We start from the raw sequence: 72,089 nt of genomic DNA on the forward strand, positions 1-72,089 counted from the left end.
TTGCAACATTATCAAAAGTATATGGATTTGGCAAAAATCGCTTAGCAACATCACATTGAGCAACATTGGTGGGTGGGGAGGAACTAGGAGCTAGTAGATTTTCCAGGCCCTGGGGCTGATGGGTGTAGACTGTTCTAGCTTTGGTAGGCTGTTCCCTTTAAACGGCTAAAAGGCTGAGGAAACTAGGAATGGCTATTTAAAAGGTTAACTGTAGTCCGATGTCATCATAGCCAGCACACAGGATGTGCTGTGTTCTGGAGGATAGTTTCTCTTTATCTGAACACTTTTACTTAAGGGGAAAAAAAGGAGGCAACTTCATCACTAAAGTCTCAAGGCAGACAAAGGGCTGACCTTACATGCAGAATAGGATGCTCTCCCGGGGTAAAATGGAAAAAAAGTCTCAATATATTTGGGTATTCAAAAAACCAGGATTCTAGTTCTCTCACCATCATTACTAATATTAGGATCGTGGATAAAATAACTTTGTTTTTCTTTAGTTTTATTCTCCTTATTTCTAGAATAGGAACGATAGTATCTGCCATAGTTTCAGCTAGACATATTTTTACATGGGTAAAAAGGAGTTAGGGCTAGGGCACTGGCAGTCAGCGTGGTTCTGACCTGAGAAAACGGAGGTCTAATGTGTTTGCCTGGTAGAGTAGACATCTGTAGGCAGATGGTACCCTGATCCCATTCCTTTGTCTGGTACTACTCAATCACCATCACTATTGTTAGCTAGCATTATAGAGCTCACTTAGATTTGTAAAGTGCTAGACAAATATTACCTCAGTAGCACTGGGAGGAAGGTGCTATTATTATTCCCATTTTATTGATGAAGAAACTGAGGCAGACAGCTCAGAAAGTCCATTGTCTGATGATGGATTTAAATTTAGTTGCACTCCTCTGAAGCTAGTTAACACCCTGGATAAATTGCAGGGGCTGCAGTCAGGGAGATCTACCTGAGTTCAAATCTGGCCTTGGATACTAACATGTTGTGTGGCTATGGGCAAATAACCTGCTTGTCTCAGTTTCCTCGTCACTAAAATGAACTAGACAAGGAAATGGCAAACCAGTATCTCTATCAAGAAAACCCCAGAGTCTCAGACAGAACTGGGATGACAATCTACCTCATAGGATCCTGGTGAGGCTCAAATGAAATTGTAAAGTGTGATTTATTGCTAATTCCCTATCAGTAATTTTCTGAGCATCTCCCAATTTGGAAGGCACTATGTATAAGAAAAAGAAAATTCCTGCCCTGCTGGAGCTTATAGTTTACTTGAGAAGACAAGACACATGCATTCAATTTACTAGTGATTTATTAACTCCTCCTAGTGTGCAAGGCTTTGTGCTCAGCACTGAGGGAGACACTAAAACGAAAAACAGCACCATCCCTATTGTCAAGGAGTTGACAATTAATACAAGTGATGAAATGAACCTAAATGAATATACTACAAAGCTCCAGAGGCCTATGAGTAATTTGAGGAAGAGAGGTCACTTTGACCATCAAGCAGAGGAGGCAAACACAAAGTCAATATTCAAGTTCTGCCCAAATCAGATTAAAGTGTAATTGGGATATATTTAACAAAATCAATAAAAATATAATAAAATGGAGATAACATAATATTTTAAAAGCAAGTCAATATTTGGTCTGCAGGGGTCCTGATGTATGGATTAGTAGGCCTGTTTCTCTTTTGAGTTTGCCATCACTGCTTGGGAGTGGGGAGAAATTAGAGGAGGCTTCGGGAGGTGACACCTGAGCTGGTGAATGAAGAGAAATTATTCAAACAGGGTTGAGGAGGAACTGCATTCCAGTTGGAGTTTATGGGAATGCAGCAAAATTGGAGAGATCAGGACAAAATTAGGAAACAGCTCACATTGTCTGCTTTGGTTGGAACATAGAAAGGGTCAAAGGATGGAGATTGGTTGGAGTCATATTGTACAGGGTCTTCCCTACCAAAAATAGACGGTCAAGGAAAGAAGGGTGGTGGTAGAGTTGGAGGGACTATGTATGCTATGTGTGTGACTTTGGCCAAGTCACAGCCTCAGTTCTGGGATCTCTCCCTTCCCTACATCTGGAAGCTGGTGGTTTTTATCCTGTAGGATAAAGCTTCTTAAACTGTGGGTCAAGATATGAAATTAAGATTTATTATCAGTAAATGATTTGTATATCTATTTTATATACCTATACATCTAGGGTTGTATAAAAATTTCCTGGGCCAAAAGGAGTCATAAGTGGAAAAAATTTCAGAAGCCCTGCAACAGAAACCCACAGAAAGTTTTTGGGTATGGGAGTGATGACTTGGTCTAAGAGAATTAGGGAAGGTTGTTTTAACATTGTGGAATGAATGGATGGATTTAATGGCTTCTTTAAGTCATTCTAACTGTTAGAGAGGTAATTATTTGATAGAGATAATGAGGCTCCAGGGCCAGAGAGGTGCAGATTAGAGTTAAAAAAAAAAAAATGATGGATGGGTAAGAGTCTGTAAAGTTGGGGAGGAGGAAGAGGGGAGAGTTCAAGAGGAATTAAAGATTTGGATTCTGGTGATTGGAGGATGCTCATATCTTTTAACAAAAAATAGGGAATTCCACGACTTTATGTGTATAAAAGGTAGCTTCTCATGCCTTCTCAATGTTTTTTTGGGGGGTAGAGTAGAGAGAATTAAAATCAAACAATTTTTTAAAAACAAATCGGAAGTTGGAAGGCAAGTCAAGTGTTTCTGTCGTTTGTTTTTAGGGGTGAGATGATTTCTACCTAGGACTCTTGAGATTTGAGGTAGAGAAACAGACCAGTTCGTGGATATATCTACAGTCAGTTAAATGAGGGGCTGTAGCTCAGGGAGAAAGGGAGGTCAAGGCCGGGGACACACTTTGGAGACATCTGCGGAGAGGTGATAATAGTAACAGTAGGAGTGGAAAGGAAAAGATTAATAACCGACAACAAAGGGGAGAAGATAAGGGAAATAAGGCAATGATCACTAGGTCCTGCTTTCATTCTGTTGAGCCGCTCCCCTCTCTGAGCCTTAAAGATGGGACCGTCCTCAGAAGGCCAAAGTTGTTTCCCAGGGGTTGACATCTCTCCACCTGGAGACTAAATTTGGAACTGTCCCCTTTGGAAAGTGACAAAAGGACCGTACTGGTGTGGGGCCCGGGGCTGTCCCCGGGAGGAGATGGCAGTCGGAGTTCCAGCTCTACCCCGTTCGTCTAGCTCCACTCCCAGGGTGTCTGCTCCGAGGCCCGGTTGCCCACCGGCCCGCGGCGCCTCGTTGACCCCAACTGGACGGGATCGGGCTTTGCCCTAGGTCAGGGTCAGCTCCCTGGTCGCCGAGGTGACCCCATTCATCCCGCTTTGGAGGCCCAGAAGGCACGTTCTCGGTGGAATTCCCGGCCACCCGCCCACCCGCAGCAAGTTCTGCCTGGATGTGGACTTTGGACACGCGTGTTTACTCAGCTGCGAAACGGAGCTTTTCCTGCCCGCCCGCCCGCAGCAAGGGGCCCCGCGTTGACTGCTCCAGCTCCCAGGGGGCCTGCCGGGCGCCCCCGCCCCCAAGCTTCCGAAGAGTCAGGCCCACCCTCAGGAAGGCTGGGCAGGGTCCTGCAAAGCCTGAGCGGTCCCCCCTTCCCTCGCCCCACTGCAGCAGCTCAGGGAAAGCACCCGAGGGGAAATCCCTTCTTCAAAGCCCCTAAGACGGTGTTCTGCGCCTCGCCCCTTCTCTGCTCCTCCTCCTCTTCCTCCCTCCCACTTTCCTCCCCTTCTCTTTCCAGTCCCAGATTCTCTCCCCCTCTTCACTCTTCCTACCTGGACGACCCTCCTCCTCCTCCCCTTCCAATATTTTCCCTTCCTCCTCCCACTTTCCTCCTCCTCCTCCTCCAGCCCTCCATTTTCTCTCCTCCCATTTTTCTTTTTTCCCTCCCATTCTCTCCCCCTCCAGCTTTGACCCTCTTCCTCCTCCTCCTCACCAACCAATTCTTTTCCCCTCCTCCTTCTCCCACGTTAATCCTCCTCCCGCTGCCCCCATTCTCTCCCCTCCCACTTTCCTCCTCCTCCGGCCCTCCGTTCTCTCCCCTCCCACTTTCCTCCTCTTCTCTCTCCTTTTTTCTTTCCAGCCCCCATTTGCTCCCCCTCTCATTTTCCCCTTCTCCTTTCCATTCTTTCTCTCCCCATTTCTCTTCCTCGAGTTCTTTCCCCTCCCGCCTTTCTAATCTTTCTCTTTCTCCTTTTCAACAAGCCCCGCCCCTTCAGGTCTCTCCTTCCCTATCGGCCAGCATCTCCGACCACGCCCTCTCTCCTCCCGCTCCTCTCCTCCTGCGCCGAAGTGTGTATGTGTTTGTGTGTCTCGAGCTACGTGAGTGAAGAGGAGGGTTGGAGGAGGGGGAAGGGCGGAGCCGCAGGTTTCGCGCCAAAATAGCGTAGCACGTATCCTCCCCCCGCGGGCAACGTAGCGCCCTCCTTTTTTTTCAAACCCCAAACTGGGCGGGGATTGGTGGGTTGGGCGTTCACGTGATTAACGGTCGCGGGAAGCCGCGTAGCCCGAACCTCGCAGGCAGATCCGCTCGGACCTCCGCAGCTCGGAATAGCCGCTGCCGCCGCTTCGGAGCCGCGACCCCGCTTCTCGCCCCGCTCCCGGCCGGCGCCGGCGCCCGCGGTGACGTCCCGCCTAGGCGCGGGAGCCGGAGCTGCCCCGGCCGCCGCCGCCGCCCCTGCCGAGCTCCCCGGGCCGCACGTGGCGGTCCCGCCCCCTCGGCCCCAGCTCCCGGTCCCGGCCCCCATGAGCTTCCAGAGCCGGCACCAGGCGCCGCCGCCCCGCGGCCGGCCCGGAGTCTCCTGCGCGCTACGGCAGAAGCTCATCTTCTCCCCGGGCAGCGACTGCGAGGAGGAGGAGGAGGAAGAGGAGGAGGAGGACGAGGGCAGCGGCCACAGCACCGGGGAGGACTCGGCCTTCCAGGAGCCCGACTCGCCGCTGCCGCCCGCCCGCAGCCCCGCAGCCCCGGGACCCGCCTCCGAGCCCGAGCCCGGCGGCAGTCGGCGCCCCCGGCCCCCGGCCCCGGGCCCGCGGGAGGAGGAGATGCCGCCGGCCGACGGGGGAAGTTCGGGGGACGGGGACACGGGCGGCGCCGAGGGTGACTCGTGGGAAGAGGAGGGATTCGGCTCGTCGTCCCCGGTCAAGTCCCCCGGCGCCTCCGCCGCCTACTACCTGAGCAGCCCCTTGTCTCCGCTCCGCGGGGACCGCTCCCCGCGCGGCCGCCAGCGCCGGGACGGCTCGTGCTCGCCGGTGCCCGACTACCCGGGCACGCCGCCTCACAAGACCTTCCGCAAGCTGCGGCTCTTCGACACGCCGCACACTCCGAAGGTGAGGCCGGGGCGCGATCCGCGGCGGGGGGCCCGGACTTTAAAGGGGACCCCCTCGGGGCTGCGGGCGCGGGGCCGGGATCCCGGGATGGGCGGGAGGGAGGGAGGGAGGGGGGCCCTGCCGCCGAACTGTTACATAAGCCCCGGAGCCGGCGCCGCGGGCTTGGCACCGAGCACTTCCAGCGTCCGTTACTGTTATGTAACTGAACAATGAGCCTCCGCAACGTCCCGGGCCCTTCCTCCGCCTCCCACACTCCCCCCGAGCCTCTCCGCCGGTCCGGGGCCTCGGCCCGCTTCTGTCCGCCCGGGGCGGCGGGGCCGGGCCAGCAGCCCAGCCCCCCGCTTATACCGCGGCCGCCGTGCTGACTGGGGTTACCCCAAATCTGCTCCGCACTAAGTGTGGGGGGCTCGGTGTCCGCAAAGCCCCAAGGCCTAACTCCGGGGTCCCGGAGCAGGCACAGTTTTGTCGGTTGGAATCTTCCGAGTTGGAGTTTTCAATTAAAAAGCCTTCCCTTGCCGCGTTTTTAGTTAATTTCCTAGGTTGTGTTCGATTCCACGGCTGTTAAGTGTGCGGTAGCGGGGGACACAGTGCAACGAGACCCACGTTTTTGGGGCATTTTCTAAAAACGCGTTTTGTTGGAGATGCCTTTTGTCCCCGTCTCCCTGGAACCCTAACGTGGGAGAAAAGAACGCTAGAATTTAGTAAAAACTTTCACACGTTGAGCTGTCAGAACCTTTAATGGCCTTTTCTGGGACAAAGTTTGTTTTCTATTTAGTTTTTAAGACAGATGACATCATTTATGTATCAGCCTAAAATAGGGATGTCAGTGTGAAGGAGTATAGTATTTGAAGATACGCATACACTCATGCTTATGTGTACGCGCCCAACGTCCCAGCCTCCCAACTTCAGTCCACACAGCCGGGTCTGCGACTTCCCGACCTTCATTTGAGCACCCCAGTCTTCTCTCACTCGGTGCAGGCCGCACTTAGTACACGCTTGTCCAACGAATGAATGCCGCCTCTGGTCAAGCCAGTGGGGAAGTTAGTCTCTTAAATTCCTAAGTGATTCCAGAAAGAAGTTAGCAGAAACATAGAATTTTATCAAAACAACACTACTGAACTGGAGTGTTTGAGCTTGTTTCCGTGTTTATGCAGCCTTCAAGATGGTGGTGGTTTGAGGGAGGCTCCAAGTTGTCCTTGTTATTGGTCAGCTTGGCCCATCCCACGTCCCGGGAGCCCCTTCGGGAGGGCTGGGGGAGGGATACTGCAGGTTTCTGGCTGCTTGCCCCTCCTGTCGATTGGTCTAGGCATTGAAAGGATTTGTTTCGGAACTGGCCACCTTCTACACCAGCCAAACAGATTGCTTCTTTTGATCTCAATTTTTACTGAATATTTACTGAAAAGTGAAGGGTTCATTTCAGCTTCATTTTGTATTGCTTCCGAGGAATTGTGTTTTAACTAAGTTACTCTTTGAAAAAGTAGACCAAACTTGAGAAATCTTCTGAACCAGATAAACAGCCTTGTTCCCCCAGGAACCAGACGGAGGCTTATGAGCCTTTTTTGCCTTGTTTCTTTTAGCTTGCTGTTTTGTTTTTGTTTTTGCTGCCAGATAGCCGATTGAGCGTTATAAAGTACTTCTTCCTTTAATGGTGGGGAGGCTAAATCGGCCAAGTGGGAGTGAGGGAGGATGTTGTTGATCATCTTAGGTACTGACAAACTTTCCTTGTTACAATCTAGAGTTTGCTCTCCAAAGCTCGAGGAATAGATTCCAGCTCTGTTAAACTCCGTGGTGGTTCTCTGTTCATGAGCTCAGGAAGATCAGAAAAACAAGGTTTTGACATGAGACAGACCCCTCAAGTGAATATTAATCCCTTCACTCCAGATTCATTGTTGCTTCATTCTTCGGGGCAGTGCCGGCGCAGGAAGAGAACGCACTGGAATGAGTATGTTATTTGATGTTGTCATCCAATGTTATTTTCAAGGCTTTTATACACTTGAATGAAATAAAAATTTGTGGTCACTGGCCCTATTTGCCATTAGTAAGACCCTGGGTGTTTGGAATTATTCAAGCAGAGTTGAGCTACTTTCTAGGAAAACTGTTTTATCAAATGAAAGGGTTATAGCTGTTAGACAAGGGGACTTTTTCCAGCTCAGAAGTTCTATTACTAAATTCTAGGTTGGGAAAATTAACTTGGAAAGGTTTGAGGAGAGAATTGTAGTAGGGTTAGGGAATTACTCTTATTTAATAGCCAAAAAACAAATGTGGGATGACAATTTTTACCCTAAAGCTGATTAGTAATCTTATCTTAAAAACCTTTGTGGGAGAGATATTTGGTTAATTTCTTATAAGCTATATCTTCACAGCATCCTTGTGTTAAGAGTCCCCTAGTAATCTGTGTACACTTGCAGGATGATGTTTAGGTCAGGTGCTGGACTATATCTTCTAAGTGTTGATATAGAGAACACCAATTCTCATTTTAGCTCCTGTGATGAAGACATGGAAGCAAGTGATGGAGAGCTTGAAGATGAGACTACCAGGCCTGCCAAGGTAGGTTGTTAGCTGCCTCCTCCTTTTTTCTGCTACCTTCTGTTGATCTGACTTTTTGTAAAACTTTTGAAACAGCCTCTCTTGTTTTTTTCTTACAGAGAATTACAATTACAGAAAGTAACATGAAATCAAGATATGAAAGTGAATTTCATGAACTGGAGAAGATTGGGTCAGGAGAATTTGGCTCTGTATTTAAGTGTGTAAAGAGGTTGGATGGATGCATCTATGCCATAAAGCGATCAAAAAAGCCGTTGGCTGGTTCTGTTGATGAGTAAGTGTTTTTTTTTTTTTACTTTATGTGCTCCTTTGTTAGAAATAATTTGTTAAACTCTTGAGTTATAGCTGCATTCAAGTTCTAAATTTAAAACTGTCTTCAAATTTAGAAAAATGTTGTTCTGGTCAGTTTTTTCTTCCCAAATAAGTTGTGATTTTGGACCTGGGAATATTTGAAGTTTAGTATGAAATTGGGACATAATTGTACTGTCTTTAAAAAAAAGTAGATTTCTATAGATATCTTTTGTTTTTGCCCAGCCCGCATTTCTTTCGTTCCTTTTCTTTCCCCTCTCAGAGAATTATCTCTAGGACAAAAAAATTTATTTTTTTTTTTTAAATGATGAGGAAAGTACTTATCAAAATAAATTGTCACATACATGTCTAAATTCAAAGCAATATTTCAAACTGTGGACCTTCTTCAGAGGATGTCTTCTCATACCCCTCTTTGAGACCATGCTTGTTTGTAATTTTGCAACATTCACTTTTGTTTTATGATAGTGTTTTTTTTTTTTTGCATTGTTGTAATCATTGTGTACATTGTATTCCTGGCTCTCTTTACTCCATTCTGCATCAGTTCATATTTATCTGTCCATGTGTCGTATTCATAATGTACACATTTTTGAGGGGGAGGGGTTTGATGCTTTCCTAAACCAGTCTGGGTTGTGACTTAACTAGGATTACATAGCTAGCATATGTCAAGGGTCCGAGGCTGGATTCCAGTGCAGGGCCTTGTGCTCTCTCTTTTGACACCCAGCTGCCCCTGTCTACATTGGTTCTTTGCTTTTTTTTTTTTTTTTTTTCTTTTTCTTCCTTCCTTCTTTCCTCCTTCCCTCCCTCCTACAGGTAGGGAGTGTTAAGTGTCAGTACATCAATTTTTAAAGTACAGAAATATTCCATTATATGAATTCCATTAGATTTACCACTTATGGATATCCACAACTTTGTTTCTAATTCTTTGCTACCATAAAAAATGCTGCCATTAATATTTTTTTGGTATGTCATTAATCTTCTGGGGGGAGGGGGCATTCTGGATCAAATGGTATAACCATTTTAACAGTTTTATTTACAAAATTCCAGATTACTTTCTAGAATTACATGACTCCATTAATTAGGGCATTTGTATTCCTGTCTTTGCAGGAGCCCTTTAGCATAGACTATTTTTGGTTTTTATCAATTTTACCAGTTTGCTGGGTTGAGATGGAACCTTCAGGGTTGTTTTGATGTGCATTTCTCTTATTATTTATAAGTGACTTTAGAAATACTTTGGTATGGTTATTAACAGTTTGCAATACTCTTGAGAACTGGCTTATGTCTTATATGTTTTTCTTAGTTTTTTAAATTTTCTTAGTTTCTTAGTTTTTTTTTTTTTTTAAATGTTTTGGATATCAGACCATTCTCAGAACTCCCTCCCTCAATTTAGCTTTTCTGCTTCAAAGAATTAGAAGTGGCTAAACAGGGGCAGCTAGGTGGCGCAGTGGAGAGCGCTCCAGCCCCTGAAGTCAGGAGGACCTGAGTTCAAATTAGGTTTTAGACGCTTAACACTTCCTAGCTGTATGACCCTGGGCAAGTTACTTAACCCCAACTGCCTCAGCTAAAAAAAAAGTGGCTGAACAAGTGCTTTGTCTTGACCCAAAACTCCTTTAGGGGGTGACCTATGATAGGGTGAAATTGCCTGGTTTATGTTGATACTGATTTCAAACTTCTTATACAGACAGAATGCTTTAAGAGAAGTCTATGCTCACGCAGTACTTGGACAGCATTCTCATGTGGTTCGATACTTCTCTGCATGGGCAGAAGATGATCACATGCTGATACAGAATGAATATTGTAATGGTAAGCCAGACATCTTCTTGGGGGGGTGGGGAGGATTGTTTAAAACATTTTGTTTTCCCATTTCTTCCCAGAGGAGGAAACCTGAGTGAAGCCGGAAAAGGCTTTAAAGTTCAAAAACTGGGATTCTTGTCCTAACTGCTATTTACACTCAGTTTCTATAAAGTGGAAAGAATCCTCTTCAAGCTGCTTAGTTTTTAGAGTAAAGAGATTGTGATTATGAATGTATTTGGTGTAAACTGTGAACATTGTCAGCTGTCATAATGTTATAAACAAAGCGAATACTGAAAACTGTTATTCCTAAGGTCACTTAAAATCTTTAATTCTATTGTCTTTTCTATATCAATTTAGTTTAAACAAGCATTTGTCATCAAGTTGCCTTTCTAAAGAGAAACTAAGTAGTCTAGGAAGAATCCATTTTCCTTCCAATAAAACACTATTCCAAGTTTTGTTTGTTTGTTTGTTTTTTAAATGAGTATATTTCCACATAGTTGCCTTTGCCTGAGCTGTGTGTTACAGGTGCAGAATGGGATCTTATGCTTTTTTCTCTCTCTGGCTGCTCATTAAGTAGAAAGCACCACAGCAATTTTCTAATTTGGCTGAAAAGTCACTAAAAATAGGGAAGGTTAACAGGCATCATAGTGAACTTTTCAATACAAACAAACTCTTTAGCCTGCTTTTTGAGCTGTGCAGCATAGGTAGCAAGTAATAGTTTTGGGGGGAGGATGGGTGAAGGGTAGGGAAAAAATTTTGAGTGTCATATTACTAGAGAAAACTGTCTACATATATTTGCTGTTTCCTCATTGTTCACTTACATCTCAAACTTATGAAAACTAGCTTCTAATACCACTGGCCTGAAATGATTTTCTAAGATTATCAAAGGTCTCATAATTATTAAAGCTGATGGCCAGATCTTGGTCCTCTTCCTTCTTGACTTTTACAGTTTATGATACTGTTGACCATTCTCTCCTTGTTAGTCTCTCTTTCTTCTATTTTTCTTATGTTACTTTCTGTGTTTCTTGACTATTCTATAGGATAAAGGCCTTTGCTATCTGGCTCCATCAGACATTTCCAGATTTATTTCATATTACCTCTTTCCACATTGTGTTTTTATCAAACCAGCTTACTTGTTCCCAGAGCTTCTCATTTCCAGCCTTCATTCCATTGCATAAACTACACTTTTAGGTCTTGGATATTGCCTCTCTTGCTTCTGCATGGGAGAATTCTTTGTTTCCTTCAAAGTTAGGTACTTGCCTAGTTAATAGGAAGCCTTTCCTGATCTCTTTTAAGTGGGAGTGTTCTCTCTCCTCAAATTAATTTGTGTAAGTATAGCATCCCCCCAAGTACACTATAAATTCCTAGAGGAAAGGGATTGGAGGGACTGTTTTTCAGTTCATCCTTATATCCCCAATACTTGACAATAAGACTGTGAAAATAATAGAACTTCAAACCAGTTCCAATTGTTCAGTGATGAAGAAAGCCATATATATACACCCAGAGAGGGAGGCTTGTGGGAACTAAGTGTGAAACACAACATAGCATTTTCATGCTTTCTGTTGATGTTTGCTTGCATTTTATTTTCCTTCTCAGGTTTTTTTTCTTTCTAGATCCAATTTTTCTTGTGTAGCAAGAAAACTGTATAAATATGTATACATATATTAGATTTAACACATTTAACCTGTATTGGATTACCTGCCATCTAGGGGATGGGGAGGAGGGAAGGAGGGGAAAATTTGTAACAGAAGGTTTTGCATGAGTCAGTATTGAAAAATTACCTAGGCATATGTTTTGTAAATGAAAAGCTTTAACCTAAAAATAAACAAATAAATAAATCCAAACTCCAAAAAAAACTCCAAAAAAAAAAAAAGAAAGAAAATAATAGAACATAAAAGTTTATTGAATTAAGTTGACTTTAGGGTCAAGTTGTGTGAGCCAAGAATTTTTTCGAGTCATTTGAGAAAACTTTGCCGTTTAGGCTCTAGAAGATTGTCTTGTCTCCTTTTCTGGCTATGCTCCTGTAAAACCATCTACAACTGCTGCTCCACTATTGTTCATTTGTAAACCTCCTGCAGCCTGGCTCCTGGCCCCATCTTATGTCTTTCGAAAGTACCATTGATCTTCTGATTGCCCAGTGTGGTGGCACCTTCTTGATCCTCATCCCTCTGTAGCTTGTGGTTTTCCTGGCCCTGCTCTTCCTGGCCTCCTTCTGAACCTCCTTGGTTGGATCTTCCTCCAGGTCCTGCCTGACAAAGGGCGTGACACCCAAAGACTCCAACCTGGCCTTCCTCCCCTCTCCTCCATTATCTTAGTTGGTGATCTTACCAGCTGCTATAAGTTCAATTATTTCTGATCGGCTTCTCTTCACATCTATTTGTCCAGCCTTCCTCTCTCCCTGGCTACAATCTGACATCCATCACCAGCTGCCTGTTGAGTACCTAAAGCTAAATGCCTGCAGGGATCTCCAACTCAGCAAACACAATGTCTCCTTCCCCCCACATCTGTCCTTGAACACCACCTGCTTGGACTGTGACAGTAATCTTCTGAGGGTCTCTCCCCTTCAGTCCGTCTTCCATTCAGCAACTGCACCTGATGCCCAGGGCTGACCGCATTAACCCCAGGCAAAAAAAAGTGGAAGTTGATTTTAGTACTCTCAGATCTGAGATAAACCCTCTGTATGTAAAAAGTCCTTCACAATACGTTCCCTTCCTTCAATCCAGTTTTCTCATGCTTGACCACCTTCCACTGGACGATCTGTTGACACTGGCTTCCTTGCTGTTGATCTCATCTCCCAGGTCCAGGCCATCTCACTGGCGGTCCTGCCTACTCGAAATGTTCTCCCTTGAGCATTCTGGCTTCCTTCCAGAAGTCCTTCTCTGATTCTCCCCCTGATGGTGGTGCCTTCCTTCTGATAGTATCTGTCCCCTATACTGCATGGATACTATATAAATGGTTGTGGGCGTGTTGTTTTCCCATTGGAATGGGAAGAGCTCTGCAGAGCGCCACCCTATAGTCCAGGTCCTACCATATGATAAATGTTGGATGATGAAAGTCCATAAGCATTTGTTAAATTCTGAACATGGAACGTGTGCTAGGGTTAAGAAGCCAGGGACACACACCAGTTCTCGACCTCCAGAAGTTTTTAATTAAATAGGGGCAATAACAGCCAACCCACAATATAGAGTAGAACAGGATAAGTGCAAAGCAAGTGCTAACAGAGGTTTTATAGAAATGCTGAAAGATCATTGTTAGCTGAAGGTTGTCTGACCTGTATAAAGAATTTTTGTACCTTTAAGAGTAAATATCTGTGAAGGCGAGGTCTAAGGCCAGGGAACAATGAGCAGAGGCGATTGTATAGTCTTCCCTGGAACAGAAGGAACTATCGACATCAGATAGTTTAAAAGGGATTAGGTTAGAGGAATTGAGGATTCCGACTGGAGAACTGTTGTCTGTCCCAGCCAGAGAGAACATGGAGAAGATGTTCTGTTAGATTGGGTCACATAAAGGGCCAAGGATAATGCTAATAAAATCTTGTTTTTCTTTTGTAAGATTTGAATACTTGTATGAGAGTTAATTACAAGGAAAAAATTCTAAAAGCGCTTTGTGCTTGTTCTCAGAAAGAACTTCTTTGGGAGTAACTGAAGAAGTACTTCCCTCTAAAATCAAGGGACTTGATTGAAAATATTTCAGAAGGAAAAAACTAATTTTTCTTATCTTTGTCAGGTGGAAGCTTAGGGGATGCCATAAGTGAAAACTACAGAAGCATGAATTATTTTTCGGAAACAGAACTTAAAGATCTCCTCTTACAAGTTGCTCGTGGCTTGAAATACATTCACTCGATGTCATTGGTACACATGGATATTAAGCCTAGTAAGTACAATATTTTAAGTTTTGCTCTTGGAGGCCACATTACCTGATCTTAGTTGAAAGGACTATGTAACATCATAGTAAGTTTTCTTTTGTTAGCTTTGAGTGTCTCAAAAACTACACTAGCAGGTCCTAGCAGATCTAGAAAGACTTCAAGTATAGGTTGGCATTTGACTAAAGTTAAGACAGGCCACCAGCAGGTTGGCCACTAAGTGATGATTTTTTTTTTCTTTTCACATACAGAGATATCTATTAAAGGGTGGAAGGGGTGATATTTGAGTTGGGGTGAAGAGGGCAGCATCTATGCTGGTTAAGTAAAATCAGTGATTTTGCCAGTTCTTAAAATATTGAAGTTAAATAACTTTTATGTTTCCCTTAATAGTTAACGTTTATATAGCACTTTAAAGGTTTGCAAAATGTTTTACAAATGTTATCATTGACTTAAAAGTTTGAATAACTTATTCTGTTAAAAACTGGAACATTGTCAGGGAATTCTGTCTTACAGTTCTTGACTCAGTATAAGTTATTTGAGTATTTTATTAAATGTTTTTTAAGAACTTTGTAATATGTATACATCCAAAGACATCAATGGAAACTTACAATGTATATGTAACTCTTCCTAGTCCTTGTGGCTTTGATGCTGAGCAAAACAAATATCCCTGGAGAAACATGGTAATGTAGTGAAGTGGCAGTCTGTGGTCCTTTGAGGCTGAGAAAGGAGTCATTTGGCTACTGTGGCTAAAAGTACTAGCTAGGACTGTTCTCCAGAGGGAGGGGATGTGAGAGCCAGAAATTGTCCCCGTTCTTTTTTCTAGAGTAGTGTAAATTATAGAAGCGCAGCTGAAAGGGCCTTACAAGTCACAGTCCTGAAGGGTCCACAGGGGACCTGGGAATGGCCAAGGGGGTCAGTTGCTCTTTGCTTGACTCTGGGCTGCAGGGGACCCACACACGCGGTGTTCTTGACTTCCTATTATGTCTCTGTTGATTCTCAGAACCCATGCCTTCCCTTGTGCCTTTATGACTGTTGTTCATTTATGTCTGATGGTAGTGGAGTGGTTTGCTATCTCCTCCCCCATTTTACAGATGAGGAATTGAGACAAATAGGAGTTAAGCACTTGCCCAGGGTCCCAGCTAGGAAATGTCTTGAGTCTGGACTGGAACGCCACTCTTGCTGAGTCTAGGCCCAGTCCTTTGTGCACTGGCACACAAGTAGGGACTTCAGGGTTAAGAACCTGGAGCCCTTTGGGAGGGAGGGGACAAAAAGAGCAATTACTGGCACTTTGGCAGCTGAGCCATTGGACTGCTCCATCTTGAGGTCACTGAAATGCCTGCCACTTGCCCACTCCCATCATTTGCAAAATGGCATGGTAGTGTTTTAGCTGAGGACTTCATACAGTTGTTGTGGGTTTCAAACAAGGGTTGTTCAATAATAGTAAGGTAATAAAGTCCCACACTAATATGTCATTGATTCAAGTCTAGCATTAATACTCTAGTTAGTCTGAAATTAATGGAATTTGACTAAAACTTTGAAACTTGTATTGATATTTTTTCAAATGGAATTTTTATTTCTACTCACATCTTTTTTTTTCCCCTTTGGCAGGTAATATTTTCATATCTAGGGTGTCAATCCCAGGTACAACTGAGGAAGGGGATGAAGATGATTGGGTAGCCAATAAAGTTATTTTTAAAATAGGTAAGAAATCTAGATCATTACAAGATTCTTATTTATATTAGCACAATAAAAGAAGCTTCTGTTTCACTTGACTTAACTTTTGCTTTGCCTAGGTGATCTTGGACATGTAACAAGGATATCTAGTCCTCAAGTAGAAGAAGGTGATAGTCGCTTCCTTGCCAATGAAGTTTTACAAGAGGTAACTTGAGCTGCCAGTGCTGAATCTGACTTCAAAAGTTACAGCCAGTACTAACTAGGGCCTTTGAGGTTTTACCGCTGATAAAATGAAAATTCCTTGAGGATAGAGACCATTTTGCTTCTTTGTCCTTATTCTTCCCTTGAATATAATAGGTGCTTAACAATGTTTGTTTAATTAAATAGTCTGTACCATCTGTGTAAAAGAAGACCCTGACATAATGTTGCCCCATCCATGTCAGCCTTGAGTAATGTCATTTATGACTTTAACCAAACCTTAAGAGTTACATTGTAGAGCTTGGTGGAACTAACTGCCTCTCTGATGTTTTGCGTAACACCGAGTTTATCTGCACTATTGAGTAATACTAAGTTAGGTATGTCTATCAAAATGCCTGGAGATTAGAAGACTTAGGAAGTGATGTTATCTGTTTAAAATATGTGAGGGTTTTCACAAAGCAGAACAGGTTAGACTTGTTATGCTTGGCTCCAGGAGGGAAAATTACTACAGAGAAGCAGATTTTTACTCTCACTATATAAGGAAAAACTTCTGAGACATTAGTATTTTTTAAAATATATTTCAAGAATACATTTTTTTTCTTTCTCTACTGCCAAAATAATAATAATAAACAACACATTTTTAAAAGCTGTCAGAACAAATCTGCATAGGCCAACAAAACATGGAATCCAAAACCATATATATGTCTCATTCTGCATTTTAAATTCATCATTTCTCTGGCAGGAGGTGAAATGGCATGTTTCATCTTTGGATTTGTGATTTTTGTTGACATTTATTAAAGAACTAAAGTGTTTTATAGTTGTTTTTCCTGCTTATGCTGTTGTTTTGGTATAATTTGGTATAAATTGTTCAATTATTCTCATTTCATTCTGCATTAGTTCATAGTCTTCAGAGTTCCTTCTGAAACTGTCCATTTAATAATTTCTAATCCCATGATAACATTTCATCATGTTTATATATCATAATTTATTAAGCCATTTCTTAATAGGTGAGTGCCCTTTTAATTTCTTTTCTTTCCTTTTATTTGTGGCTATTATGCAAAAAGCTACTAAACTTATTTTTGTACACATCCTCTTCCTTTGACCTCTGTGGCCAAGTGTTCATGTGTTGGATGTAAGGTTCTGCCCAGTTTCTTGCTGCTAGTACAGCTCAAGTCTGAAGTCTGAATCCCTGCTGGAAGGCTCCTCACCTCTCACCTCCAGCAGCATTTTTGTGTCCCATATGTAAACAAGCTGTTACTGCTCTGAGACCATCTACTTCTCTGCCTGCAGAACTACACTCATTTGCCAAAGGCAGATATTTTTGCTCTGGCCCTCACCGTGGTGTGTGCTGCTGGCGCCGAGCCTCTCCCCACCAATGGAGACCAGTGGCACGAAATACGGCAGGGAAAGCTGCCCCGGATCCCCCAGGTCCTCTCACAAGAACTGACGGATCTGCTGAAAGTGAGTGTGGCTCTGCCTCATCTTTCTGGGCGAGGGGATTGCCAAGGGGCCTCCCGTCTCCTGAGGGTCACTTTTCTTCTCCAAAGGTCATGATTCACCCTGACCCTGAGAGGAGGCCGTCTGCCGTGGCCCTGGTCAAGCACTCGGTGCTGCTCTCTGCCTCCAGGAAGAGCGCTGAACAGTTACGCATCGAGCTGAATGCAGAAAAATTCAAGAACTCCCTCCTGCAGAAGTAAGTCCTTGGAGGTGGGAGCCTCTCCCTCTAGTCATTAGGTTTTGTTTCCTTCCTTTCTGAACTCATCTTTTGCCATTACTTGCCCCAAATTTTAAGGAAAGGGAAAATCAGTTTAGCAAAACCAAGAAGATCCCTGATAGCAGTCGACAGTGTAGCCAGTGATCCTTAACTCAAGTCTCCCCCCATCTCTTACCAAGAAGAGAGAAAGGGGCTTTTTCCCATCCATTTTCTGGGGCCACCCTTAGTCCTTACAATTGCATATAGTGGACAATTCTTGACCAAGATTATTGTGTGGATTGTCCCAGCTTTATTTACTTTACCTCTGGATCAGTTTGTGTAACTTTTCCCAAGCTTTCCTGAATTGTTCATAATAGTTGCTTGGTTGTGGGGTTTTTTTGTTGTTGTTTTTTTAAACACTACAACAGTTTTCTGATATTGTTGTTTGTCCCTCATACTCAAAGAAGATCCTAACATCAGGGAGGGGATGCCATGACATGCCCGTGAATCTGATCCAAGAGAAGGAGGGCAGGGCAAGATCACCTGCCTCACTTTCCTCTCCAGAGCCATCTAGATCCAGTGGCAGGATATAGGTCAGGAGGACTGGAGATGGCTCTGGATCTAATGGGAGACCCTAATCTTTTTAAGCTAAGGTCTTTAACAGGTCTCAGTTTGATCGAGGCAATGCCCATTTGGTGGTTAAGGCTGGTTACTTACAGTCATGTTCATAATTTAGCCATTTTCCCCTCAAATGAGTAGTGCTCCATTTGTAGTTCTTTGCTGTTATGGATATTTTGATGTATATGAGACCTTTCTCTTTTTCATCTCCATAATACAATGTTATAGGGCATTTTTTAAAGAAGTAAAATAAATTCGCTTGGTTCAAATTCAGGCTACATCTCTTTTGGAAAAAAAACAAATCAGTGCTGAAAGGCACTAGGTTAGTAGGTCATGCTCAGATTGTACAAGGGCAAGCTAGGTTGGAGGGAAAGGGCAGCCTATATTAAGAGCAAAAACAGTAGCACTGCTCTGAGCTCTGCACCATAGGCAAATAATCTAGACTTCAGAGCCCTCCTTTTTTTCCCCTCACCACTTATTTTATTTTTTTTAATAGTATTGTATCTTCCCAAATACATGTCAAGACAGTTTTCAGCATTCATTTTTGCAAAACTTTGTGTTCGTGACAATCCTTCTAAACTGGCTTTCTGTGAGAGAGAGCTTTGCTTCCATATATATTCATGACTCTTAGGTGTTGGTATCTCCCCCACTGCAGCAAATCTCAGCACTTTCTTCCATGCTTTCAACAAATGCCCCACAGAAGAGTTGTTCAACATCTGGAAGTCTTCTGGTTCTTTTTAAAAGGACTAATGTGTAACACTTAGGTGACTGACCTGCCATTCCTTTTTCCTTCTATTTTGGGCATCCCCTTCCCTCTTTTCAGTATTGGCTGTGCTTCAACTCTCCTATTATGATGGTTGTTCAGAACTGTATGGTTCTGAAAGGGCTTTTTCCCTGCTTTGCCTCCTTGACAACAGAAGTAGAAAAAGACTGTAGGACTGGATGAGAACCATTTATGTTTTTAGCAGTTTTGTGGGGCTCAACTAAAATGATCTTGTGGAACTTAATCTTTGGTAATGGACTCTCAATATTTTGCAGGCATCTTTAGGATTTATACAAAGAGAAGATGCAGTGTATAGCAGGTTACTTTCTGTCTTGGGAGGGAGAGAGGGCAGAAAAGGAAGAAAATTTGCAATGTAAGATTTTGCAGAGCTGAATGCTGAAAAACAATTTTTACCTGTATTACCATTAAAATGTAAAAAAATCAACAAAGAGATGATGCAGGCAAATAATTGATGGAGGTGTATTTTGATGTTTTATCTTCAAATAAATTAAGACATACAAATGTCTGTCATTTGCTCCTCAGGATTTTGTCATCACTTAATGAACTTGCCCAAGTGCAGCACAATCCTGAATTCCTGCTTCCTCATTCTTTCTTTTTCCTCTTAGAGAACTAAAGAAAGCACAGATGGCAAAGGCGGCCGCAGAGGAGCGTGCGCTGTTTACAGACAGGATGGCCACTCGGTCCAGCACCCAGAGTAACAGAACAGCGCGACTCATTGGGAAGAAAATGAACCGCTCCGTTAGCTTGACCATATATTGAACTGGACCATGGACCTCTGCCTTAAACCTGTGACAAGAGCTGCAAAGATGGCCTCTCATTGCCCTCATTTGTTCCATCTTCCATGTCTATAGTTTGACTGAAACCCCTTTTGTGGGTTTTCCTGGTGAATTTGGAAGCTGTGTTCTGACCAGTGGTATTTATCTTGGACTTGGTACCTGGTCTTTGGGGTCAGTTTACCCATGTTTCACCAGCTGCCCCAGGGTTAACCACTATTGTGGTCTGCTGCTTTGAGATTGCTATCGCATGGCGCACTAGAAGGCATTGATCTCTCCCTTACACCAATCAGGAGGACTGTATGGCCGTATTTCAAGTCAAAGTCTGCCTTTTTAAAAAGGAAAATATGTGCTGAGGTGACTCGGTACCAACCCCCGTAATGTACCTGGTGTCAAACCTTTTTTTGTTTAATTGTGAATTTTACTTGTATATCCAACTGGGAGCACTTTGTAGGCATTACGTAACCCATGGGAGGATGGTCCCATGGGAGTATTTGCCTTGTGAATTTGCTGCTATCTTAGTTTTGTCTTTGCTGTAAAATTGTAGCATTAAAACAATCATTGTTAATAGGCTTTCTGTTGAAACAATTATGTGACACATATAAGCTGCTCAGGAAAAAGCAGCTTTCTCTCCCTTTTTTTCTTGGAAGCTAGTGCATTAGAAAGATGCACCTTTTGTCTCTTTTTGGACTCTGTATTAATGTAGTATAATTATTACTGGTTTTGTAATTCTTCCCAATAATGGCCTTCCTGTCCTACCCTTTCCAATTTTTAAAGTGTTTTTCCCTCTTTCTTTTTCCTTCTCCCAAGTATTTGTACTGGGCTGTACTGTTAGTCTGTTTTTAAATGTTTTTGCCTGGTTTTTCTTTGATATTCATGTATATAAATTGATTTTGCTGATACTGTACAGACTTACAATCTGAAATACCTGAATGACTTCTCACTATTCCAAGTTCTTCAAGAAACATAACCTTGACTGTAAATTAGCCTCTTTGAACTAATAATACAGACTGTTAGTGGATTTAGTGGGTTGGATCTTGTCCCAAATAGAATTGGCTATTATTGGTTTGTTTGTCATTAATTTTGGTTTCAAACATGTTTACATTTGTCTGGGTTCAACTTCTATTTTTATTAGTGTTGATGAGCATATTAAAAGTCATTCGGAGCTTGGTGACTGTCTCTGAATGCCTTTGTGCTCTCTTGAGCTGGGTCTTGCATTAAAAATGACTATTTCTGGGCAGATTATTTGACCTCTGACTCAAATTACCTGTGAAAGTATCACATCTCTATTTGTAGTAATTATACTACATTTAACCATAAAATAGAGATGACACTTTTGCTTTATCTTCCTCAAAGAAATTATGGGTGGCAAGCACCTTGGGTAAATTGTTAAATGCTATGTTTAATGATCAGTGCCATGCTACGCCACAACAAATTTGAAGATCTTTACTACTATGGAAATATTGATGGGGACAGATAGTTAGCATTTTTAGTTTCACAGGGCAGTTGATCAGTTCAAAAAGGGTTCGATGTTCAGTGTTTAACGTGATTTTCTCTAACCCTGGAAACATTTTTATTGACCATAATAATTGTAACCACTGGTTTATGGTCCCAAGAAATCTTAGATTCCTAGGTTTCTTGAAAAATGAGAGGATTTTCTTAATTACAATTTTAAATGTTTGAAACATAAAAGTTGTGATCCTTGGTAATTATACATTTGATTTCTGCCAACGGAAAAGATGGTAATTCGTTTCTATAGTTTCAGTTTGGGAACATTCTAATTGTCATTTTTGGCTTTTTGCATCCAAATCATTAAAAAAAGAGCTCTAATAATTTCAGAATTTGGATGTGCAAACTGACATGGATCAAAAGTGAGGTAGGTTGATTTCTGGAATGACTTAGATGAACTGAGTAAAGTGAGCAGAACCCGGAATTATCGTACACCACAACAGCAAGATTATGTGATGATCAAGTGTGATAGACTTTGCTCTTCTCAGTAATTTCAAATAGTAGAGAATTATGGACATCCAAAGAGGGAACTATGGACATTGGATGTGGATCACAGCATGCCATTTTCACCCTTAAGTTTTTTTCTTGCTCATGATTTTTTCTTATTCTGATTTTTCTTTCCCAATGTGACTCATGGAAATATGTTTTAAAAAAAAAATAAGTGTGCACGTATAACCTATATCAGATTGCTTGCTAGTGAGGGCCAGGGGAAAAGAGAAAGGAAGGAGGAAAAAAAATTGGAATTAAGAATTTTACCAAAAATGAAAGTTGAAAATCGCCTTTATATGTAATTGGAAAAATACACTACTATTAAAAGGGAAAAAAATGAGGCGGATGGGAAGAAATTACCCACAGGGAAAGTATATTTAAAACAAAAGGAATGGGGTCCTCTAATACTTTTAAAGAAAACATACGTTTTGAGTTAACATTGAGTTTTGAGGTTACCTTGTTAAGCCAAAGAGAATCTAATTCAACCTCATTTTATGGATAAAGAAATCAAGTCTCCAGGAGCCAATGGGCCTGAACCGAGGCTTGGGCTTTCTGCAGTTCTGAGAGCCCTCTGACATATGCCAGCGACTTGTTCAGTTAGCGTGGATTCAAATGCATTTAACCTGGGCCTGATCATCTGGACTTCCAACATTGAGAGTGAAGTATCACTACTGAAAGATTACCAGCCTGTTCTTAATCCTCATGCTTGATACTTAGGGTGCTACCGAAAACTCCCCTTTGCAGGGAGGCCCTCCAGGACTCCCTCCCTGTGCCCCCTCCTTAGGTATACTCCCCTGGGGACCAAATCCCCTCCTCCTGGACCTAGTTGTGACCTCTACAAAGCTGATGTCTAAATCTGTACTTCTAGACCTAACTTCTTTTTTGTTTTAAACTCCCGATCTAAATCAGCCTTTTATGGACATTACCTCAAACAACTGCTTCTCTATTAAACCTGTTCTCTCCACTTTCTTGTTTCTTTAAAAAAAAAAATTTTATTTTGTAGCATTTTGTTACAAACCTTCCCTTCCATTATTAGAAAAGGCCACCACTGACACAACTTCGTAAATATAGGTAAAGCCGTACTATGCATATTTCTGTTTCAATTTTGTCCAAGTGGATAGCACCTTCCTGGGTCTTTTGTAACTGATTTGAATATAAGACTCAGAATCACTTAGTTGTTCACAGTTGTTTTTTGAACAATATTGCTGTTACTGTATACAGCATTCTTGATTGTAACGCTTATTTCACTTTTTGTAATTTCATGCAAGCCTTAACATCTTTCTAAAATCAACCAGCTCATCTCTTTACAGCTCAGTAATAGTCCATCAACATTCATACACTACAGATTTTTTAGCCATTCCCCAGTTGTGGGCATCCCCTCAAGTTCCAGATTTTACCACCAGTTTTCTTATTCTTGCGCCATCCTAATTGCTTCAGGTTAATGGTGCATTATCTTTCGTGTTCTTTCCTCAGTTCCCTCATCCCAACCATTCTGCCTTTATGACATTTCTCAGTTCTGCTCCCCTTCCCACTCGCCCGAGGTTAGGCCCTCATGAGCTGTAATCTGAACTAGGCTACCAACATAAATAGTTGTGATCATGCTGGATGGTAGTGCATCAATCAGTGCTTTCAACACTTTGTGACCCTTTTGGGGGTTTTCTCAGCAAAGATCCTTGACTGGTTTGCTATTTCCTTTGCCAGCTCATTTTACAGAGGAGGAAACTGAGGCAGACAGGGTTAAATGAAGCCATATTTGAACTCAGGAAGATGAGTCTTCCTGACTCCAGTCTCAGTGCTTAGGCCCTAAGGTTCCACCATGGTTCTACCTTCACAAAAATCTGAGGAGGATCTAATATGTGTCAAGTTTGTCCTCGATGAAAACAAAAATCAAGACACTTCAACCAGCCGGCTAGTCAGCAAGCTTTTAAGGAGTGAGTTCCAGGTAGTAGGTTAAGCCCTGCTTGAATCATAAACCATTATCCCCTGTTTGTTTTTCTATCCAAAGTCTGGACTTTTTTTCATTGTCTCTACTATATCTCCATGCACATCCCATAGTTCATCCAAGTCTGGCTGTGGTATTTTCTTCCATGTACTTTTGTGAGTGGGGATGCAGCCTGAGGCAGTGGAAAAAGAACTAGATTTGGAGATAGTAGACTTGGATTTGAATCTTGGTTACTGAATCTGTGTAACTTTGGGCTCCATATGACCTGGCCTGCAAAATGAGGGTATTACTGAATGACCCTGAAAGCTCCAAATCTTGTTATCTACCCCAAAGCACTAGAGGGCTTCTTCTGGTTCTTTCAAAACAACTGTGATCTCATCTGTTTGGGGGAACTTTCCATGACTTCACCCTTTATGCAAAGAGATTAAATATTCATTGTAAAATAAATTGGAATCCAAAGATAAAATGTACAGTTATGTGATTCATAGATGATGCTCAAGTGGGAATGGCAGAACAAACTGGCAAATGATTATAATTGTATAATAATGAGAAATGGCTAATATGAAGAATTCGGAATCTTGGGAAGCCAAGTAATATGAAGATTGAGCAAAGTAGGCAGATCAGCAGAAAGATCTATGCCATATTGCAAAAAAAAATAAACCCCCAAAACCTGAAAGAACTGATCAATTTGGTGGCCAATAATGACCGCTGTTGCAGGACTGATGATGAAACATAGGCTCAGAATGAGATGCATATTTCAGACAAATTTCATGTTGGTTTGTTTGGATTGTTCTTTGTTGCAAATGAGGGGTTCTTTTATTAGTAGGAAGTGAGAACAGTGTTAAAAAGCAAAACATCCATAAGCCTTTTTTTTTTTTTTAAGGAAAACAAAAATTCTCCATGAAAATCTCAGAGAGCATTTTATCAAGAATCAACAGGCCTGGGGCCCACCACCCATATCCATTCATATCTGAGTCCTGGTACTGTCAAACAAATCAGTGAAAGTAAATTACAGGAAATATGGGGACTACCACAAAAGATCTCAGCTTCCTGCACAGATGGGATTCCAGTCCCCTCCTCAGCATATAAACAATTGTGTTGAAACATGCTGTTTCTACAAGAAATATCAAGTTACTGCACCCAGTCATCCCCCCCCAAAATAACCACAGAATCACAGATTTTCAGATTGAGAAGGGACCCTAGAGGCCTCTTGATCCAAACCAAACCTAAGTCAGATTTCTCACCACACTTCTGACACCATTCTCTCTTGACTTGACTTGGCTCCTCCAGGGAAGAGGGACCCACTGTTTCCATAGCCCCCTATTTCACCTTTGGGCAGCTCTACATGGCAGGAAGTTTTTCCTTTCATTGAGTTTCAATTTCTGCTTTTTTCAAGGCCCACTCATTTCTCCTCATTTTGCCCTCTGTGTTCCAAGCAAAGCAAAAGTCTAATTAATTTTTCATAATTTTACAAATGCTCAACAATGGATTGGTATATCCCCTGTCCTCTCCAGAAGAACATCTCCAATTTCTTCCTTCCCACATCCATGACCTTGGAATCTTCCACCTTCTTACCAATGAGCTCCCTTAAAATATGGTAGTTAGAGCTAGACACAATACTCTGTGCTTTGGTGATAACACTATCAACTTCTTAATTATGAATTCTCATTAAAGCCAAAGATTGCATTACCTTTTTACACAATCACATCACACTGTTGATGTTTATTAAGACTTAAAATCCACTCAGACCTTCAGATTGTTTTTAGTTGAACTACCATGAGGGAAGACCTCATTTGAATAGCCATTTGCCAGGTTCATTATAGAAAGGATTTTTTTTTTTTTTTTTTTTTTTAAGTTAAAGGTTAGATGATATTCAGGCTCCCTTCCAACCGTGAAATTCTGTTGGCTTATCATTCCTCCTTCACTTTTTACTTGGGTTCCCTATAAAGAAGTTACCAATTCATCTCAGAATTTGTGATAGAGAAGAAGAGGAAATCTAGGCCCACCCCAATAGACTTCTTGGATTTGGGAGGAATTTTTCCTAAAGGATTCAGAAAAAGAATAGGAAACTACAACCTAAGATTCTACAAGGGGAAGTCAACCCAGAAATCAACTGAGATAGGATGCTAAGTCCTCAGGAAGGAAATGGAGGAACAATTCTAAAGAAAGAAGAAATGGTCTGGAGCAGAAAAGTCCATGTGGCTCAAACCAGATTAAATTAATTGGGAAATTGCTAACAAAATAAATGAAATATAATGAAATGTAGAAAATGCATTTTAAAACTAAGCCATCACATTGCAAGGATACTTACATGGGACTTAGTGATCCCTTTTCTTATTTGATTTTGATACCATTAGTCTAGGGAGACCCATGCAGGTACAAAGAAAACTTAAAAACTATTATCCAAGGTCATGGATATGGGAATGAAGAAATTGGGGATGGTTTTCTGGAGAGGACTGAGGATATACTAATCCATTGTTGAGTATTTGCAAGGTTGTCATATGAAAAATTAATTCGAATTTTAATTCTGCTTGGACACAGAAGGCAAAACTATTTATTTATTTTGAAAATTTCAATAGTATTTTATTTTCTCCAGTATATGTAAAGATAGTTCTCAACATTCATTTTTATAAAACTTTGTGTTCCAAATTTTTCTCCCTCCTTTCCTCAAGAGAGCAAGCAATCTGATATAAGTTAAATATGTGCGATTCTTTTAAATATATTTCCATATTTGTCATGTTGAACAAGAAAAATCAGATCAAAAGGAAATAAATAAATAAAGACAATTGAGAATATTATGCATCTATCCACATTCAGTGTTCATAGTTCTCTCTCTGGATGCAGATGACATTTTCTATCTCCAGCCTATTAGAATTGTCTTGGATCACCACATTGTTGAAAAGAGCCAAGTCTATCACAGCTGATCATCACATAATCTTGTTACTCTAACTTAGACTTTAAAAAGATATATATATATATATATATATAAATGATTGTACGTGTATAATGTATATCAGATTGCTTGCTATCTTGAGGAGTTGGGAGGTAAGGAAGGGAGGAAAAAAATTGGAAGCTCAAAATCTTACAAAAACTATCTTTACATTTAAAAAATAAACCACTATTGAATTAAAAAAAAAAAAAAAAAAAAAAAAAAAAAAAAAAAAAAAGACAGGTACAAAAGATGGTATTGCCTTACCAAGCCCAGAGAGATTAGAAAATGTGTGACTCTATGGATGGTTTAGATAAAGTTGTTCAGGAAAGAGAAGCTGGCTCTAAGACTCTGATAGATCAATAAAAGCCAAGACCAAGTGCTTTCAGAAAATATACATTAGAATGTATTATCTGACACAAGTACAACCAATAGCCAATATTTTGGTACCTAAATAAAAATACCACAAAAAGATCCTTAAGGGGAGCAATTCATTAAACTGAGGTTCAAAAAGTATTTACTAGGGAAAGCCCAGAAGTTAAAAAAAATTTTTTTTCAAAGTTTCCATCCACACATCTCCTGAAGCCCCAAATTGAGATCTAACCAAGGATATAGCTTTTTTTTTCCCCCAGTTCTATTTCTTTCTTTTTTTTTTTTTTTTTTTTTTTTGGAGGCTGGGGTTAAGTGACTTGCCCAGGGTCACACAGCTAGGCAGTATTAAGTGTCTGAGACAGATTTGAACTCGGGTCCTCCTGAATTCAAGGCTGGTACTCTATCCACGGTGCCACCTAGCTGCCCCTCCAATTCTATTTTATCTCGTAAAATTAGACTTTTTTTTTAAACTTAAATTATAATATTGCACATTTATTTTCATTAATCTACTGAAATTTAACATTTCCTTCAATTATGCAGAAACATTCTGAGAGGATTTTGCTAAACTATCTAAGGAGTCTATGACATGAAAAATACAAATAAAAAAGATTAAGATCCTCTATACTGTTTATGAGGATTGCTTGCTGTTTTGGGAAAGGGGGAAGTAAGGGAAGGAGGGAGAAAAAAAATTGGAACTCAATCTTACAAAAGTGAATGTTGAAAACTGTCTTTACATGTAATTGGAAAAAATAAAATAGCATTGAAAAATTTTTAAAAATCCAATGTATTAGCATATTACATTCTCATTTTATAGCTGTTTAAATTGAGATTCAAATAATTTAGCATCACATCCCTAATAAGTATCATGAACAGGAGGTGAATCCAGAGTTTTCCCATGCAGGGATGCCCTTTCCCTTTGATTCCCAACTATGTCATGTTTTTTTTTCCCCTCACTCACCTCCTTGGGATGTTGAGTTCTCTCCAATTTTTTGAGATCTCTTTTTCTTTCTGTCCTCCTGAGGGTATTCTTCCTTCTATATACAGTCTTGAATTTTGAATCAGTGTGTCCATGGGCAAGCCATTTAATCACTTTGAAGAACTCATATCCTCATGCTCATCTAGATAATAATTAATAATAGTAATAATAATAGCTGACATTTAAATAGCCCTTTCTATGTGACAGGCCTGAACTAAGTAGTTTACAAATAATATTTCATTTAGTCCTTTTAATTCATTTAATATGCAATTTGTACAGAGTCATACAGCTAGTAAGTAATTGAAGCAGGTTTTGAATTCGTCTTCCTGAGATTTAATAATCTTTATTGTAACCAACCAACAATCAATCAAAAAAGTACTTATTAAATGCTTACTATGACCTAGACATTAGGCTAAAGATGGGGAAATAAAGCAAAAATAATCCATTCTGTCCAAGAGCTTTTATTCTAATAGGGGAGACTGTAAATATATCTTGGTGCTAAGTGTGAAAGGAAATCTTAGTGTTGAAGGTCCTAGCAACTGTGCTTCTTTCATGGATGGGATGAGATCCAAACTTACTTAACCTTAGTTGTCCATCACTGTTACCTTAGGAAACAGGGGTCTCCTCAAGCATTGTTTCCCCTTCTCTTCCAGCAGGAAGAAAGGCACGTATCTGTCACAAACCACTGACCATGAAAATACCAAATATCCTTGAGCTGGAATGCACCCATCATGGAACTGGAGCAGAAAAATGCCTCATATATTATTAAGTTGTTTCTTCAAGCAGAAAAAAGTTCTTCCTCTGTAAGAACTCTGCCACAATTCTCTGTGCTAATAATTTGTACTCTGTTTGCCTCAGTTTCCTCATCTGTAAAATGAGCTGAATAATAAAATGGTGAACCACTCCAAGAGAGTGGTTCTCTGCCAAGAAGACCCCAAAATGGGATCGTGAAGAGTCAGACATGACTGAAATGACTAAACAGCAACACAATGGGATTGGCAAAATTGGAAGCAGGAGTGTGCTAGTAAATGTATAACAATACAGATCCTAGTCTGGGGCTGTAACTATATGCATAAAGCCCTTTAAGTTTAATCTGCATGAACCTAGAGAATATTGTATATAGTAACAGCAAGACCATGTGATAATCTTAACTCTTCTCAGCATTACACTGATTCAAGACAATTCCAGTAGAGTTGGTTTGGAAAATGCCATCCATCTTCAGAGAGAGAACTATGGTGAATGAATGACTATTGAAGCATGTTATTTTCATCTTTTTGTTTGTTTATTTACATTTTCTTTCTTTTGTTTTTTTCCCTTTTGGATTTTTCTTACATAACATGACAAATATGGAAATATTCTAAAAGATTTTAACCTGTATCAAATTGTTTGCTATTTGGGGAGGAGGGAAAGTAAGAAAAGGAGGGAGAAAAAATTTGGGACACAAAATCTTACATAAATGAATATTGAAAACTATCTTTAGATGTATTTGGAAAAATAAAAAAAACTATTGAGGAAAAAAGTTTAATCTGCATTTATACTAAATCCAGATACTCAATTATCAGGTGGGTGACACAGAAGAAAGAGTCCAGGACCTGGAATCAGGGAGGTCTGTTAAAATCCAGCCTTAGTCACTTATTAGCTGTGTCACCCTGGCCAAGTCACTTAATCTCTGCCTCATTTTCTTCAGCTATAAGATGGGCATAATAGTAGCACCAGGATTTTGGGGGAATAAATGAGATAATATTTGTTATATAAAAATGTAATTAATTTGAATAGTTTAATTAATGTTTTAACACAGTTTTTGGTACATAATAAATGCTTAATAAATGCTTATTTTCTCATTATTATATCATATTATATTTATTATATTATATTATATTATATTATATTATATTATATTATATTATATTATATTATATTATATTATATTATATTATATTATATTATATTATATTATATTATATTATATTATATTATATTATATTATATTATATTATATTATATTATATTATATTATATTATATTATATTATATTCCTCATTACCCAAAACAAAAAGTTAAACCCAGACTTGTAGCATTTTTCTTGGTGATTTCTGAGACATAAAATGATCATGTTGAAAATTGAAATCAGCTCTTACAAGGCAAAAGTACTTTAGAAATCATCTAACCCAAAATTTCTTATCCTGTGAGTGGAGATCCTGTACGATAACAATACAGAGGTCGAGAAAAATTTGGTAACTAGTAAAAGATATATAAATGCTCTACATCTTGCAGTATCAAATATTCTGCTGAGATCCAATTCTTTATGTAAAAAGAAACAAGCATTAGTTTGTGAATTTGCTTTAATTTTTAAATTTTTAATAATTTTGTAATGAATGGTAAAATTATATGTATACTACAGAATTGTTTTAAAATAAATTTCTTATGAGTATAAACTGTTTGCATTTTTGTTTTTCTTTTCAGGTTATTTTTACCTTCTGAATCCAATTCTTCCTGTGCAACAAGAAATTCGGTTCTGCACACATATATTGTATCTAAGATATACTATAACACATTTAACATGTATGGGACTGCCTGCCATCTAGGGGAGGGGGTGAAGGGAAGGAGGGAAAATTCGGAATAGAAGTGAGTGCAAGGAATAATGTTGTAAAAAATTACCCATGCATATGCACTGTCAAAAAAATTATAAAATTAATTTTAAAAGTATAAAAAAAATAAAAAATAAAAAAAATAAATTTATTTATGTTTTCATTCAGCAAATATTTGATTTGTATGTCTGTATGGCTACTTTATATCCCTAGATTCATGTGAAAATTTCTTGAGTGAAAAGGGGTACAAAATGAAAGAAGTCCCCATCAAATCCAAATCTCTTATTTTAACAGAAGAACTAACAATAGCCAAAAGGGGAATGGGATTTGTGCAAGGCCACAAAGAGTAAGTGGCGGAGCTGGGATTTGATCTCTGTGTGATATTCATTGGTCTAGGCAATCACCATGGGCTTCTGCTTCATCAGCAGCAGAATAAAGGTAGACCAGATGGCCCTAAAACCTTTCCAGCTCTATTTCCCTGCCTGATTCCTCTTTACTTCAACAGAACATTTACTGAAAAGCAAGAATATAAGTTACAAACTCCTCCCCCTTTTTCTTAGGGAGTAGCTCTCCTGTCAATGTATGCTTGGTTGTGAACCTCATTTTCCTTCCCTAGAAAGTGAAGGTGTTGAAGCAGTTGACCCCCAACCAGCTCTAAACACAGGATCCTTTGACTCTCCCAACATTTGCTAAGCAAGCAAAAAAAGAGCTAGCTCTTTTTGCAGTTTATTCCTAACAGTTTTAATCTCCTGGCTTCTGTAACTTGACAGCCTGCTCAAGACTATGAACAGTTAGTCAATTATTACCCAATAGCTCTGGAATCCCCTGCCCCCACAAGTCTAGCAGAGAAAGCCTGCCTTTCACTCACAGCTCCCCTAGCAAAATTCCCCAAGTGATGTTCCAAACACTTACTTCAATTTTGGAAGGATCCTTGGTTTCCCCATGGGAAATGGGGATGGGGAGGAGGTTTCCCTCTTTCCCCTGAGAATCACTGCCTCTCAATGTCTTAGCAGGCAATCTTTGTAAGTTGCTGTGTCCATAAAAATAAAACTCAAACCCCCAAAACAAACAGACTCCTTTCCAGGTGATGGTCTCCAGTAAGGAACTTTAGTTCAGTTCTCAGAGTGGATCTTTGCCAGTTCCTCATTCCGCAAAACCCTGGCACCTGGTATAGATAGATGGGCGAGAGTTGCGGAAGCTCGGGCTCCCCTGGCACAGCCTCTGAGATCCTGGGGTCTCCTCCCTCCCCACAATGAGCTGAGCCATCCGAGCTCTGTCCCCCGTTCTGGTTTGTTTGGCTACTTCTTGAGTTACCAAGTATACAAAACAAAGAACTAGGGCTCCTTGGAAACCAAAACTCCACTACAGTTTTGCTTTCTGGACTGGATACTATCGCAGCTTGTAGCAACACCTGGTGGCCAAAAGGATCCTAGTTTTTGGGGTTTGTTGGTTTTATTGTTGGGAAAAATACCAGGGAATTAGAGCTAGCCCCTGGGTCTATCTGGAGTGTGTATGTCTTTGGGAAATGGGAAGGGAAAATGACTTGTGGCTCTCTGCCCACTCCCCATACAAATCCATGGCCATTAAAAATTGCTGCCCTGATCCCTTTAGTCCAATTAGGCTCCCACAGCCCATACCAGATTGTTCTTGGTTAGGATTTGGGGTTCAATACTTGCATACTTTGTATTAATTTATTTGTGTCCATGGGATCCTGTTGTTTCTCCCTGCTCCTTCAAGTAACTCAGAGGAGAGGAGATGGGGCAGTCAGTGGAGTCAGAGCAGGTCCTGTTAATCCCCAGGGACCAGTGGGAGGGGGGAACAGTAAATGTACTTCTGGAAAATCCAGCCCCAGTGTTAACCTCAAAGAGCAACTGTAAATCACATTTTATATGAACTTCTGTGATGAGGCTCATGACGGCATTTCCCTTTCAACAAAGGTGAGAAACTTGCTCTGAACTCTTGTAGTTCCTCCCAGGCAGGGATGCTAAGACTTGCCACAAATACGAATGTATTCTTTCCACAAGTCTCACCCCTGCCCAGGGTTATGAGCTGTGTGCGAATTTGGGGTAGAAATTCTACAGCAAGACTGGGATTCCAGCTGAAGGATTTGCTTGCACTATGTTTATTGACTGATTTTGTGGATGAGCTCGTGCTTGTTTGTAATTATAGAGCTTTCTAAAAATTCACACAAACCGATCATCTACACAGGAAAAATCAAATGGATAAAAAATGATTATCATACATCAGTTCCGAGTCCTCATCCATCAGCTAAGTGGAATAGTAGACAGGCTTCAGACTTGAAGTAGGAGAAACCTGAGTTTGAATCTGTCCCAGATACCAGTCCTAGTTGTGTGAAATAACTTCTTTCAGCCTCACTTTTCTCATCTGTAAAATGGGAATATTATGTGCACCTCTCTCTCAGAGTTGTTATGAGGACTCAAAAATGATATGTACAGTAAAGTGTTTTCAGACCTCAAAGTGATCTATACATGTTAGTTATTATTAACTTTTATAATCACATATCTTAAATAGCTTTTGCAAAGAGAGAATGAGCTCAGAGTTGAACAGAAAGAAAAGGCTGGATTAATTGCTTAGGGGTTTAATGACCCCATGTTTCTTCTTGAAGCAAAGGCTCATCTTTAAAATAGAACAAACAAAAACATTTTTAACGAACAAAAATAAATTTTCTGTCTCTGTTCTCCCCCCAACTTAAAAAAAAGAAAAAGAAAACCCGTGTAACAAAGTAAAGTTGTAAGAAGTAAAATTCCTGTAATGGTCATGCCCCAAAAATACATGTCTGCAAACTGAGAAGTGTCTCTGGTGAGGTCTGAGGGGAGGAGGAGGACCAGGGGTCAGAAGTGGGACAAAGCACATGCATAGTAAATAGTTCACTGGGGCTTGGTATGGGGAACTGGGAACCCAGTGCGGAACTCCTTCATGCTTCTGGTCCTGGGTCCCCCGGTCCCCACCAAGAGATGAGAGAGACCCAGAGGACCGCTGTAATCTACTTCTCTTTGCAACGCAACAGTTAGAATTTGGGGATCAATACTTGCTGATTTTGTATCAACTTATCTGTGTCCATGAGATCCTGTTGTTTCTCCTTGCAGAAAGTTAGCTCTTTAAGAGTGCAAATTGTTTTATTTTTGTCTCTGTGATCAGTTTTAGCTTGTGTACTGTGTCTGGAATAGGCTTAGATGCTTAATCAATGCTTAATCCAATTCACCTGCATGTCATGGGGTCACTTCCCTGATGTCTTGGTGGTCCTCTTCAGGAAGGAAGGACAATGACAACAAAAATAATAAATAATAATAACACCGTTATTCTTGTTCAGTTCTGCCATGCCTGTGGCCCAGCTCCCCTTTCAAGGCGGGACTGATAGTCTTTGAGGTAAAGACCTTGGGAACTGTATTTCTCCCAAGGAGAAGAGAGGATTCTTATTCAGGAATCAGTACTGGAGGCTGAAACTTCTGGTACAGAGGGAGTTAAAAAACAAAACAAAACAAAAAAACCTCTGGAGACAGAATTGGAAACATCACAGAAGAACCAATCAATCAATAAACATTTATTAACTGCTTCCTAGATGCTGGGCACTGTATTAAGCTAAAAGTATAATGCTAAAGGGAACTTGGACAAATGGAAGACTCTTTTTTAGAAATCTCTTAGTCATTTTTTTCTTGGACTCAAGCCAATCTTAATAAGACAATATGTCAGAGAGGGCCCAAATTCTGACTTCTGGGAGAAAGCAATTGGATGAATCTCCTCCATTCAGTTTCTCTTATTTGTGTTTTTTGAGGAATCAGGGTCAACAAAGATTAATCTTTATAGGTTGCTTTGATATTTAAACTTTTCCTTCATTAATTGTTCCTGTTTTCTAATAATACTTCCATGAAGATAAGATAATTAGCTGCGTCTGGATTTTGTGTTTTGCCTTAGGCAATATGGGAGGGAAGGAAAGCTCTGGACGTTTGATTTTATTAAATTCAGCTGGCTGGGAGATTGCCATCAAGCCTTGGTAATAGACAAAGTACCTAGAATCTCAAAATATCTCAAGATTTCTATTTTCAATTTACATTTAAAATTTTTTTTTATCTTTGCAGAGAAAGTAAGCCAAGTGGAACTGAGATCAGTTTGCAAAATCCCCCAGCACTAATCCCATTACCCCTGGGGTCTGAGACCTTAGGGGGATGGGTGGAGACCTTTAGAAGGTTATAACCGGAACCCGCCCCACTGACCCCTGCTGGGTGGCTGGGGAAGGCAAAGTATAGAGAGCTGGGACTGGAATCCGGAGTTCAAATCCAAGCTCAGACACCTGCTGGTTGTGTGACCCTGTATGTGATAAATCACTTAGTTTCCTCATCTGAAAAATGGGGATAATAACAGCTAGCATCTATTTCCCCAAGACTGCTGTGAGAATGAAATGAGATCATAATTATAAAGTGGTTAGCACATAGTAGGTCTTGGAGTTACTTATTTTTCAGATGTCTCTATAGGGGAACTCCTACAGTGGGCTAGCTCCAGAAATTTGGGGTCTCTCAGCTTTCCCATCCTCAAGAAAACTCCAGGAGCCCCAACAATGTTTTCTTGTGCAATCTGTCTCCTCTGTACAAGCAGAGGCACTTCTTCATTTTGTGACTCTCACCAGGGGCGGCTATTTTTTCCGAGTTACTCATGCAAATGCTTCATGCCTCATTTGCCACCAGGTTTCATTCTGTCTGCCCACACATCTGCACACTCAGGGAGGTACCATAAAGGCTTCCCCCTATAGATCACTGCATCTGGAGGGGTCTATTTCAGGAGTTTGGGGGTTTCTTCTGCAGCCTAGGACTTTTGGAGACTTTGATGCTGGGCTTGTCAAGGTGTGGGACATTCTCTTTTTATTTTTGTTTTAAGACTTTTTTGTGATGCTCTTTTAAAAAATCTTTGTCATTTCCCAATGATTTCCCCTCTCCCAACAGCCCCTGACTTGTAACAAATAAGTATAATGGAGCAATATGTATATTGTATAAATATATATAGATAATTTTAAAATATATATAAAGTATAAATAGAGCAAAACAAATGAGTACATTAATCATATACTCCATTTCCCCACATCTACCACTGAAGGGAGAAATTATTGTGGAGAAGGGGCCCATCTTCCTCATCACCAATATTGCCACCTTTTACTAGTTCTACTATCTTCTATCTCTTTATTATCTAACTGCCATCAACAAGCAGAGGGTTCACGAGCACTGGGAGTGGCAGTGCCCCCTGCCCAATACCCTCAGAACCACTGTACCTGTCCCTGGCCCAGCCTACATGACCATATCTGGGAGACAGCACCTTTGGAGAAGGTGTCAGCCATCCCCACCAACTGCTTCTCCTAAGGCAAGGCTGCCTAATTGGAACTTCAAGAAGGTCTGAGGGGGAGAGAGAGACAGGAGGTAATCTGAGTCAGGCAGGTTACACCATGAACACCTGCCAACTTATCTCACACTTTGATGGACTTGATTTGACTCTAAACCCCAAAGCCTTAGGAATAATACTTGCAGCCAATGTCAGATAACTCAACATCGAAAACTGATAGGACTTATGAGGAAGCCTTTTGCCTTTACTCTGCCATCTTGGCTCCCTCCTTAAGCCAAAACTTCTTAAACTGTGTAACTGAATGTGGAGGTCTTGAAAAATCTGGCAACAATGAAAGGTCTCCAATACTCCACCAAGATTTAATTCTTTGTGTAAAAATAAACAAGCAGACCCATCTCAATAACATGCAAATTTGCTTTCTTCTTTAAGAAATGATGAAATTATAGGTATACCAAAGAATTGTTTTAAAAATAAATTTCTTTATGATTTATTATCACTAAATGATATATACTTATATACTTGTGTACCTGGTTAACATAAAAATTTCTCAGCCAAAAAGAGGTCATGAGTGGAAAAAGTTTAAGAAGGAAGCCTTGACTTAAATTGCTCAATAACAAATACTATTATTCAATTCATTCCACAACTGTCTGTGGAGAAGAGGGAAATACGCTTCATTCTCAGTCTTGTGGAGCCAAAATTGGTCAGTGTGTGTATCAAAGTTCTAAAAAGTTTTGATATGGTTTGTTCGGGGTTTTTTGGTTGTTTTTGGTTTTGCTGAGGCAACTGGGGTTAAGTGAATTGCCCAGAGTCACACAGCCTGAGATTTGATCCACAAGTCCTTTCAGGGCTGGCTCTATCCACTGCTCCACCTGGCTGCCCTGATATAGTTTTTTTTTTTTTTTTTTAATTACGAGCATTTTACTTTTTCTAATTACACAGAAGGACAATTTTATTTTATTTTATTTATTTTTTTAATATTATCCCTTGTATTCATTTTTCCAAATTATCCCCTCCCTCCCTCTACCCCCTCCCCTTGATGACAGGCAATCCCATACATTTTACATGTGTTACAGTATAACCTAGATACAATATATGTGTGTAAATACCATTTTTTGTTGCACATTAAGTATTAGATTCCGAAGGTGTAAGTAACCTGGGTAGATAGACAGTAGTGCTAACAATTTACATTCACTTCCCAGTGTTCCATCTCTGGGTGTAGTTGTTTCTGTCCATCATTGATCAGCTGGAAGTGAGTTGGATAGAAGGACAATTTTCAATATTCATTTTTTGGAAAGATTTTGAGTTCCAAGTTTTTCTCTCTTCCTCTCACCATGCTTCCCATACAGTAGGCAATCTATTTAGATTATACATATGCAATAATGTAAAACATATTAAATTTAATTAATTAAAAGCTATTTCCACATTAGTCATCTTACTATAGTTTCATATTTTTGTGGCTCTCCTGAGAATGTTCTACTTATTCTTTTCATCAGTAGTTCAAACACATCTTCACACGTCTTTATGATATTTTAATATTTATTATTTTATATGGTGTAATAATAACCTTGGATGCAAGTCTGCTGTTCCAGTTAACCTAGAGCTCAAGGATGATCATGTGAAACTATGGGAGCCTGTTGCACTGTGTTGCCTTGCATAAGGATTTCTCCTATTCCAATTTAAATTATATTTGTCTGTCTTTCCTGAGTCTCAATGTCCCCTTTAGGAGAGAGCTCTGGTATCCAGAGATGACCTCGGGTGTTTTGGTGCAGCTTTTAGGGGGAATGTTGTATTAATAATCCCCAGGCTACTTGGCCTTGGGAATGTTGCAATAGAAATCCTAATAGCATTAGAGACGCCAATGTTTTTCTTTTTCTTTTTTTTAATAGTAGCTTTTTATTTTCTTTTTTATCTTTTCTTTATTTTTAAAATACAATTAAATTATTTATAATTATTCAGTCACTGATAGCATTTTTTATACAAGGATTTTTATTTTCAAAATACATGCACAGATAGTTTTCAACATTCACCCTTGCAAATCCTCATTTTCCAATTTTTTTTTTACCCTTCCTTTCGCCCTAAGGCAAGGAAACAGCCAAAAAAAAAAAGGTGAAAATACTATGTTGTGATCTACATTCCATCCCCATAGTTCTCTCTCTGGGTGCAGACGGCTCTCCCCATCACAAGTCTATTGGAATTGACCTGAATCATCTCATTGTTGGAGAGGGCCACATCCATCAGAATTGAGCATCATACAGTATTGCTGTTGAAGTATACAATGATCTTCTGGTTCTGCTCATTTCACTCAGCATCAGTTGATGTAAGTCTTTCCAGGCCTCTCTGTATTCCTCCTGCTGGTCATTTCTTACAAAACAATAATATTCCAATTTATGTAGCTATTCTCCACCATCCAATGGATGATGGGCATCCACTCAGTTTCCAGTTCCTTGTCACTACTAAAAGGGCTGCACATGTGGAAACCCCCAAAATAAGAGACTCTCATGCTTTTCTTTTTTTTTTTTTTTTTTTTTTTTTTTTTAATTTTTAAATTTTTTATTTTATTTTATAATTATAACATTTTTGACAGTACATATGCATGGGTAATTTTTTACATTATTATCCCTTGCACTTACTTCTATTCAGATTTTTTCCCTTCCTCCCCCAACCCCCTCCCCCAGATGGCAAGCAGTCTTATATATGTTAAATATATTACAGTATAATTTAGATACAATATATGTGTGTAGAACCGAATTTTTTGTTGCACAGGAAGAATTGGATTCAGAAGGTAAAAATAACAGTTTACATTCATTTCCCAGTGTTCCTTTTCTGGATGTAGCTGGTTCTGTCCATCATTAATCAATTGGAATTGGATTAGTTCTTCTCTATGTTGAAGAAATCCACTTCCATCAGCATACATCCTCGTACAGTATCATTGTTGAAGTGTATAATGATCTTCTGGTTCTGCTCGTTTCACTCAGCATCAGTTGATGTAAGTCTCTCCAAGCCTCTCTGTATTTCTCCTGTTGGTCATTTCTTATAGAACAATAATATTCCATAACATTCATATACCATAGTTTACCCAACCATTCTCCAATTGATGGACATCCATTCATCTTCCAGCTTCTAGCCACTATGAAAAGGGCTGCCACAAACATTTTGGCACATACAGGACCCTTTCCCTTCTCTAGTAGTTCCTTGGGGTATAAGCCCATTAGTAGTATGGCTGGGTCAAAGGGTATGCACATTTTGATAACTTTTTGGGCATAATTCCAGATTGCTCTCCAGAATGGTTGGATTCTTTCACAACTCCACCAACAATGCATCAGTGTCCCAGTTTTCCCACAGCCCCTCCAACATTCATCGTTATTTGTTCCTGTCATCTTAGCCAATCTGACAGGTGTGTAATGATACCTCAGAGTTGTCTTAATTTGCATTTCTCTGATCAATAGTGATTTGGAACACTCTTTCATATGAGTGGAAATAGTTTTAATTTCATCATCTGAAAATTGTCTGTTCATATCCTTTGACCATTTATCAATTGGAGAATGGCTTGATTTCTTATAAATTAAAGTCAATTCTCTGTATATTTTGGCGATGAGGCCTTTATCAGAACCTTTAACTGTAAAAATTTTTTCCCAATTTGTTACTTCCCTTCTAATCTTGTTTGCATTAGTTTTGTTTGTGCAGAAACTTTTTAATTTGGTGTAATCAAAATGTTCTATTTTGTGATCAATAATGGTCTCTAGTTCTCCCTTGGACACAAACTCCTTCCTCCTCCACAAGTCTGAGAGGTAAACCATCCCATGTTCCTCCAATTTATTTATGATTTCGTTCTTTATGCCTAAATCTTGGACCCATTTTGATCTAATCTTAGTATGTGGTGTTAAATGTGGGTCCATGCCTAGTTTCTGCCATACTAATTTCCAGTTTTCCCAGCAGTTTTTGTCAAATAATGAATTCTTATCCCAAAATTTGGGATCTTTGGGTTTGTCAAAGATTAGATTGCTATTTTTATTCACTATCTTGTCCTGTGAACCTAACCTATGCCACTGATCAACTAGTCTATTTCTTAGCCAATACCAAATGGTTTTGGTGACTGTTGCTTTATAATATAGCTTTAAATCAGGTACACTTAGACCACCTTCCTCTGACTTTTTTTTCATTAGTTCCCTTGCAATTCTCGACCTTTTATTCTTCCATATGAATTTTGTTGTTATTTTTTCTAGGTCATTAAAATAGTTTCTTGGGAGTCTGATTGGTATAGCACTAAATAAATAGATTAGTTTGGGGAGTATTGCCATCTTTATTATATTCGCTCGGCCTATCCAAGAACATTGAATGTCTTTCCAATTATTTAAATCTGACTTTATTTTTGTGGCAAGTGTTTTGTAATTTTGCTCATATAATTCCTGACTCTCCTTTGGTAGATATATTCCCAAATATTTGATACTATCGACTGTTATTTTGAATGGAATTTCTCTTTGTATCTCTTGCTGTTGGATTGTGTTGGTAATGTATAAAAATCCTGAGGATTTATGTGGATTTATTTTGTATCCTGCGACTTTGCTAAAATTCTGAATTATTTCTAGTAGCTTTTTAGCAGAGTCTTTGGGGTTCTCTAAGTATACCATCATGTCATCGACTCTCATGCTTTTCAAGAAACAGCGGACCATTCAGCCTTGGGAATGATGTAGTCACTTTAGGAATGTCACTATTGGGAGTGACTCAGCACAGCCTTTGAATGAGATGAGGTGAGATCTCTCCAGACAGTTGTGAAAATTGAGTAAGGCTTCATCTACTTCAGAGTTGGAGTAGGCCTGAAGGACTTTGAAGATTGAGTCAAGGGCATACTTAAGTCCCCTTTCTGCTATCCTCCCATGACATCATTTCCTCCCTATTTCAGTCAAATATGGGCAACTATGTACTTATTGGTCAAATTGAATTTTGTGGGTAGATCTGGCGTTTGGAATGTAAGATCCTCAGCCAATGAGGGATTACGTTAGGGATTAAAAGTGTTAACCCTGCCCACAGGAGGTGCTTCCTCCCTTCCATTGTGTGCTCCCAGGAGTTGGACTCCCATTCTCTCAAGAAGGTAAAATAAACTTTGCTTTGCTTCTAGAGAGCTCTCCAGCCTTTTATTTTTATTTTTATTTTTTTTATTTTTTTAAATTAAATGGTGACCCCTCACCATTTCTGTACCACACACCTTGGAGCATGTTTGTGAAAGAAAGGGAACTGGACCATGATCTCGAGCCTAGACTCAGACAATGAGCACTTCTTAGTTTAAGAAAGGGCTTGTCAGTCCCAGTTACCAAATTTCCCACCAATCTCAGATGTCATTCACCCTGCTCTGTCTTTATTCTATTCTCCCGAATCCTTATAAATTGACCCGATTAATCCTTGTTCTTTGCTATCTTCCTCTCTTGGAATTGTCTGCTTTAGTTGACATTACAATTATAATCAAACTTTGCTTCTTGACTTGGACATTATCTGGTCTCCATTTTTTGAAAGAGCATTGCATCATTGGTCCAGAATCTCAATATCCTGGGGTCCCCCTGAGCCTCCAAATTAGGGTTGGGGAGCCTAGGTCTTCTAGTCTTTTTTCTACCTCTTGTTAGTCAGGTGGTCTTGGGCAAAACTCATCAGTCTCATCTGAAAATGAAGAGACTAGTACTTTGCCCAGGTATATATCTTAATGGGGTCCAGAATTCTGATCCAAAATTCCTATTTCCTTAGTGTCTGATGAGATTGCTGCCCAACCAAGGCTGAGATGACAAAGACTGGAGGTGGAAGGATGGGGGAGGAGTGAGGAGGAACAATAGATCACACAGGAGGAAGAACCTCTGATGATCCTTTTATTTTCTTTTTCACTCCAGTATCTTTGCCCAAAAAATCCCATGGAGAGTATTGGTGTTTGTCTACAAGGTCATGAAGAGACAGTCACGACTTTTCACTTTTTGTGAACTAACCTCATTTTTGCCTTTCAGAACCCCAATCTTCCTTCTAGGCAAGTTGTCATCATCTTCATGAAGTCCTCCCTGATCACCTGTTGTCCTCCCTCTTCAAATTGTCTCATCTCTCCCTTGCCCTGATCACCATCTATCTTTTATTATCTTTGGACAGATTTAAACTCCTTCCCTCATAGGGCATTGAGGGCAGGAATTGTTTTGTATTTATTATTATTTTTTTCCTAAGGCAATTGGGGTTAAGTGACTTGCCCAGGGTCACATAGCTAGGAAGTATTAGAGTATCTGAGACCACATTTGAACTCAGGTTCTCCTGATTTCGGGGCTGGTGCTCTAACCACTGTACCACCTACCTGCTCTATGTATTTATTTTTTATACCCTAGAAACTAGCACAATGCTTAGTGTTTAGTAGGTGCTTAATAAATGCTTATTGAATCAGATTCATGGAAATGCTTGGGATACTCAGAACAAAATGGAAGGAGATTTTAACATCATGGATGTTCAGCCAGAAGAGGCTCAGAGGCTGTCTAGACAAACCCCTTTATTTTACAGATGAAAAAACTGAAATCCAGGGGCTTATTCAAAGTCACGCAGGTAGTAAGCTTCAGAAGTGGAATTTGAACTCAGGTCTTCCAAGTATAGATAGCACTTAGTCTCTATGGATTACCTTACAAATGCCCAAGGATAGGATGAATCAAATGAGATTGATCATCAATCAACCAATATTTATCAAGCATCTATTGTGTAAGTGACACTGAGCTAGGTGCTGGGGTACCAGTACAGAGAATGAACAAGTTCCTATGTATAGTGGACTTACATCCTAAGAGCAGACTAATGAGAGCACATAAAAATATGATGGATGAATATGAATATGGACAAAGGCATCAAGGAAGTTTGGAGGAAGGGCCCTAAGCAGTGAGAGGGGTCAGAAAAGGTTTCTTTAAGAAGATAATGCTTGAAAAAGCTGCATCTTAAAGGAACGGAGAGACTCTGAGGCAGAGGGGGGGAACAAGGACATTCTGGGAGTGTGTGCCTATCAGAGCAAATTCGCACAGTTGGAAAATGGACTATCACCTGTGAGGAATAGAGAGGATCATTTACCTGGCTCACAGAGGAAGTGCTCAGAGAGAAAAATGGATGTATTTGCCAAAGGGGGAGAGCTACTATTAGGTTTGGAAGGAATGAAACTAACTGGGAAACCCATGAAGTTTCATCCACTCCACATTGTGGTTTTTATAGGCTTTGTACTCGTCCTCTTTCAGCTCCTTCCTGCCAAGCTATCAGTGCCAGAGTGTGCTGAGGAAATGAATGGGTCATCAAGTTGGCTGGAGGAGGGTGAGGGAGAGAGACAGAGACAGAGAGACACAAGGAAATAAAGAGAAACAGAAGACAGACTGAGAGAGACAGAGACAGACAAAGAGAAACAGGGAGACAAAAAGAGACAAAAGATAGACAGAGAAATAGAGACACAGGGAGACAGAGACATATATACTCACAGAGGGAGAGACACACACATACACACAGAAACAGAAAGAAAAAAACAGAGAGACACAGAAAGAACCAGAGAGACAGAGGCAGATGGAGAAAAAGAGACACACAGACACAGGGAGAAAGAGATAGAAACAAAAACAGAGAGAGACATAGAGAAAAAGAGACAGAGAAACACATAGAAACAGAGAAAGAAAAGAAGAGAGGAAGAGAGGGGGAAAGGAAACAGAGAAGGTAATTTTATTGGGGGGATCAATGGCAGCTGGGGAGAGCAGGAAAAGCTTTTGGTAAAAGTTTGCCCCTAAATTAAGTTTTGAAGGAGACTAGAAATTCTACAAGGTGGAGGTAAGGAGGGAGAATGGGGAAACGAGCTCCATAAGGTGCAGTGGATAGAATGACCAGCCTAGAGTCAGAAAGCCCTGAATTCAAATTTGATCTCAGACAAGAACTGGCTGTGTGATCCTGGGTTGGTCACTTGACTCCTGTTAGTCTTTACCAGAGAAGGAAATGTCAAAACACTCCATTATCTTTGCCAAGAAAACCCAATGGAGACTATTGCTGTTTGATTGAGACAGGACAGAAAGATCTATCACAAATGTTCCATCCACTGCCCCCTAGATCTACTCAAATAGGGTCAAATAGTCAAACCTTTACATTTTATAGTTTGATAAGCGTCAAACTGAATTGTTTATGGGGTATCCTTTTTCAATAATATTAACCTAAATCCTAACCCAATATTCCCATCCTAAGCCCCAAATTCTATTGCAGCAAGAGAATAGTAGCATTAATTCTGTGACTTCCCCCCTTTCACAGAATCGATTAACTCCTTATAGGGAACCCACTCAGACACTGGGTAGTTTAGGGTCCATTTGAACCCAAACAGTGAGGCCCAAAGTTCTTTGGGATATGGGAGATTTCATCCTCTGAAATTACTTCATGCTGAGAATGGGTGTTGAGCAGGTCATCCCACAGGGTCCCATTTGGAAGTGTTTGAGCTGATTGAGGATCCAGTGGGTTGACTAAGAGAACTAGAGAGAAAGCCAGTACAAAAAGCAGGACCTTCATTCTTGGGAGGCATGCTTATATCTTCCCTGAAGATTCTGTTAGTCAGGTATCTCTTTTAATAGGGACCCCAATGTAACCCAAAAGCAATTTTGAGAAAGGGGGAATCCCATCAGAATAACAGAGGTATTCACAAAATCCTTCCTTCACCATATAAACTATTTGAAAGAAAACTTGTTTGTGCCACAGGACACACTACACAAACATTCCCACATTAGTAACAAATAAAATTGACTTTCCCATTGATGTAACAATATTCCATGAGTTACATCCCTCCGGGGCAGCTAGGTGGCGCAGTGGATAGAGCACCAGCCTTGAATTCAGGAGGACCCGAGTTCAAATCTGACCTCAGACACTTAACACTTCCTAGCTGTGTGACCCTGGGCAAGTCACTTAACCCCAGCCTCAAAAAAAAAAAGTTACATCCCTCTAAGAAAATTTGAATACACTAAATCCTCTTCTCTAAACCATACCAAAAATGTTTCAATAAAACAAAAAGTTAGGTTCCATTGACAGGGTATCAATCTAGAGTCTTATTTCATACAGGTATTTATCTAGTAACAGGCAGATGACTAGGCCAAATACTCATCTGCCTAATTATTTAAGATATAAATATTTTCAGATTGAAAACAGCAAGATCTCGCCTACTTATATTGTGTTCATGGCTTCTACTGACTACTTGCTCTGATTATAGAAATTTGCTATAAGAGAAAAAAGCAGAGAATTATAATAGTGTAAAAACAGGACCTTCAGGCTTCAGCCTGACAATATATTCACGACAGGACAAAACATCCTTATCTTTGTTTCATAGTTCACAACCAGTTATGTGGTAACAATTCCACTTCATAGCCAGACCTAAGAATAATCGGGTGGGAAACAAACAACTGGGAAACTGAGTCAGAAATCTCTGACCTTGAGCAGAGACCAAGATTGTCCTCCCAACTTTTGCACAGATAGACATCTACCTGTGATAGTTCTGAGTACCTTATGGCATTTCTCTGGAATGGGGGGGTTACTGATTTAATGATCCATCAGACAATCACACCCAAATTCAAAATTCAAAAGACTATCAGTTACAGTCCCAAGAAATCTTATCTCTAATAGCAAATTCTACCAATCATAGCTTGGGGCTAGTTACATTATTTTTGCTCTTATGAAGTTATAAGTAATAAAAGTTTACAGAACTCCTACACATAGGGGATTTTGTTTAATAATTTAACCATGTTTTTCTTTTCTTCTTGAGTTTAAACTCATCCTGGTGTAAGGACCAATCATTAGAAAACACTTATATATAATAAATAAGCTTACAGATTCTTAGTAAACATTCTTGCAAGAATGGGTGCCTAGGTGAGTAGACACCAAATTTTGAAACTCCAAAAGCAGCATTTTATTGAAGTCCCTTCCCGGATTTCCCATTAATTACAAAAGTTACACAATATGAATCTCCCACCCCTCATTACTTAGCCTGTCCCTGTTCCCAAGGAGCTTACATTCTAGCCGGGAGAAGAGTTAGAGCAGACACAAGGGCAAAGAACAAAAGATTCTTTTCAAATCTTGAGCCACCACCCTTGATTACAAAAGTCATTTCCAAGGAGCTGACTTTCTTTTGGGGGAAGATAAACTCCACCCTTGATTATTCTTTGATGCCTTTGTGGGTTTCAGTTTTCTAATTTAAGTTTCATTTCTCCAATTTAATTTTCATAACTGTGGAACATCCATTCCTCACAGTCTGAATAGCAATTTCAGCAACTGAATATTTTTTTTTCTCAATAGTATTTTATTTTTCTAATTATATGTAAAGATAGTTTTCAACATTCATTTTTGTACGATTTTTAATTCCAATTTTTTCTCCTTCCCTCCCTTACCTTCCCTTTCCCCAGGACATCAAGCAATCTGATATAGGTTATATATGTCAAATCATTTAAAACATATTTCCATATTCTTTTTGTGAAAGGAAAAATCAGAACAAAAGAGAAAAACTATGAGAAAGAAAGCAAACAAAAAAAAGTATGAATAGTGTGTGGTTCAGAAATGGTGAGGGGTCACCATTTAAAAAAAAAAAAAAAAGCTGGAGAAATCTCTAGAAGCAAAGCAAAGTTTATATACATTCTTTTGAGAAGGGTGTCTCACCTGCAGAGCAAACAATTAAGGGAGGAAGCATCTTCTGGGGCAGGGTTAACACTTTTAATCCAGAATACAGATATTCCCTCCCACCATTGACCTTCATCCTCATTGGCTGAGGATCTTACATTCTAAAAGCGAGATCTACCCACAAAATTCAACTTGACCAATAAGTACTTAGTTGCCCATATTTGACTGAAATAGAGAGGAAATGTCATGGGAGGATAGCAGGAAGGGAATTTAAGTGACTCAATCTTCAAAGTCCTTCAGGCCTACTCAAATTCTGAAGTAGATGAAGCCTTACTCAATTTTCACAGCTGTCTTAAAAGATCTCACCTCATCTCGTTCAATAATATGCTTCAATCTACATTCAGTCTCCATATTTCTCTCACTGAATGTAGATGGTGAATGAGATGAGGTGAGATCTCTCAAGACAGTTGCGAAAATCGAGTAAGGCTTCATCTACTTCAGAGTTCGAGTAGGCCTGAAGGACTCTGAAGTTCGAGCAAAGGGCATAATTGCGTTCCCCTCCTATGATATAATCTCCCTTATTTCATCCAAATATGGGCAACTATGTACTTATTGGTCAAGTTCAATTTCATGGGTAGATCTCACGTTTAGAATGTAAGACTCTCAGCCAATGAGGATGAGGGTCAGTGGTGGGAGGGGGTGTTTTGTGTTAGGGATTAAAAGCGCTGTCCTGCCCACAGGAGGCGCTTCCTCTCTTTGATTGTCTGCTCGAAGGGTGGGACGCCCTTCTCTCGAGAATGTACAATAAACTTTGCTTTTCTCTAGAGCTCTCTCCAGCTTTTTTATTAAATGGTGACCCCTCACCATTTCCGTACCACACAATGGCATTGGCCATCCCAAGTCTATTGGAATTATCTTGAATCGATGTATTGCTGAGAAGAGCTAATCCTGTCTTTATTGATGATCACATAATCTTGCTATTACTGTGTACAGTGTTGTCCTGGTTCTGCTCACTTCACTCAGCATCAGTTCATGTAAGTATTTCAGACTCATCATTTCTTATAGAACAATAATATTCCATTACATTCATATACCAGTTCCTTGCCACCACAAAAAGAGCTGCTACATTTTGCACATATGGGTCCTTTCCCCCTTTTTATGATTTTTTGGGATATAGACACTGAACTGAATAATTAAAAAAAAATTATTTTCCTTTCCAAATTTTGTCCCTTCCTTCAACCCCTCCTCTATGAAATTATAAATGAAATTGAATACTTATACCCAAATGAAGTCAGTTTTTTAAATTTGGTGGGAGAAAAAGTGAACAAGAAAGATGGAAAATGCCACAAGACTTTAAGTGGACTCCGAAGGTCCAGAACCTTGGAACTTGGATTACAGGACAATAATATAAACAATACAAATAGTGAAACTGAAAATGGGCAAGAGGCAAAAAAACTTGGAATTCCCAAGAGTTTTTCTGACACTTCTAAGGGACAGAATCTCAAAGGACTTAGTTGACTTTGGGTAGAATTTCCTGCTTTGGGAGAAACATTTCCTTTTTTTTTCTTAATCTACTTGGCCTATGGTAGATCTTGTAAAGTAAAAGGAAAGAATAAGATCTCAGGATCATTACATCTGGAAAAGTTCTCTTCCGTGATTATCTAGTTCAAAACCTTCATTTTATAGAGATGGAACCAGAGAGGTAAAGCAGGAGAAAGTGGATTTTATGCCTTGGTTCTTTGACCTTGTAACCTGAGAGCTTGAAGGACTAGTAGTCAGTGGAGCAAGGGTGACTAAAAATGAATCAATGTTTTGTTTTCCCTTTCAAAAATTCCTCACCTGCACTTTTAGGGGAAAGTTGCCTATATAATGAAATAAACTTCCAGATCACTGGCTTGCCTAGCAGGTCTCATGGATTTAACGAACATCTCTAGGTAGATGATTCACTTCACTGAAATCTTTTCCCTGAGCTCCAGCCTCATATTATAATTTATTAGACATTCTGAACTGAATTCTTATGCTTACCATGTCTCAAACAGAACTCATCTTTCCCCTAAAACTCATCCTACCTTCCAAACTTTATAATTTCTGTCAAAGTACCACCACCCTTCCAGTCACCCAGGTTTTTTGGTTATTCTATTATTCATTTATTTAGCTGAGGCAATTGGGGTTAAGTGACTTGCCCAGGGTCACACAGCTAGGATGTTAAGTATCTGAGACTCAGGTCCTCCTGACTTCAGGGCTGGTGCTCTATCCACTGTGCCACCTAGCTGCCCTGTCACCCAGGTTTTTAATCTCATCATCTTTCCTTAATTATCACACATATCCAAAACAACTCATCCAATTTTATTTCTACCTCCACTACAGCCTTTGTATCTCTCCCCTTTTCTTTATTTGAACTCCTACTTCAGACTCTCAGTACCTGTTATATTATTCTAACTTAATGGGCTAAGTTTCCTCCCATTCCAAGCCACACAGCTGCTGCAGTGATTTTCCTAAAGTACAGGTCTAACCATGGAACTTTTCTCCTCAAAAAAACAAAAACAAAAACAAACAAACAAAAAACATAAACAAAAAAACTCCAAGAACTTCCTATTTACTACCTCTAGAATTAAATATAAACTTTTTTTTTTTTTGTGGGGGGGGCATAGAGGTTAGTGGCTATAAGAGAGTTAAGAATCCTCTTTAAATCAGCTGCAGGTTTTAGAGGTGAAGGAATTCACTCATTCCTGAATATTAGTTGCAAAATGAAAGTTTCTTGTTAGATAGAAATCAGTTTACCCAGAGACTGACTTCTATAGTGGGAGATCTATGGAAAATGGAGTTTTGCACTGAGAATACAGTTCTCAGTGGACAGAAGGTTCTGGCAGAAAAGGGAGATACCAAGGTCCATCTGCAAAAGACCTTCGTTGAAGGAAGCTATTATATTGGGTGTCTTGGTGGGAGCTGGGAAGCAGATTAGAACCAGTGGGGGCTGGTGGCCCAAGTAAATCAGAAAGGGGGCTGGGACAAGCCCGAATCTCCTATTGGAATTCAAAGGGATGCTTTTGGAGCAGGATTTGTAATTGAATCAAAGGCTCTGGCATCCCAGAAAGACAACTTGTCTGGGGAGGATATGCCTCAGCCAAGAAGGGCTGGGAATCTGAAAGGAATCACAGATCAATAGGAAATACAGTTTCTTAAAGGGACCACAAACCGTACTCTCTTTCCCCAAATTATCTTGTATCTATTTTGTATTTACCTATATATGTATGTACATGTTGTCTTCCCCATAGAATATAAGCTTTCTGAGGGTTAAGGACTGTTATACTTTTGTCTTTGTCTCCTCAGGCTTTGAATTAAAAGGGCCTGGTAGAGTCCATTCTCCTTTTTTAACACCATATAAATGTAGGCTGTTCCTTTAGACAGTAGAAATAATTACTATCTAAATCAGCAAGGAGGTGCAGTTATTAAAAACAAACAAAAAACCCCACTATACTTAATGGGAGGAGGGACCTCTCCACGTGGTCACCCTTCCCCCACACCACCATGCTTCCCGACCCAATATATCATAGCTCCATTTAAACTATTAATTACTTTTACAAATCAATCTTTCCTGTCCCGTCTTTAAATAAATATATATGTATATATTTTTAAACTTTACACTTCAATGTTCGCAAGTAACTGACCCAAATTTCATAAAACTTAATACATGCCCAACAGAGCTGACAAATACTTAAAGCATAGCTCAGTTACAAATTACCCAATACCTCTAGCAAACATACCATCTAAGTAGGGAGATACAGCCACAACCTCCCCTAAGTAAGCTACCAGCATTTTGAATGGGACTGAATGAGATGAGGTGAGATCTCTCAAGACAGTTGTGAAAATCAAGTAAGGCTTCATCTACTTCAGAGTTCGAGTAGGCCTGAAGGACTCTGAAGTTCGAGCAAAGGGCATTGCCTTCCCCTCCTATGACATCTCCCTATTTCATCCAAATATGGGCAACTATGTACTTATTGGTCAAGTTCAATTTCATGGGTAGATCTCGTGTTTAGAATGTAAGACTCTCAGCCAATGAGGATGAGGGTCAGTGGTGGGAGGGGGCGTTTTGCGTTAGGGATTAAAGGTGCTGTCCTGCCCACACGAGGTGCTTCCTCTCTTCCATGTCTACTTGAAGGGTGGGACGCCCTTCTCTCGAGAATGTACAATAAACTTTGCCTTGTTCTAGAGATCTCTCCAGCTTTTTTATTAAATGGTGTTCCCTCACCATTTCCGTACCACACAGGACTGATTGGATGAAGTATTTCTTAGTATTGAGTCACATGTTCCCTGTTTCCAGAACTGAGACCTTGGGGAGGTCATTTACTCTCTGGAAGAATGAATTTTGAACCTGAGATGCAGGAAGTTGCAGGAAGTGACATGACCTGTGGGAGGCATCCGACATTGATGATTATTGGGCAAGGATGCTTACCTCCTTTTAGTCTATCCAAAGAGAAGGCTCGAGTCTTTTGCTTTTAAATCCTGGACAAGGGGGAAGCAGGCCAGGTTCCAGAAGCACATGGCAAGAGTTGGGATGGCTCCCAGGTGTGTGTCTGGGCCTCTCCCTGCAGGGATTAAATAAATGCTTTCTCTTTGTACCTGATGATGTCTTTGATTACTTAATTGGATTGGGAAGGGGGTCTTGCATCCGACCCTTCCCACACATATAGTAAGTACTAAATAAATGTTTTTTTGATTGATTGACCATGGATGTGGTTCTCTGTGCAAGAAGGATGTGAATAATTGTAAGCAAAGAGCACTGATGGAATCAATGTAGCTTAATGCTGTCTACTAAAATATTAGGCTGATACACCCAGAGAGAGAACTATGGGAAAAAGTAGCATTTCCACTCTTTCTGTTATTGTGTGCTTGCATTTTTGTTTTCCTTCTCAGTTTTTTTCTTTCTTTCTAGATCCAATTTTCCTTATGCAGCAAGATAACTGTATAAATGTTATATATATATATTGGATTTAACATATACTTTAACATATTTAACATGCATTAAACTACTTGCCATCTAGGGGAGAGGGTGGGGAGAAAGAGGGGAAATGTTGGACAGAAGGTTTTGCAAGGGTTAGTGTTGAAAAATTACTCATGCATATGTTTTGTCAATAAAAAGCTCTAATAAAAAAATAAAATATTAGGCTGAAGAGGACTGATGAAACATCTAGTTCACTTCTGTTTTGAGGGAAGAGCATTATCTATGCTGTTTGGGTCCATCTCACTCTCCTACATCCTATTCATAGGGTAGTTTTCTCAGAGAAGGTTACTCCAGATTTCTGAGAACTCATACTCTTTAAAACCATCGTACACAAAATGGTTGGGTACTACACAACCTACACAAAAATGCATACACCACTGATGGGAAGAGTGGAAATTTATTGTTGTTACAGTTCAGTCAAATTTAACTCATTGTGACCCCATTTGGAGTTTTCTTGGCAAAGATACTAGAGTGGCTTTCCATTTCCTTTTCTAGCTCATTGTACAGATGAGGAAACTGAGGCAGACAAGGTGAAGTGACTTGCCCAAGGTCACACAGCCAGACAAGGTGAAGTGACTTGCCCAAGGTCACACAGCTAATCAGCATCTGAGGTCAGATTTGACTCAGGAAGATGAATCTTCCTGACTCCAGGACTGGGCTCTTTCCACTGTGCCACCTTGCTGCTCTCTGCTCATATTTAGGGAACATTAAAACAGAAGTACATACCTAGAGAACATTTGCCTAAGGCACAGAAATAGAAAGGAAACTTATGCTTTAAATTTGTAGGGTTGTTGCTGCCTTATAATGGTGTCATTGTGCTCTGGAGCATATTGTGCAGTTTCTTCCTTCAGAGAATGGACTCTTATCTTCTTTTAGAACAAAACCTGAAGGGATTTTTCTTATTTGTTTATTAATTTACTTGGCGGCATTTTTTGCAAGTAGCCCTTCTCTAGGTGGGTTTGGGGGAACCCTTCTGGCTTTTTTCCTTTACGGGATGATCTTTTTTGTTTTTTTTCCAGTTTTGTCCAAAAGGAGATTCTTTGGCACAGGTTCCAAACTCATTAGAGTCATCCACACCAATTAATACTGTTAAGAACCACATCTAAGTTTGAAACCCAAAAAGCTTGTACAGGGTTAAAGGGGACTGTACCATTAAGGGGCAGGTTCTTGGAAAGCCCCCACAGCTGTGAATCATAACACACCCAAAGGAATTGTAAATCAGCCTTTACTGACTCAGATGTTGCTTGTGAATTGGGAATGAAATAAATTGAAGGGAAAAGGGAAGAGGAGAGAGGTCAGAGAATGCAATTGCCTCTCAGTCTCCTATCAACCTCTCACGTGAAGGGATCTATTCTACTGGTCAGAAGTAGATCTCTAGGAGCCACTAACAGGTTGCTCCTGTAACATTATAGCCTCCCAGATAAATCTTTTCTTTGGATTGAATTTGCTCATGCCTGGATTTGAATCTTTTTGAGGAATTTCACTCTAAGTTAGGGTAAGCATTCTCTCTGAATTTCACTTTTAACCTCCAAAGGCTCACCTTCATCTAGTTATCCTCCATTTAAGGGCTACTTAAAAGAGTCCAAAGCACTCACTTTGGGATTCAAGGAATCCCTACTTTATAGACCCCCCAACCCTTTTCATTTTCCTGTGCAAATAGACAGGGGAAAATAGAGCTCAGAAACAAAATTAAGCCAAAAGTCAAGCTAATTTTCTCTTCTATCTTTCTAGTCATAATTTTGTCCAAGATACATAAATTGATGAATAATCCTATTTATCCATCCATCCAATTGCAGATCATCACCTGGGCAATCCTTTAGTTAACCTATTACTCATCTTGCCATTGTTTTTCTGAAGAAACCATCTAGAAGAAAGATCTCCCAATTTAGAGGCAAGAATCTCTTCTTCCATCTTTCAGTATAATCCATTGTGCAGAGGAAGAGGATGAGTTAGGAAGTCCAATCACTGACATGTACACCCTACAAAGGTAACTGAGCCCATTAGTAGTGAGAGTCCTCACTGTTAAACTCGCCTATTATCACTTACTTTTATCACTAATATACTGCAAGGAGAAAGGGAATTATATTTGGGATTCTGTAATAGATGGAAGCTCATTTCTATGAAGAGTAATGAACTAGTTATAACAGATCCCCAGAAGTAGGATCGTCTAGTAACAATCCGGGGAATAACAATGACAACAATAACAGTAGCAAACTTGTGTAGCGCTTTAGAGAAGCTTTTTACAAGTATCATCTTATTGCATCTTCACACAAACCCTGGGAAGGAGAGAGGTGCTATTATTATCCCCTCTTGACAGAAGAGGAAACTGAGGCTCAGAAAAAGAAAGGTGTGACTTTCTCAAGGTCACATAATATGTATTTGAGCTAGTTTTTCTGACTCCAAACTCTTATCTGTAATGCCACCTGATTGTCTCTAAAAAGAGAGATACAGAGTGTTGGGGGAGCCCCTGTAAAGATATATTGAGACAATCATTTGTCAACTTGGCAGTAATTTCTGTTGTCTTTCCCAAGCCTTTATATGACATATAACAAGGGAAACTTCTCAAACTTGTTAAACCTGATTACTTCTTCCTACTTCTGATGACTCATGTAGAGACGAACAATACTGCCAGAAGGAATCTAAAAATTATTGCTGAAGATGATGAAATCCTAAGCAAGAAACTGAAGACCTTAAGGGCACTAAAAAGGGTCAGTCAGCTTACTCTTGGCAGGGAGGGGCTTTCTAGCCACTGCATCTTAATAGATGGGGCAGAGAGCCTAGAAGATATCCCTGAAGAACTGATGCTTTTTATATGGAAACAGGACAAGGAAACAAAATAGGAAAGAACAGCAGAGAGTCCACAGACTCCCAGGGAATATAATGTGGCAATCAGTACAGGACAGTATGATAGGGTCATCAGAAGACCTTTGCATCTCTGCATGTCGAAGGCATAAATTACCCTGGCTACACATGCATCCAGATCACATGCATGTGCCCTCCAAGCTCATACCACTTTATTACATGTATTTCTGACATGTCATTTCATATACATTCCCTGTAAATGGGCATTCCTATATATATATGTATATATATATGCCTTCCATGGCCACACATGTTTTCTATATGTCTACTTTTGTACAGTGGTGATATGGTCACTCTTTGGTACAGTGTATTGCTATGGATGGGGAATATTTTCTTGTTACTTTATTTACTATTCTGTTTGATTATATATATATATGAAAAATATGTATATGTAAATAATTGAAATAATATTTCTTTTGATTGCTAAAATTAAGGTAAGTGAATTTGTGGGATTTATTTAAAAAATTAGAGTGCAAGTAGAACAAATGATTCAAGTATTTGTTGTATCACATAGTATCTAGAAACCAGGGTATCTTGGAGAGTTATGTTTGGGAGAGTACCTGGAGGCTCCATATTGGAATAAAGGGCACTTAACCAGTGATGGTCTGTCTGTAACAAGAACTGCTGAAAATTATTTACCCGAGTTTGACAAATCTAATCAAAAGGGAAAATTACTTTATATACATCTACCCTGATAGGTGGCTCAGTGATAGAGTGCTGGGCCTAGAGTCAAGGAAACTCAGACACTGGGTTGTGTCATCCCCGGCAAGTCACTTAAATGCTGTTTGTTTTAATCTACTAGAGAAGGAACTCTTTGCCAAGAAAACTGCATGGATGGTATTGACATGATATGATCCATAGGATCAGGAAGAGTCATTTTTGGCCAATATCAACAACAATATCCATGCAGATAGATAAGAAGAATGGTGGTCAAAAAATCCAAGAACGCAATTGGAACTCCAAATCCCGATTGCAAAGACTTGCACATAGGTACTCAAAAAGATGAGTAATAAGTAATATGATCTCGGAGTCCTAATTCAAGGAGGCAAATTCAGTCTCTTAGGTATTACTTAGAATTGATGGGAGGATGAGATCCATCACTGGAAAATGAGGTTAGATGGGTATAGCAATCAAAAGAACCAAAATGAATAGGGATGACGAGTAGCAGAGCAATAGTAATATTGTATGTTAATGAGGTATAATCATGTGAGGAAGTCTGGAAACTAGAGGAAAAAGCCTGATGGAGAACCTTTGGATGAAGATCAACAAAGAGTGATGGAAAAACAATATCCTCATGATGGCGTATTGTAGATCACCTGGACAGAAAGAGGTAAGAGGTGAAGAGTTTGGCAAGGAGATCACAAATCCAGGACAAAGTTAATCCATAAGCATTTATCAGCACTTAGTATACATAATGCACTTGTTTAGGTGATAAGTATACAAAAGCAAAAGTGAAAAAATCCTTTCCTTTAAGGAGTTTGCATTCTAGACCGTGTGTATGAATATATTCACAATAGACACAAAATAAATACAAAGTTATGGGAGAGAGGGGGAAGGCATTAGCACCCCATGGCAGCATCAGTAAAAACTTTCATTCTCTCTCTTTTTAAAATTTATTTAATTTTTATTTTATGGAATAAAACATTTCTAAAACATAGTATAATAAAATATATGGTTGAAAATGAAACTGAAAATCTATTGTATACAATTTGTTATTCTTTTTGAACATATAATAAAATTATCATGTAACCCTCTTCCCCTATGCTCTGCCCTAGAGATGACTACTATTAGATACAAATATGTATATATATGTGCAAATATACATATATACATACATATATATCTTTTTAAATTAAAACATTAACATTTTAAATAATATTTTATTTTTTCAACTACATGTAATGAAAATTTTCAACATTTATTTTTGTAAGATTTTTGAATTCTGATTTTTTTTCTCCCTCCCTCCCTTACCTCCCCCCTCCTTAAGATAGCAAGCAATATGATGTAGGTAGTACATGTTATGTAGATCTACATTAAAAAAAAAATAAAAAGGAAGATATTAGCTTGTCATGGCTGTACCAGTAAAAGCCTTTATTTTCACTTGAGCTGAGCATAAATTTTAAAGAGCAAAAAGTAGGGACAGTATCCCAGCCTTGGAGAATAGCCAGGGCAAAAAAATCTACAAATAGGTAGATCCTATATGTAGAATAGCAAGGTCGGGGTAGCTAGGTGGCGCAGTGGATAGAGCACAGCCCTGAAGTCAGGAGGACCTGAGTTCAAATTTGATCTCCGACATTTAACACTTTCTAACTATGTGGCGCTGGGCAAGTCACTTAACCCCATTTGCCTCAGCAAAAGAAAAAAAAAAAAAAAAAAGAAAAAAATAGCAAGATCACTTTGGCCAGATTATAGAGTACAGGAAGAAAGAAAGGTGTATAAAAATTTCCAGAGGGTAGGGTGGGGTCAGTTTGTGAAATGCTTTTAATATCACATACAGGAAATAATTTTTGATCTTTTAGGGAATTAAGAGCCACTGGTGTTTATTGTGAAGGGGGGTTTAATAGAGTCAGAACTATGCTTTAGGAAAAGTACTTTTAAAGTGTGCAATGGATAGATTGGAGCTGGGATATCTTTCAAGGAAGTCATAATATGTAGTGGGATTTCAGTTACCTAGACATTCAAATTTTCTACCAAAAAACAGAGCAACCAATAATTTGGCTTTTGGCTAACTGACAATTTTGTTCTTCAAAAGGTGGATGAAGCAATGAGGAGGAGTTGTTAACACAACAAGGATTTTTCAACAAGGGGAAATTCATTGCTGAGATAAGAGGAATGGTGGGATTCTTGGGTGGGGGGCAAGTGGAGGGACCGTCTTCCAGTTTGTGACATAGAATAGGATCATGAAAGTCCTGGAGATCACGCCACACAAGAGTATACAGAAGGAATTGAGGACAATTTGGCAAGACAGATTTAAGGGGAACTCTCTGTCTTCCAGGTCCTGATATGTTCACTGTTCATTCCTGAGATCCCCCTGTGCAGCAACTTAGCTCCCCTTCAGCCAGAGCTTCAACAGGCATTCTCTGATGCTGGGACTTTTGTGCCCGAAGGATCTGGCATAAAAAAGTATGTGTATGTTTAATATATATTGGATTATTTGCCATCTAGAGGAGGGGATGGAAGAAGGGAGGGAGAAAAATTTGGAATACAAAGTTCTGCAAGGATAAATGTTGAAAACTATCTTTGCATGTATTTTTAAAATAAAAAGCTATTATTTAAAAAAAGAAAAAAGATTTTGTAAGCAACATAGAAAAGGAAGCTGAAAGAGGGTGAGAAAGGTACCTGGTGTAGGGATTTGATGATGGTAGAGTTGAAGCCAAGGAGTGTAGCTGGTGAGAAATGAAGAGTTGGTTGTACTTCTGAGTCCTTTTTAAATGGAGATCTAAGAATGACTCTTTAGTTTATGTGAATGTTAATAGGATTGTAGTATTATAGATCTAGAGAGGCACACTATCAGACACCTTTTAAGTTAACCCTTTAATTAAAATTTTTTTTTCTTCCTTATAAAAAAAAGTTTGTGTACACGTTTTCCTTATAAGACATTATACTCTATTTTTCCCATTTTATTTTTCTTCCCCAACACTTTTTTTTCAACATGGCTAATATGGAAATATATTTTGCATGACTTCACATATATAATGAGTATCACTGCTTGCCTTTTAAATGAGTGGAGAGGGGTTAGAAGGAAAGAGAATTTGGAACTTAAAATTTAAAAAAAAATTAAAAAAAGAAAGAAATAAAGAAACTATGTAAGCCATAGAAGATTCACTTTTGGTTAGGTTTGGTTTTTTTTTTTTTTTTAATGAATAGAGAGTAAGAAAAATAAAGACCATATTTCATCAAGGCAGAGATTTGTTCTTGTTTAAACTCTATATTCATGCTAGTCTTCAATATTGTGCTCTGAATACAGTAGGAGCTAAATATTGAAGGTGAAATAAACAACATCACCCCTGCCCTCAGAAAGTGCTATAGAGCTAGGAAGCTAGGACTCATACACGTGAATCCTTGTACTCCAAAACAAGAAAAAGATTTGGATTCACACAGATTCAGGTTCGCTCTGGGGGAAGAGTCTAGAAAATATCCCCAAGGTAGATGGATTCAAGGAGGAGAGAGCCTTTTTCCTCTCACTTGCATGGGTGGAAGTCCTTTCCTTTTGACAAGAATTGAACCTGCTGAGCTTGTCAGTTATCTTTTTTTTTTTAATTTTTAAAATTAATTTTATAATTATAACTTTTTTTGACAGTACATATGCATAGGCAATTTTTTACAACATTATCACTTGTACTCCCTTCTGTTCCGAATTTTCCCTTCCTTCCCTCCACCCCCTCCCCTAGATGGCAGGCATTCCCATACATATTAAATATGTTATAGTATATCCTAGATACAATATATATGTGCAGAACTGAATTTTGTTGTTGTTGTTGTTACAAAGGAAGAATTGGATTCGGAAGGTAAAAATAATGTCAGTTATCATTTTAAAGCAGTTACTGGGGAGCCGTCATAAAATCACTGGAACCTCCTGACTGGAGTCATAGTACAAGGCTGGTTCCATGGGATGGTCCCCTTTTTAAGATCCCTGACCCATGATTTAATCATTTGGACTAGGGAATTGGGCGAATTATTTTAATCTCTTACTGTATACACACAAATAGTGTGTGACACAGAAACAAAAGCATGTAATTAATTTATTAAGCTTCATAATAATGATGACAATTCCAAAGGGTAGTGAACCATTTTGAGGTAGTAGGCACACCCTGGTTCCAGATAGATTTCAGAAGATTCATAAATTTGTATGAGTGATTTTTATTAACTGAAACTTAACTTATACTTTAAGTATGAATGTAGGCAACAAATATTATTTTGAAATGTCCATAGACCCCACCAGCCTGCCACAGGGGTCCATGATTCACAAAAGAGCCCCACTCTAATTAGAAGTCCTCCAGAGAAATCTGGATGACCTTGTTGGGGATTTCTTAGGGGGATTCTTGGGCAGGTATGAATCAGAAAAGACTAAGCAATTGCTTTCTACTTTTGATTTTGTGACTCAGAACCTTATATTTTAGTTCTCTTTCTAATTTGGAGAGTTTCTTTTAAAGACCCAAATACTCCCTTACCATTGTTTAGCAATGCACATACATCATTTTATTTAAGCCTCACAAGAAACAGTCTTGTTTTGGACTTACCCAGGTAATAAGTGATGGATCTGGGATGTAAATTCAGATTTGAGAATCCTGGGCCTATCCTGTTCTTTCCATTCTGCTCTAATTCCAGTCATATGTTAATAAAGGATGAGAATATAGAGTCTGCCACTAACCACTGGACCCTCATTTTATTCATTCATAGTCATTCTGCTTATTCCCCTAGAGGCTAAATAAGTATGAGATTGTCCCAAACTCAAACTTTGTAAGTTTCAGAGTGTCAAAGACACTCCTCCAAAAACAAAAGAAAGGGGGAGCCACAAGTAACCCTAGAGAACTTCTAAATTTAGTTATCTATACCATTAATTTTTAAATTTTTGACAAAGATGCACTGGCTCCAGCAGACAGGTTTTATAACCCACCAGAAGGGCAGTGTCCAGGGCGAGCAGCTCTACTATCTTTAGATAATTGCCAGGTGATGTGGAGAGATCCAGAAAGTGGTGAATATAAGAGACCAGCTAGGTTAACTGCCTGGGGAGTGGGTTTGCTTGTTTTTCTTCAGATGGAAAAGGAATCAGATGGGTGCCAACGAGTTGTATTTGCCTTGTCCATCAGAGAGAGACAGAAAAAGAGAAAAATTAGGAAACAAAGGAGAAGATCTGAAAACAAAACCAGCAGGAATCATTGGATTCCTTAACCAAGATGAGACTTGCAGGACTTGAAAACTATCAGGAATCATTGGATTTCTTGAGATGAAAAATTGTTGTTGAGACTATTGCAAGACTTCAAAGCTTGCAGGAATTATTGGATTCCTGGCACATGAACTAATGGACAATAGATTCCTTTTGGACTATTTCTAGGACTTATGGACATGTATAATTCCTCATGTTGATTGATATTATTTGTTATATCACTTCTAGCCTGTGTTATATTGCTATGTGCTTATGTAATTTATGTAATTATGTGTAATACCTCCATATTGATGGATTTATGTATACCTGTTTTAAGAGTGAGACCCTTCAGAAGAAACCCATTAATCTGATTTGATTTCCCATTTCCTTTGGTGTTTTCATCTCCCTTCCTGAGATGTCAGGGAGGGCATGATCACCTTCTTTTTATGGTGTTTTCATTCCTTTTTTGAGCAGTCAAGGAAGGCATGATAATCTTTTTTAGGGTTCTCACCTCTTTGAGAAGTCAGGGAGGACATGACCACCTATATTCTAAATCAGAAGAAAGCAGGAGATGTTATGGGCCAGAACTTGAAACAAGGTGCTAAGTCACTGATAGAGACAATGTTTCTGTACTTAGTTCACACCTTTAAAGGAGTTCACACTTTTAGAGAGCATATATAAGGAGGACATTCACAAGTTAGGCAGAAATATAAGCAAGAAGCTCTCAGGGCCAGAGGGACAAGCCCAGAGGAACACAGAAGCCCACTCTTGGAGGCAGAGTCAGTTTTATTCCAACTGCCACCTTTGTGCTGGCTGGAGACTTTCGGGAAGACCTCTTGGAACCAAGGAGAGAGATAGGCCTCTAAGAAAGCTAACCAGGCCCCAGAAAAAGATTCAAGACTTTGAAGGACAAAATAAAGGATCTAGACTTTAACTCCTGGCTGCATTTGGGGTGATTACACTGAACTGAAACTAAGGCTGCCTCCAGAAGCTCCCTAAGAAACCTGCTCCCAGAGAAAAACTATAATTTAGAGAAGAGAACATTACAAATTATAATCATGATGAACAAAAGAACCACCAAAGAAGGTGAATGTGTAGTATTTCCAGAAATGGTCACAAGAAGTCCCATATGATGAAAATACAAGTTGAGTCAAACAAAAAACAGAAAATTTGTACATCATTTACAAAATTAATAATTGAACAGTTATATTATGGAAGGTTCACTGAAACTCTAGTCTTTCTGCAAAACTGGACAGTGTCCAGGCCGGATAAGGGCCAATGATTATTGCCTCAAATATTTTACAGTAGTTTGTGAAACCTGATTCTGACTTTCTTAAAAGAAGCTATCACATATCTGTTTCCAAAGGATGAGAACCACCACCAGCCCTTTCAAATGTTTTTATTTGCTTTATTCAAAGCATTGATATTTTATTTCTAAAAAAAAATTATAAACACAAGAAAAGAATATCTTGGCTGAAGAGTTAAAAAAAAAAATAAACGAAAAAGACCTAAAAATATATATTATGATCAGTTCAGTCATTATTGAACAATAATATGTTGTTTGTGATACTATTTATTTGTTTAGTTACACCTGACTCTTCATGACCCCATGGACCATAGTATTCCATCGTACATAGTGCCAAGTACTCTTCTGTGTTCCACTGTCTCTTGAAGTCTGTCTGGGTTCATGTTCACTGTTTCCATGACATTATTTATCCGTCTCATTTTCTGTCTGCCTTTTCTTCTTTTGCTTTGAATCTTCTTTAGTTCCAATATCAAGGTCTTTTCCAGTGAGTCAATTTTCTCATTATGTGGACAAAATACTAGCTTCAGCTTCAGGATTTGAAACTGAATGAATATCTGAATGAATTTCTTTAGATATTGACTGATTTGAACCCCTTGCCATTCAAAGTGAGACATTCAATTTTCCTGCTAGTCCAACTCTCCTATATTATTAGCTTTGACTATACAGACCTTTGTTGGCAAGGTGATGTTTCTGATTTTTCCTATGCTGTCCAGATTTATCGAAGCTTTTCTTCCAAGGAGCAAGCATCTTTTGCAAACAGAGATAACAATATTAATACTATATAACTTGTTTGTATACTAAACAACTGCAAATGTTTGCATACCTTAAAGTGTTAAAAAATATATGATTTATTTTAGGTCACTTATTTTAATTGTCTTTCTTATTTAACATCTCAATTTTTTTTAACATTATATTAATTTCTCACCCCATCTTCCATTCCATTCCCTTAGAATCTTCCCTTATAAAGAAAAATAAACAGTTGTACAAAAACAGTCTACATAATTAATGTGTCTGATGGCTTATTCTACACCTGTAATTTACCTCTCTTCCAAGAGGAAGGAAATCTGTCTCATCATCTGTCCTGTGCAATCAAGGCTGGTAATTGCATTTAATCTGAATTATGATGTCCTATAGAGCAGCTAAGTGGTGCAGTGGATAGAGTGCCTGGCCTGTAGGTAGGAAAATTCATCTTCCTGAGTTCAAATCTGGCTTCAGACACTAGCTATGTGATTTTGGGTAAGTTACTTAGCAATTCTTTCATCTGCAAAAAGAGCTGGAGAAGAAAATGGCAATTTTCATTAAATTAAATTAAATTAAAATTCCAATATCTTTGCCAAGAAAAGCCCCAATGATGTCACAAAAAGTAAAATGTTATTAAACAATAAATTTGATATCCTTTAATGTTGTTTTCGGTGGTATTGTGTTTTCCTGTACTTCTCTGATTATTAATAGTTAGGCAATTGAAATGTCCTCCTATTTGTTGTTTTTTTCCCCCCAGTACAATAGTATTATTCCATTACATTCACATTCCCTAATTAATTCTGCTATTCCATAGTTGATGGGAGCATACTTTGTTTCTAGTTTGTTTGTTTTGCTACCACAAAAAAAGATACATATAGGATCTTTTGATACATACAGGATTTTGATACATATAGGATCTTCCTTTGATGTCCAGTAGAGGTATTACTGGGCCAAAGGGCAAAAAAGTTTAGTCACTTTCTATGGTTCAGGTCTGATCACTCAATAAACTTCAGTGGATTCCTATTAAACTGCGTGAATTAAATATAAAATCCTCTAAAAATCCCCTTTTAATCTGGACACTTTCTCCTTTTCTAGTCTTCTTATGACTTACTCTCCTTCTATTCTAAGATCCAGTAACTCTAGCTTCCCATATATTTGTCACTTAAGACACAGAACATTTTTATTGACTAAGATGCCTTGAATCCTCGCCTTCTCTGTCTCCATCTCCCGGCTTCCCTGTTTTCTTTCATAGCTCATTAAAATCTCTTCTTCTATAAGAAGAAATCTTTGTAAATTCTCTTAAATCTTAATACCTTCCCTTAAGATTATTTCTGTATACATCTGGCTTTTATATAGTTGTTTTATATGTTGTCTTTCTCAGTAGAATGTAAACTCCTTGAGATGAGAGACTGGTTTTGCTTTTCTTTGCATCTCAGGCATTTAACCTAGTACATAATACAAGCTTAATAAATGATTGTTGACTTGACTTGAGTTTCTTTTTTTAAAATAGTATTTTATTTTTCCAAATACATATGAAGATAGTTTTCAACATTCACTTTTGCCAAACCTTGTGTTCAAAATTTTTCTCCCTCTTTTCCTTCTACAATGCAGCAAGCAATCCGATATAAGTTAAACGTGTGCATCTTCTAAATGTATTTCCATATTCTTGACTTGATTTAAAAATTTTTTTATAGAGGTTATTGTCTCTTTGATTCAGAAAAAAAACATTTCTCTCAGATTACTCAGGCCAAAATTGAAGATTCATTCTTCAGTAGAAGTTTGTTAAATTAATTTAATTGAATTCAAATGATAGAGGCAGAAGTATATATATATATATTTTTTTTTTCTCCCTCTTTAGAACTTTGTTATTCAGTTCACAAATGTTTTTTACTTGTATTTGTTGATAAAAGAAGATAATGGGGTGAGTAAGGTGAAGGAGGAGGCTGTTGGGATCTTTGCCAAGACAGTTAAGCAGTCCTTCAGCAGCCCTAGCTTCCTGTTATCAGATTCCAGCTATGATTAGGAACAGGGATGACTTTTTAGGAAGACAGATAAAAACTCTAGAGTTACTGATATGTTTGGCAGGCCTAACCTTCCTGGCCAATCTGTGAAGATTGGCTGGTGGGATAGAGGTGGCTCTGGACTCTATGGTCATCTCCCCTGAGTCAACTGAATACTGGCCTTGAAATACCTCCTTGGAGCCTCCAAAGATAGAGAAGGGGAAGGAGTGTTATCTGATAGAACCAGAAGAGATCTTGGCCATCATTGAGGCTGGCAATAATCAAAATATTTTGTATTTATATTCTCATATTACTCAGCAAGAGGAATAAAGTAAGGTCAGATGAAGAAATACACTCAGAGATGATAAATAAATGATCAGTCACCTTAAGGAGAGCACTGGTCTTGAATCTCAGTCTTGCGCCCAAATTTAAATTTCTTTCTATTGTTTCCCAATTCTCTCCATTCCTCTCATCCTATTTTTCAAACTGGTAATTTCCTATCAATTGTGATCATGAACACATTTGGCAAGCAAGAGTTAGCATTTAAATTTTTTTGTTTCTTCTAATTTGCTGACCTGTAAGAGAACTGAAAAGGAGCAAGGATATTGGATTCTGTTCAATGAAACAGATACTTATTAAAACTCCTGCTTTGCATAAGACACTGAGAAAACAAAGATGAAAATATACTCACTCAGTCACTTCCTTCAAGGAGCCTGGAATCTAATGGGAGAGAGGTAAGACATACATGCAAATAATTATGTTATGAATAATTAATATATTGATGTAATAAATAATAAGTGAGAACAAAGCCAGAGGGATGAGCAATTTGGAAAGGGAAGGATCAGTAATCTCATAGTAAAGGAAATAGAATTAACATGGTAGAGATGATGGTGAATTGGCAGTAGTCTTCTGGCCCATATAATGAAAACAAAATCTCTCTCTCTCTCGTTTTCTCTCTCTCTCTTCTTCTCTCCTTCCCTCCCTCCCTTTGTCTGTCTTTTCTTCTTCTCTCCTCCTCCTCTATCTCTTTCTGCCTATTTTTCTTTCTTTCTCCGCCTTTTTCCTCTACTATCCTTCTTTCTCCTTCTCTCATCTCCTCTCCTTTTTCCTTCTTTTTTTCCTCCTTCCTCCTCCTCTTCTTCCTCCTTCTCCTCCCTCTCTTCCCAATTCCCACTCCTCTCCTCTCCAGTTCTTCATATTGCCTGATACTCTTACATCACTCTTTTCTTCTTTTTTTTTCCTTTCTATCTTTGTTCCTACTCTTATCCTTGCTTTTTGAGAGTGCCTTCTTTCATCTTTGCCAGTCTTCCTTTCTCATTTTCATATTTTTCCCTTATGCCTTTTCTTTTGAGTTAAGGGCATTGCCTTTATAAAAAAATTTCAAAAGAAAACCAAGCATTACTTCTTTGGAAATCAGTGATGTTGGGTTATTTTCTTCCTGTTATTCAGATTTTCTGAGCTCAGTTCAGAAAAGTCAGCAACTCTACTTCACTGGGTTATTCTTATCTTTTATGTTTTGGCTAACTTTCCCAAAACTGTGTTGGAGACATTAGCCTCTTGTAATTCTACAGTATCCTGAGGGGTTTGAGAGTCTCTCTTCTCTATTGTCACAGTCTTGAAAGCCCATTGCTTATGGAGAAAGTATTTTCTCCAGTTTACTAAATAAATCTGTCAATCTTTTTTCCATGTCTGGACAAGTTGGATCTGGAAGAAGAATTACAGTATATTGGCTAGAAAATCCAAATGGCCTGTTCAAGTTCGATCCCTGCTCTGTATTAACTCTATGATCCCAGACAAGCTATTTAAACTCTTTCTAAGACTTTAAACTGAAGAGAAGGTATGGACCTGCATTACTAAAGGGATTTTTCTCAGTCAGGTCCTATCCTCATTGAATAAATAATAGCTGATGAACTGGAGTGGGGCTTTGACCTTAACTGATAGCAAGAGAAGTTTACATTTTAGCAGTTTATGAAGAAATATCCAAACATACCCCTGGATTACGAGAGATAATAGGAGAACTACAAATGAGTCTGGTTGAACCAGATCCTCTTATTTCCCTTCTTCATATACTACAATTTTTTTCTAATTTCCCAAGCATTATTTCATTTGGCCCTCTTAGCTTGCATAGGTGGCAGGGCAGAGAAATTTCTTTGGTCATTTATTTTAACAGATAAGGAAACTGAGGCTTAAGGACTACAGAGCTAGTAAATATCAAATCCCAAACTGTAGTCTTTCTTATCCTTGCACAATGATTTACTGTAGTATGGGACTACAATCATCATCATCATTTGTCATTATTGTCCAGTCATTTCAATTGTATCCAACTCTTTATGACTCCATTTGAGATTTTCTTGGCAAAGATATTGGAGTAGTTTTCCATTTCCTTCTCCAGCTCATTTTACAGATGAGGAAATGGAGCAAAGAGAGTGAAGTTATTTGCCCACAGTCACATAGCTAGTAAATGTTTGAGGTCAGATTTGAACTCAGGAGTCTTCCAGTGGTCTATGTAATTCTCCATCTAGTCACCTCCTGATACCCAGGATGGTTGGAGCGATCATCAGTCTCTTCTAGAGGAATGAATGCATTGGATTCATCCAGTCAGACTTTGAAGTCACTTCTAGCATTGTCGATCACCACTTTTATGAAAGACAGTGTCACTTAGGGGAAGAACTGTGGACTCAGAGGCAAAGATATAGGTTTAACCCGAGTATTTTTATGTGTGAACTTGGCTAAGTTCTTTTTCCCTTCTCTGGACTGGATTCTTTAACTTTAGAATGGGTGAGATGATTCTGAGGCTTTTTCCAGGCTTAATAATTCTCGTAGGTTCTGGTTCTACTTGTGTCTCATTTTGCAGAAGTACAACAGATGATCTTCAACAGAAGACATACATAATTTTCCTTGTGCTATAAGCCTCACATACTTCTCATTAACAGCAGGAGATTATGAAAGAAAAGGACTTCGAAAGTTGTGGTCAAAAATGAGTTTCTTCAAAACCCTGAAAACTAACCTCCTTTCTGAAACCTTCCTTAGTCTGCCCAAATTTATAATTTGCTCATTCCCCTCCCTACATCTCTCTCCTACCAGATATAACTGTATTCATCAGCATTGCTTTATGATTTGTTTTAAAGAAACCAATTTTAATGTAATTGGTTTCCTTTGTAATCCTATATATTTTATTATGCCAATTTAAAATCACTTTTTTCTTATTGAAATTTTAAAAAATAATAGTATAGAAGATACATGACACAATATAATAGTACATAGATACATGACAAGAACCTTTATAGTATTCATTCTTTTGATTTAATATTTTTATTTTCCTCAGTTATATATGACAGTTTTTTACATTTATTTTTAAAACTTTGGGTTCCAGAGAGAAGACTTTGGGGACTGAGTGTGGATCACAACATAGCATTTTCACTCTTTGTGTTGTTGTTTGCTTGCATTTTGTTTTCTTTCTCATTTTTTTCTTTTTGATCTAATTTTTCTTATGCAGCATGATAATTGTGGAATTATGTATAGAAGAATTGCACATGTATAACATGTATTGGATTACTTGTCTTCTAGAGGAGGGAATGGGGGAAATGAGGGAGAAAAAATTTGGAACAGAAGGTTTTGCAAGGGTGAATGCTGAAAACTATCTGCAAATGTGTTGAAAATAAAAAGCTTTAATTAAAAAAACCTTTGGGTTCCAGATTCTTCCTTTTTCTCCCCTTCCATTAAGAAGACACATAATATGTTATGCAAAACAGTTCCATAAAAGTCATGTTGAAAGAAAAGATAGTTCTTCCTCCGCCCCTCCAAAAAACTCTCAAGAAAAATAAAGTAAAAAAAAAAAAATATATATGGTTCTCTCTGTATTCAAACACAATCGGTTCTTTCTCTGGATATGGATAGCATTTTTCATCATAAGTTCTTCAGAATAGTCTTGAATCATTATATTGCTGAGAAAAGCAAAGTCATTCATAGTTGGTCATCCCACAGCTTTGCTATTACTTTGCACACAGTGCTCTTGCATGCTTCCAGGTTTTTCTGAGAGCCTCCTGCTCCCCATTTCTTATGCACTTATTTATACAATTTATTTAGGCATTCCCCAATTGATGGGTGTCCCCTAAGTTTCTAATTCTTTGACGTGAGCTAAAGGCTGTTACATATATTTTTGTGCATATGGGCTCTCTTCCTTTTTTTTTTTAAATCTCTTTGGGGATTCACGTCTAGTAGTGATATTGTTGGGTCCAAGGACAGGCACGATTTTATAGTTCTTTGGTTATAGTTAATCTTTTGATCATTTATCAACTGGGGAATGCCTTTAAATTTTTTTAAAAATAAATTCGACCCAGTTCCCTCTAAGTTTAAGAGCCTTCATCAGAGAAAGCTGCTACAAAATTCTTTTCACAATGACTATTTTGCCTTCATTTTTACAAGATTTTGATTTTAAAAACACTCTGAAGGAACCATTTATTGAGCATCTCCCGCAAGGGCAGCCATGCTTTACTGCTGTTATCCCGTCGGATGCCCAGACGGCCCGGGCAGGTGGCTGCTGCTGGGATGCGCCCATTTTCCAGGAGAAGACACTGAGACGGACTTGCCCAGGGAGAGTCCACGTCTGTTTTTCCGGCTTTACCCTCCACCGACCCATCCCAGCTTTCCCCGGGTCCCTCCACACCGCCCACTGAGTCCCGAGGGAGGGAGAAGGTAAAAGCCCCGGAGAAGTTTCTGGCGGGACCTTCGCACTAGCAGCCAGGTCGGCTCCTGGGCAGGCGGAGGGGCGGGGCCTCAGCGAACCCAGGCTTGCGTGCTGCGCGTGCGCGTGCGCGCCGAAAACTTCGCTCTGGGGAGCTGCGAGCCGGGCCGGGCCGAGCTTGGGCCTTGCAAACTCAACTGAGACTCCGCCCCCGCCGCCTCCGCACGCCCCCGCCTCCCCCCAATCGGAGGGGGCGGGGCAGGGTGAGAGTCAGGTGACCGAGCGGGCGGGGGCGCGAGCTAGCCGGCGGGCTGCAGCGGAGGCGGCGGCTGTGCTGCCCGGGCCCGGAGGCGGCGTCCAAGGCGGCTGGAGTGCTCCTGGGTGGCTTGGGGGTTGGGGGCTCTCGGCCACGGCCACGCCATGGGGGGCCTGAAGGAGGAGCTGCTCAAGGCCATCTGGCACGCCTTCACCGCGCTCGACCTGGACCGCAGCGGCAAAGTCTCCAAGTCCCAGCTCAAGGTGGGCGCCGGGGACCCCAGACGTGCCCAATCTAATCTGTCTGAGGGCGGCCGGGTCGGGGCATCGGCCTGGACCCGGCTAAGCCAGGTTTTTAACTTCTGAGGCTCCTTGGCTCGGACGGCCCTCCCCCCCTCATTGTACAGAGGAGGAAACTGAGGCCCGGCCGCAGATCCCCGACTGCGCCCCCAGCAGATGGGAGGGTCTGAGTCAGTCCCCCACCCCCATTGGACAAGCGGGTAAACTGAGTCCGGGGAGAGCTGAGGCTTGGCTGGAGGAGAGGGATGTGTTGTCTTTGGTTTGTGTATATGTTTTCATTTTGGAATGTGTTTTTTTCAATCGGATGTGTATGTGTAAAGGTTCTGATTTTGTGTGAATTGTGCTTTTCAGTCTCGTGTATATGAAGATTCGTATGTTTCAATCTCCAGTGGTTTTGATTTTGTGTGTACATGTGTGTATTTCAATTTCCACATATTCTTGTTTTGTGAGTTTGTGTGTTTTTCAATCTAGGAGATATGCTGTGTAAAATTTCTGGTTTTATGTTTCAGTCTGTATAGGTTCTATCTCTGTGGGCATTTCAGTCTGGGGTGTGTGTTTCAATCTACACAGGTTCTCTGTGTATTTCAGTCTGGGGTGTGTGTTTCAGTCTGTATAGGTTCTCTTTCTCTGTGTATTTCAGTCTGGGGTGTGTGTTTCAGTCTACACAGGTCTCTGTGTGGGTTTCAATATGCACTGTTTCTGATTCGTGCATGTGCTAAGCTCCAGAGAAGCTGGCTGAGGTTGCTTGGGGATCCAGAGCAGAATGACTTGGTGGCCCAATTCCGCTTAGTTGCCCTCTGCTACCCCTGGTTTCCCCCAGTTCCCCGCTGTTGTCCGCATACCTCCGACGTGAAGGAGTTAATTGCAGGTTTGAGTAGCCTCCACGGGGGTGGGGATTCGCTTGGCTGGCAACACCTATTTTTGGAAGTTCGCTTTTACTCCCTTTCCGACTTAGGCTTCTCACACACCCTCTGGGCTGGCTTGGCATTCTCTGATTTGCACAGCGTGGCCACTTCTCTGTTAAGGGTGCAACTAGTGGAAATTTGAAGTTCGAAGGAGAGTATTTAACCCTTCTGAGTAAAGTATTTCTTAACCTTGAGCAGCCCTGATCTTTCTTCCCTTTTCTACCATAGTTTGATTATAGCTTTTTAGCTTTGCCAGCAGCTTTTTTCATGCCCTGTCCGCATAATTCGGGCTGCCTGGGATTGCCTTTATCTTGGGTGAAATGAGAAAGGGAAAAAGCTCAGGCTGGAGGAATGGACAGGCATTTCAAAAGTCTGAGATAGGAAGAAAGAAGAGGAACCTTCCACATGAATGTTAAGAATTTGTAAAGACTTTTCTCAAAGTTATTAAAGTAATTCTATTATAAACTTATATCAGTGAAGTTGATCAAATAATCATAAAAAAGGGACAAAGTAAAACCAAACATGGGGAAAAAACAAAAGACAAACAGATGCATTTATAACAAATGCACTTATGTGGCCCTTGCCAAGGAGTCCTGAATTTCTTATTTCTTTGGCTTTAAAGAATGAAAATATAACTATCAGTGAGTGCAGTTCTGCTTCTATAGCAAGGCACTGCCTTGGCGCTGGGGATGTGTAGAGAAAACAAGTATGTTCCTCAAGGAACTTTTATTCATCTGGGTGTGGAGGCGAGTATTTTTTTAACAATTGCTTCAGAACTCCAACACACCAAATGAATGTTGTCCCAGAGGAAGGAATTTATTGCAAAGGTGCCACCATTGTTTCAAACCTCCTTGGAAGTCCTTTTTTTTTGGCATTGCTTTTTGTTTTTGCTTCATGCTATTTCGTAAATCTGTATCCTTAAAGTTGGTTTGATTTTTGTAAATAATAAAAACTTGTTTGATCCAAAATTGTGCTAATTGCAGTAATGCCTATTATAAAGGCTAAAAGGGTTTGTTTGCTTTGAGTGGCTTTGAAGGTGATTCCCAAAGAAGTATTTTGAGCAATGGCAGCATTACTGAATGAGCAGATAGCTTCCTTCGATGCTTCCTTCGATGAGTCTTGGGAACCACCTCCAGTCATCTTGATCTGGGAGTCACTGGACTCAGATGACTCCGGAGGAGAAAGTTGAGGCTGGTCTACTTTCACTTAAATCTAGTTCACTTGCAAGTCATGATATACATCATTTTCCGGATATCATGGTCTTCTTGGAGAATGAAGGACAGCCCTGATCGACTATTGGGGGGTGAGAAGTGAGGGGCTTAGCGCTTAGATCCACATGGAAGTTTTGATACATTTATTAAAATTAGTCTTTCTCCTCCCCTCCCTTTTTTTTTTTTTTTTTTTTTTTTTTTTTGCAGTTTACAAGAGACAAATTCACCATTAAAGAATGAGTATTTAGCATTATTAGGGATGTTCACTGTTAAGTGAAGCAGATCAGAAGGCAGCTTGAAAAGCCAGGATAACTTGCTGGTGCAATAAGAGAGGATTCCTCCAGCAAAAATTATCCCCTCCAGTTTGACCATACCTGGAATACTTCATTTACTTCTGATTGCTATTTTAGAAAGGGCTTGTTTGTTGTGGAACACGACCATGGCATCAGGAAAGTGATGTTATGATATGTGAGTGAATTGGATTTAAGTGAGGGAGGGCTGTGCAAAGTCATCTGCCTCACTTTCCCCTCCAGAGCCATCGGGATCCAGGGGTCAGATATGGATCAGGACAACTGGATATGATCCTGGATACAGTGAGAAACCTTGGCTT

General features: G+C 39.6%; 2 protein-coding genes and 1 long non-coding RNA gene across 6 annotated transcripts in view; 2 read left to right on the forward strand and 1 right to left on the reverse strand.

Moving 5' to 3' along the window:
* Nucleotides 1–4,628: 4,628 nt before the first annotated feature.
* WEE1 (WEE1 G2 checkpoint kinase) lies at nt 4,629–20,758 on the forward strand. 4 transcript variants are annotated; one of them, XM_074276055.1, is made up of 11 exons: nt 4,629–5,345; nt 7,082–7,287; nt 7,826–7,892; nt 7,991–8,163; nt 9,877–9,998; nt 13,716–13,862; nt 15,460–15,552; nt 15,645–15,730; nt 17,014–17,184; nt 17,271–17,416; nt 19,424–20,758. In XM_074276055.1, the coding sequence occupies exons 1-11, from the start codon at nt 4,764–4,766 to the stop codon at nt 19,575–19,577; spliced, it is 1,947 nt and encodes a 648-aa protein (XP_074132156.1). In that variant the 5' UTR covers nt 4,629–4,763; the 3' UTR covers nt 19,578–20,758. The 4 variants fall into 4 exon arrangements, with proteins under 4 accessions (XP_074132156.1, XP_074132160.1, XP_074132158.1 ...); XM_074276059.1 differs by lacking the exon at nt 4,629–5,345 and adding an exon at nt 5,636–6,889; XM_074276057.1 differs by lacking the exon at nt 4,629–5,345 and adding an exon at nt 6,954–6,975.
* Nucleotides 20,759–22,603: 1,845 nt separating this feature from the next.
* On the reverse strand, nt 22,604–31,700 carry LOC141547639 (uncharacterized). Its single transcript, XR_012483565.1, has 3 exons — nt 31,309–31,700; nt 27,791–27,950; nt 22,604–23,940 (listed from the first exon to the last, which is right to left on the reverse strand). It is a non-coding gene; the product is annotated as an uncharacterized LOC141547639 (long non-coding RNA).
* A 37,413-nt stretch (nt 31,701–69,113) lies between these two features.
* Nucleotides 69,114–72,089, forward strand: part of SWAP70 (switching B cell complex subunit SWAP70) — a 71,762-nt gene continuing 68,786 nt past the window's right edge. Inside the window, exon 1 of the mRNA XM_074276074.1 lies at nt 69,114–69,327. Coding sequence (XP_074132175.1) covers nt 69,229–69,327 — 99 coding nt within the window. The 5' untranslated portion in view covers nt 69,114–69,228. The remainder of the gene's footprint in view (nt 69,328–72,089) is intronic.

The sequence above is a fragment of the Sminthopsis crassicaudata genome, chromosome 6 (genome assembly GCF_048593235.1).
Source record: "Sminthopsis crassicaudata isolate SCR6 chromosome 6, ASM4859323v1, whole genome shotgun sequence".
Lineage (NCBI taxonomy): Eukaryota > Metazoa > Chordata > Mammalia > Dasyuromorphia > Dasyuridae > Sminthopsis > Sminthopsis crassicaudata.

What these genes read in the sequence shown, in the direction of transcription:
- WEE1 (XM_074276055.1), top strand. Translation starts at nt 4,764, where the DNA reads ATGAGCTTCCAGAGCCGGCACCAGGCGCCGCCGCCCCGCGGCCGGCCC. An exon ending in AAGAGAACGCACTGGAATGA is followed by an intron (nt 7,288 to 7,825) that starts GTATGTTATTTG and finishes TTCTCATTTTAG; the next exon opens with CTCCTGTGATGAAGACATGG. An exon ending in ACACATGGATATTAAGCCTA is followed by an intron (nt 13,863 to 15,459) that starts GTAAGTACAATA and finishes CCCCTTTGGCAG; the next exon opens with GTAATATTTTCATATCTAGG.